At 40.1% G+C, this 72,089-nt stretch overlaps 1 protein-coding gene across 2 annotated transcripts; it reads left to right on the top strand.

The window, feature by feature from the left end:
• Nucleotides 1-15,730: 15,730 nt before the first annotated feature.
• Nucleotides 15,731-49,301, top strand: LONRF1 (LON peptidase N-terminal domain and ring finger 1). Of its 2 annotated transcripts, none has more exons than XM_028852361.2 (12): nucleotides 15,731-16,536; nucleotides 28,038-28,156; nucleotides 30,334-30,456; nucleotides 33,207-33,356; nucleotides 34,215-34,455; nucleotides 34,591-34,654; nucleotides 35,942-36,056; nucleotides 39,303-39,424; nucleotides 41,841-41,999; nucleotides 42,110-42,272; nucleotides 45,340-45,492; nucleotides 47,952-49,301. In XM_028852361.2, exons 1-12 carry the CDS (start codon nucleotides 15,816-15,818, stop codon nucleotides 48,108-48,110), a joined length of 2,289 nt encoding a protein of 762 aa, XP_028708194.1. In that variant the 5' UTR covers nucleotides 15,731-15,815; the 3' UTR covers nucleotides 48,111-49,301. The 2 variants fall into 2 exon arrangements, with proteins under 2 accessions (XP_028708194.1, XP_015000263.2); XM_015144777.3 differs by having other exon boundaries at nucleotides 34,558-34,654.
• Nucleotides 49,302-72,089: the final 22,788 nt, after the last annotated feature.

The raw sequence follows: 72,089 nt of genomic DNA, 5'->3' as shown, positions 1-72,089 counted from the left end.
AATATCAAGAGGGTGAGGTGTCTGTTAGTTCATAGGAAGAAGTGATTGGCTTGTTTGAACAATTTGGAAAACTAGCAGGAAGTTGAAACCCCAGGATACGCCAGGATAAGCACGAACTGCCTCTCGTACTCTTGAAAGGAAGGTTGTTCAGCCAAGGGACCTTATCCACAAGAGCAGAGCAAGGAGGGGAAATTGCAGTGAGAACATTCAAGGCCTCCCAATTTCAACAGATGTCAAGGCAGCGCATAACACTGGGCCTTAATTTTAGACCTTAGACCACACATGTCAAGATGGTAGACCTCTCATTCTCTTGATGTATAAAACCAGAGCAAAACAATATTCTAAAGGTGACTATTGTTTGATGAAGGACTCTTTTTTTTTTTTTTTTTTTTTTTACTTCTACAAGGCTGAGACGAGATAATACTGAGAAAGAAGCAATTATTTGGTATCTTGAGGCAATAAAGCATTCTATTTCTTTTCCTGAAATATGTATGCTGTTCTACTCATTAACCTATTTTCCAGTCTTGCAAGTTACTGCAAGTGCAATCCAGTGTTATTGGAGATAAGATTACTGATTAAAAGGAGGGATAGATAGATCTATCTGTTTCTCAATGTAGACATTGTCTCAAAATAGAAAGACTTATAATTTCTTATGTATTATGTGACGGTTGCTTCACAACCTCCCCCATCACATATTTCACAGTGTATTTATATTTCTAAATAAATAACACATTATAAAGCCTTGGAAAGTCAGTGAATGTTCTATACTTTGCAAAGGTTATTGTCAGAAGGAAAAGGATAAAGAGGGCCATTGTCCCTTTCCTCTTTCCCATGCCCTCTCCCTTAGGAGGAACGGTCGGTTGTACAATATTCACTCATACAATGGCATGCCAGCCAGCATCTAAAGAGCACCAGGCAAATCTACATGTAGCATTCTAAAAACCAGATCTTCAAGAAATGTAAGGTTCAACTAGTAAAGCAGCCAAAACAGTGTCTGGCACATAGTAAACTCTTATTCTAATATTGGCTAATTAATGAATAAATGTTGACAGTAGCTGTGATTGAAATGAACCAATGCATAGTCCAAAAGGATGGGCACATTTACATGAAAACCTACTTAACTCTCAAGACCACTTCTTACATTGGACCATGTACCAATGTTAGCCTTGAGTCCACACCTTGGATCATCTCATGAGGATCACCTAAGATAGTCCCACTCTATGAGATCCTGGTTCAGTTTGTCTAGGGCCATGAATCTGCATTTCAGAAAAGCACCCCAGATGATTCTCAGACCCACTACAATTTAAGAATCACAAAGCTCAATAGTGAAATGTATGCCTTTTGGAGAAAAAGAAGGAAGGTAAGAAACTCCTGCAGACCAGCACAGGCCATGGTCACCCTTTCACTCAGGTGTGTGACTCTTCCTTCCCTATCTCAAACAAAGCTTCTTCTCAATGCATATATGTGAATTTCGTGATGAAATGAAATGACACGTGCCTTTAGATGATACTTAACAGTTTTTTTCATTCTGAGAAGGTATTTTATTTGTTTATATTTATTTACTTAAATCAAGGCAACCTAAACTAGAAACCCCTTGGTCTCCATGCTCTGATTCCTTTTTTGATGGGCTTTAAAGTTACTGTCCCCCTCATCTCAGCTATGGTCCCAGTGATCCCCAGCCCCTGCCACACTCTGCTGACTGCGGTGTTCCATGCTGCTCTTTTCTGCTGTCTCAGACTTGATCCCACCTCTCTACCCTCTTCCAGGTGAGTGAAGCAGGCTCTGAACTTCACGAAGAGTCATTTTCGCTTGAAGACCCTAAACTTGTTGTAGTTTGACTCCCCTTCTTTTTTTTTAATTAATTTTTTTTTTTTTTTTTTTGAGACAAGTCTTGTCATGTTGCCCAGGCTTGTCTTGGATTCCTGGGCTCAAGGGATCCTCCTGCCTCAGTCTCCTGAGTAACTGCGAGTATAGGTGTGTGCTCCCCCGCAGTTTTTGAGATAACCTAGACTCCTTTGTGGTGCGAATGGGACTGGTGTTTTCATAGAGAGGAGAAGCTGTGTCCTCAGCCTCCTGGACTGCTCTAGCTTTTTCCTTTTTTCATCCCTATTGGTCCCTTGCAGGGACCATCTTCAGCTAAGGACCAGAAGATGAATGCTCATAGGGTTGACTTGTATGCCCCAGTCCTTTGGTGATGGCAGTGGCGTCTTGTGGGAGTTCTGTCCTTTATCTTTCTCTCTCTCTCTGGGCTTCAGTCTTGGGATGAGAGACTTTTCTGGCTTCTGTCTCATTCATTCACTCGTGTAGCCTTCATCTGCAAGGCCCAGACGAGGGGTCTTGCCATTAGGCCTTTAACAATTTCTGCAGCAGGCTTGCCAGTCATTTCTGCTCCTTCAGCCACCACACTCGGGCTGCTCTCTGGGGAACCAGAAGTTCCTCCTGGCATGCTGGACGTACCCTCTGAGCACAGGGACATGCTTGTAAGCAATTGCTCCAACTACCTAAAGATCCTCTGAGCACACCTGCCATGATGTGCTGGTTCCACGTCCTACTGGATCCACAAAGGCAGCTCTTGCTGGTGCTGTGCTAATGTGCTCTGAGTCTGCAGACTTGGTGGCCTGTGTGGCCATAGCACCTGCTTTCGTGCCTGTTGCTACCACTGCTGTTTTGCCCCTTCATTGAGCACTGATTGCATTGAATGAACGAATGAATGAATGAATGAATGAAGAGTGCACTTCCATGAACACACGTGCCAGAGACGTGTTGAATTTCTTCCCCCTAAGCATAATCAGAGGAGGTGACCCCAAGCACCTCAGGGACCGTGGGAAGTTCCTAATGCTGGCCTGATGCAGATTCCCTTCTCCATGGGACACCATGGCCACTGGGCTCTGCCTCCCACACAGGTATGCCCATTGTGTCCTCAGCTGGGATGGCCTGGGTACAGATGTAAGCCTCCGTTGGTGATCTTAGGGAATAAACAAGGTTTTTCCAGATCTTTTGCATCTGCAGGGGCACAGCTGCAGGTGAAATGAGTGGCCAGTGGCGAGCTTCAGGTGGAACTGTTGTCATGACTGTGGACGGCCATCTTTAAAAACCTCAAGGAGGCAGCCCTGTTGCCTCGAAGGTCTTTAGAGGCCTACAGCCTCTACCTTGGATGTCTCAGTCACTTTTTTTTTTTTTTTGAGACAGTATCATTCTGTCACCCAGGTTGGAGTGCAGTGGTGTAATCTCGGCTCACTGCAACCTCCTGGATTAAAGTGATTCGCCTGCCTCAGCCTCCTGAGTAGCTGGGATTACAGGTGTCCGCCGCCATGCCCGGCTAATTTGTGTGTGTGTGTGTGTGTATTTTTAGTAGAGACAGGATTTCACCATGTTGGCCAGGCTGGTCTCGGACTCCTGACTTCAGGTGATCCACCTGCCTCAGCCTCGCAAAGTGCCTAGATTACAGGTGTGAGCCACGATGCCCAGTCTCTCAGCCACTTCTGGTCATGCCAGCAGCATGGCGTCAGATATTTCCCGGCTGGGGCTGGTGGATACAAGGTCCACAGCCACCATTCCCGTGGTGTGTAGATGGATCATCGCTCTTCTTTTGCTATGTGGAAAAAGTCTCTTTCAAAAATCTGTTAAATTAACTTAATTTTGGCCTGAGGCTGCCTCCATACCTTGAGTTTCTGTGTCAGGAGCCACAACCTAACTTAGTAGGTAAACAAACTGAAACCCTAATTTAGGAGCATATTTTTGTAACAAATAGCTGTGTCACAGCCAGTCATAGCAACCGAACTTCCGCTAATCACAGGCTACCCACTGATCAGACCATGTCCAAAAAAGGCAACTGCCGGAGTTGTAACCAATCAAGCTATTTCTGTAGGGTACTTCCAGTTTTCTGTCTATAAATAATCCCTGCCCAGGGAGCTCTCTGAACTTCCACTTGTTCTGGGTGTTGCCTGATTCATGAATCATTCTTTGCACAATTAAACTCTGTTCAATTTAATTTGTCCAAAGTTTTTTCTTTCAACAGAACGATGTGTACTTGAAAACAGTGCACTGTCTTGCACAGCTGTCCCTGGAGCTTCCCCGTGGAGCTGTGAAACTTGCCCTCTGCTGGCAGTTTTCCACAGGGTAATATGGTTACATAGATTCGCAGCTCATGGCAATGTTTCATTAAGACAGCTCTTGGTGGCTGCTTCACACCTTTCTCACCACATCTCAAAGGCTGCCCTGCTGTGCCAGGTCTCCCTGGAACCCGGGGCTCCTGCGCAGGCCCCCATTTTGCTCCAGAACACCCGGGAAGGGGGGGCTTGGCCTGGAATGCGGACAACGATTACCCTCTACTCAGGCCTTTGGTGCCAGCTGAGGTCGATGTTTGTGCCAGGATCGAGACTGTGCCCATCCCATCGAGGGCGGGCAGATGTGGTGGTGCACAGATGTGGGGGTGCACAGATGTGGAGGTGCACAGATGTGGGGTGCACAGATGTGGGGGCACACAGATGTGGTGGTGCACAGATGTGGGGGCACACAGATGTGGGGGTGCACTGGACAGGGCCTCCCAGGCAGACACTCATTCACAGCAGCCCGAGCCCAGTCCGCCACTGCTCGCCTTCCTCCGACATCTCCACCTAAACCATCCTTCTACCCATTGTGACCTATCACCTATCACCGTCACTCTGCCCTTTGTCCTCACATCTCCCTCCCCACACCCACAACGTGGTGGTCCTGCCCTGCAACGCACCAGAAACCCTGCCCAGTGCCCGGTGGAAGCTGCAAGGCCTGTGTAGACACTGCCTCCACAGGGCTGGCCCACTCTGCCGAGGGCCGACTCAGGGATGGTTTTGTTTTAAGTTGCAAAATAAAAGGTATCACCTGTGGGCCCTGAAGGCTTCATTTCCACTGGATGACAGGAATGTGTTTGTTCGGAGATTGTAGTCTCCCTGAACTGGAAGGGACCTTAGAAACGATCTATTACAACACTCTCCTCCTACATAGAGTTGGAGAAATTTCTCCCTTGGCTGGACAGAATCAAGGAGACTTACCCTTTGGTAATACAGTTTTTGGCATTACCGCAGGAACATAGCGTCCCACTCATAATGTTAGGTGGTTAGATAGACATTAGCAACTGGGAGGGGGCGAGAGAGGAGGGCAGAAGGGCTGTCACTAAGACAGGCCCTGGCCCACCTAAGTTCAGCCCCCAAGACCACCCTAACTCCACCCTGATAGATGGAGCTTGTGGTAAAGTCTGTGGCCAGCACATCCTGGAGAAAGAAGAACTGGGCACAGATAAAAATCCGCTAACGTGGCGCATGCCCAGTCCATCTAGGCCATCAACCCGGGTAACCTCATCCTCATTATACAGTCATTATAATAAAATGTACATGTGGTTTTGCCCCCCTGAGTGGACTTTCCTTAACAAAGTATAAGTAAAGACGTGCAGTCTAAGTTCAGTGATACAAGCATAAACTGCGAATCAAATGACACAATCCTGTCACTCAAACACAGCCCAAGCCTCAACTCCTCCCCACAAACTGCACAAAAGCACCCTGAGCTCTATAAAGAGGGGCTGATTTCACTTCGCAGAGGTCAGCCCAGCCTCCCTCTGAGAGTGCATTACTGTGCTTCAGAAAGCCTTGTTTTGAGCTTGCATTTCGGGGTTAGTTCGCAATTCTTTGCTCACTATCACGAGAACCGAGACTGCTGGCCCAGAGTTCGGACTTTGTTGATCTCCTTGGCTAAAGGATCCATCCCAAGGCGGGATTCCAGGTGACAATACCATCTTGGCAGTTGCCAATTTTCCTGTGCACATACAGGGATCTATTTTGTTTACATATAGACACAAAACAAGCTTGATTTATCATATAAGCAATTCCAAAGCATTCTTTTAAGCAAGCTGTTTATGTAAGTAGATACTAATGAAAGTTGAGTACACTCAGTAACTGCTGGCTGTATTGGAGCTGTCTACTCATATTTAGAATCATCAAATTTAGGGAAAACAAAAAAGTAGGTGTTTCAGAATGCCCCCGTGCTGCTCAGAAACGTTTGATCTAAATCTAGGAAAGCCACTTTATATGGGAGATACCTTAATTTTTTAGGCCTGAGTTGATGTCATTGGGGACAATGATATAGTGGCAACTGGATTCGTAAATCCTCTAAAGCCAAAAGCACTTGTAGCAAGGTTACTCTGGGAATAACATGTCCACGGGGAACTTTGGTTCCCCCCACACTGGATTAGAAGAGTTGTCTGGAATTTTCACAAAGACCAGGGTGAGCATCGGATTAACCTGGTGATCAGAATTCTGAAGGCTCATATGAACAGGAGCTGGGTGTGGAAAAGGTCACCATAAACTTACATGTGCTGGAACATCTTTCTATGCTCCACATTTTACTTAGACTTGTCTGGTCAAGATATTTCCAATTGCAAGGCATTTTATTCCAAGTTGTTACATGTTCGTGATTTGGTTTCATAACCAAATTGATGGCATTAACTAGGTAGAGACAGAAGAATATTGGGGGTTGAGAGATTAAAAACTAAATATTGGCTGCAATGTACATTACTCCAGCGACAGGTGCACTAAAATCTCAAACTTTACCACTATAGTTTATCCATGTAACCCAAATTTACTTGTACCCCCAAAGCTAATGAAAGTTTTAAATACTTATTTAAAAATAAGAATGTGGGAACCATCCTACTATGTTAGCCCTCCGGACCATCCAGCCTGGCATTTTTTTAATGACAGAAATATCAACGAATAGATCATGAAAAAACATCATTGCTTTTCTTGACTAACCTGAAGTTTTGTAGAGCCTGACTTCCCTTAGTAGTAGTTTTTTGTTTTTTTGAGACAAGGTCTTGCTCTGTTGCCCAGGATGGAGTGAAGTGGTGTGATCATAGCTCACTGTAGCCTCAACTCCCCAGGCTCAATTAATCCTCCTGGCTCAGCCTTGCAAGCAGCTGGGATTATGGGCATGAGCCACCATACTCAGCTAACTGTTTAGTTTTGTGTTGAAACGGGGTCTCACTGTGCTGCCCAGGCTGGCCTCAAATTCCTGGACTCAAGTGATCCTCCCACCTCCCATTCCCAAAGTTCTGTGATTAGAGGTGTGGCCATCGCACCCATCCCCTTAGTAGTATTTTAATGTATCCATTATTCCTTGGAACCTTTTTATATCTTGTTAACTTTTGTGATATTTATTTGCTGTGGTCTGAATGTTGGCGTCCCCCCATATGTTGGCACCTACATATGTGATAGTATTAAGAGATAGTGATGTGGGGGGTGATTAGGTCATGAGGGTGGAGCCCTGTTGAATGGGATTAGTGCCTCTTTTATAGAGATGTGAAGGAGCCTCCCATGTGGGGACACAGCAACTAGGCACAATCTATGAACAGGAAATAGGCCCTCACCGAACAAAGAATCTACTGTTGCCTTGATCTTGGACTTCCCAGCCTCCAGAACTATGAGTCATAAATTTTGGTTGCTTATGTATTACCCAGTCTAGGGTATTTTTGTCATAGCCATCCACATAGAGACATTAGTGTTCCATGCTACAGAAAAGAGTCCTTGATGTTTTCTACTTAATTAATTTCACTTAAGTTTGAAAATAATGTCCTCTCCTCTAGCTACTTCAGAATTGGAAAAAGAGATGTGTGTCCTCCTCTTTCATCCAAGGTCCTTCTCTTTAGTCCAAGACCTGTGCCTGTCCTAAAACATGTACTAGACACTGACTAAAACTCATCTGTAATGCACATTGACTTGATGTATTTTACATCTTGCTTCTCCTCTTGTTTCTCTTGACTTTCTAAGCTGCTGACCTGGTTGGTGGTTCTGCCATTTCTTCCTGGTCTTGACTCTGATCTATACAATTTCATCCCCTGATCATGAACTCTTCCATCATCTGAAGTCATCATGTCTCCTTGTTAGGCCATATTGGAATACAGATCATCTGGTCTAACCTAGTTACAGGTGTTTTTCTACTTAACATGCTTGACTTCCTTTGCCAAACATCCTCCCCACCCAACTAACTTACTCCAGTCTTTTAAACAAAACTATAGATGTATTTATCTTATCCATGTCACTCATTATTTTATGAACTGCCACACTGAATCCTTTATAATTTACCTAATAACTCAGATTATTATTATTATTTTTTTTTCAGACAGAGTCTCACTCTGTCGCCCAGGCTGAAGTGCAGTGGTGCAATTTCACCTCCCTGCAACCTCTGCCTCCCGGGTTCAAGCAGTTCTTCTGCCTCAGCCTCCTGAGTAGCTGGGATTACAGGCACATGCCACCATGCCCGGCTATGTTTTGTATTTTTAGTAGATGGGGGTTTCACCGTGTTGGTCAGGCTGATCTCGGACTCCTGACCCTGTGATCCACCCGCCACAGCCTCCCAAAGTGCTGGGATTACAGGTGTGAGCCACCATGCCTGGCATAACTCAGATTTTAAAAAATAACACAGGAGCTGAAAATGTGCCAAGTAAAGTTGCACTGCATGCCTTCGTCCTCTAAACTAGGTGAGAGCCCAACCATGCTGTATAATCCTGGGACTAAAACAAAACCACATGGGAGGAGAACAGTGGCAGGGGCTCCTCTATATTTGATGGGCGTGGGGAATTTACGTGTTTGCCACTATCTTCAGGAACCTTCCAAAGGAGAAAAATCACTTAGTGTTGGTCACTAGAGCTAGTGATTTTTTTTTCCAAGAAGCTGGATATTACAACTTGATTTTTACTTCTCTCTCTTACAAATAATTAATATTTTGTTAGATCCTGTCCTAGGAAACCATGTTAGAGCTTCCAGTCCACATCCTTAATTCCACGGGCTTCACTTCCCCTTCTAGTTGTGGCACAAGTGACCACAACCATCACAGTCAGGTGCTGAGCATCGAAGCAAACACGTTTCTGTGTGTAGCACCACAGCCCTCTTCTCATTTGTTCATACAACCGTTTTATAAATTGAGGATCAATTATGTGTCCCAAGCATCAAATATTCAGCAGTGAACAAAGAAGTTAAAATCCCTTGTGGAATTGATATTATTTGGAGAAGACAATAAATAATATCAAACATACAGTGTAAATCAAATATACAAAATGTACAAAACCAAATATATAGTATAAATTAAATAGACAGTATATTAGGGATAGATGCTAGAGATAAAAATACAGGAAAAGGAGATAGGGAGACCAGGCAAGTCACCACAGAGCAGGTGGCATTGCATAAAAGTCTAAAGGAAGGAAGGAAGGAGGCTTGGGACTATGTATCAGAAGAGCGTTTCAGGCAAGGAGAACAGAAAAAACAAAGGCCCAGGAGAGGCCAGCGTGCCTGGACAGTAGTGAAGATTGGGGATTCCAGCCGGAGATGAGGTTGCAGGGTGAGGGCACATTAAGTGCCGACTTCCAGGTCACAGTTGGGACTTTGGATTTTCTTCTGAGTGCAATGGGAAGCAGACACTGTTTCGAAGAGCACCTACTTGCAGTTTTGAGATGATGCCTCTGGTTGCTGTGTTGTAGAGGAAAGAAGGAGTGAAATGATCAAAGCAGAGGCTGCTTGGAAGGCTGATGCATGGATCTAGGAGAAAGATGCTGGTGTCTTCGGGGAGGGTGGTGGCCGGGGAGAGATGAGAAGGGGTCAGATTTTGGATATTCTCTGAAGGCAGACCCAAAAGGATTTTCTGGCAGATCAGATTGCCAAGTGAGAGAAAGAGAGGAGTCGAGAAAAACTCTGAGATCTTTTGACCTGTATAGGCATCCCACCAAATCTAAAATCTTCAGACCTTGCTGATATTCCCAGGAGTTTAGGAAGCACATTAAAACACTAATGCCAATGATGCTGGAGTCTATATTCAAATTATTAATGCTTTATTTCTTTGCTTTCTTGATTGACACATATATGGTATATATAGTTTACCGAATATAACTTTCTTTATATCTGTTTCCACGTGCAAAATTATTTCTCTTACATAAAGAATACCCAACTTGTCTTAATTTTAAAACGAGAGATGTAGGCTGGGCACGGTTGCTCACACCTGTAATCCCAGCACATGGGAGGCCAAGGCAGGCAGATCACTTGAGGTCAAGAGTTCAAGACCAGCCTGGCCAACGTGGCAAAATCCCGTCTCTACTAAAAATACGAAAATTAGCCGGGTGCGGTGGCAGGCACCTATAATTCCAGCTACTCGGGAGGCTGAGGCAAGAGAGTCGCATGGACCCGGGAAGCAGAGGTTGCAGTGAGCCGAGATCGTGCCACTATACTCCAGCCTGGGTGACAGAGCAAGACTCTGTCTCAAAAAAAATAATAATAAAAATTAAATAAATAAATAAATAAAACAAGAGATGCTACTGTCTTGGGCCAGGGTGGTGTTGGGGGAGAAGGGGTAAGAGTGGTCAAGCAGACTGTCTGACACACTGAATGGGAGGTATCAGAGAAAGACAAGATGTCTTAGTCAGCTTGGGCTGCTGTAACAAAGTATTAGGTGATGCAATTGCGATTAAAAGAAATGGCAAAAACCGCAATTACTTTTGCACCAACCTAACACCATAGACTGGGTGGCTTATAAACAACAGGAATTTATTTCTCAAAGTTCTGAAGGGTAGAAATCTGAGATCAGGGTGTCAGCATGGTAAGATTCTGGCGAGGGCTCCCTTCTGGGTTGCAGACTGCTTACTTCTTGTTGTATCCTCACTTGATGGAAAGAGACTGAGCTAGCTCTCTGGCCTCTTCTTATAAGGCACTAATCACATTCACGAGGGCTCCACCCTAATGACCTAATTACTTCCAACCAGGCTCCACCTCCTAATACCATCACTCGGGGGATCAGATTTCAACGTATGAATTTTTGTGGGGACAAAAACCTTCAATCCATAACAGAGGAGAAATAAAGAAAATAAATTGCCCCAATGTATTAATGGTAAGTGGATTTTTGTTGTTGTTTTGAGACAGAGTCTCTGTCACCCAGGCTGGAGTGTAGTGGCATATTTTTGGCTCACTGCAACCTCTGCCTCCCAGGTTCAAGTGATTCTCATGCCTCAGTCTCCAGAGTAGCTAGGACTACAGGAATGTGCCATCACACCCAACTCATTTTTTTGTAGTTTTAGTAGAGACGGGGTTTCACCATATTGGCCAGGCTGGTCTCCAACTCCTGGCCTCAGGTGATCCACCCGCCTTGGCCTCTTAAAGTGCTGGGATTATAGACATGAGCCATCGCACCCCACCAGGTTTTTATCACTAACAAGAATGAAGAATAGTACATGATATCTTTGTGGGTGGGCTCATTTAACAATGATTTTCTAGTGTCTTCTTGGTGCCTAGGTGCTAGAGACATGTCAGTGAACAAGATGTACAGAAATCCCAAATCTCAGGGAGCTTACATTCTGGAGGGTGGAGACGAGTAATGTGTATGTAATATGCCAGATGATAAGTACTGAAGGCAGGAGCGTGGTGCGGGCGGCGGGGGGCGGGGGGCATGTATAGGCCTGGAAGGAAGGAGGATGGAAAGTACCAGGGGGATCCATATGTAGTAAATTCTTAGAATTTGTTAAATAATATATGGGGTTTATTCCTATGTCTACTTTTTAAACAGCTTGATATAGGGAAATGTATTCATGTAATCAATTTGACTACCAGTAAAATAGGCCACGGGTCACACACTTAGTATTTCTAGATTCTTCAGAGTATTAGAAATGAAGAATGAAGCATAGCACCCTTTGTAAGGGTAGTGGCCCTTGCGCACTTTGTGTACCCTGTAGGGATAACAAAGAATGCGCAGTAAACGGTACTTGGTTAGATGGTAGTCATTGCAGGCAATTGGCTTTAGACTTACACTTCATATAAGCTGTATTTAACCTACTCGGGTTGTCCTCATTAGGGCTTTTCACTTGGAACGCTATTATAGCAATAATATATTGTATTTTTAGCATCTTATATAAAGTTTCCCACAAATGCCCAAGTTATATAATCAGCTCCCCCTCGGCCCCCCCACCCCCGGCTTTCTTTCAGCTTCCCACAGTTTTACAGTAGGGGCAAGGAGGTGTGAGTGCAATAGGGGATCCCTGTACAGTGACTGCAGGTGTTCAGGTCTCAGAGACTGGTTCCCCCTCTCTAAACAGGGATGGGTACGCACCAACAAAATGTGTTTCTTGATACCCTTCTCTTCTATTCTCAGCCCTCACCTGCTGTTACATTTTCAGCAGGTATCACATTGCTGTGTTCCTCAGTCTGGGAGACGCTCTGTCTCCTCTTATTGTGTTCAAACCAAGCCCTGGGGCTTGGCTCCAGAGGCAGAAGGCACCTTAGGGGTAGTTCCAGTTCCCTCTTTCTACAGATAGCAAATGAGGCCCAGGGAACCCAGGTGACTTCTTCCCTGGCATAGAGGCATAAATACAGTCAGCACCAGGTGTCCAGATTCCCTCGCTGGTATGACTTCTATGAAACTAGCAGCTTCTCAGATCTCAATTTTCTCATATATATATAATGAGAGGTATGACAAGGTGGTCTCTAGAGCCCCCTCCATCTGTGTATTGTGTTGAAAAATGCTATTGGGGACCAGGCATGGTGGTTTATGCCTCTAATCCCAGCACACTGGGAGGTTGAGGCAGGGAAATTGCTTGAGGCCAGGAGTTTGAGACCAGCCTGGCAACATAACGGGGCCCGCTTCTACAACGAGTTTAAAAAAAAAAAAAAAAAAGCAATTTGCTGGACAGAGAGGCATGCGTCTATAGTCCCAGCTTCTCGGAGAGGCTGAGGTGGGAGATCACTTGAGCCAGGAGGTCAAGGCTGCAGTGAGCTATATACTCACTATGCACTGTAGCCTGGGTGACAAAGCTAGATTGTGTCAAAAAGAAAAAGCTATTGGGTAGGTACTGTTTATATGAAATGTTATAGTTTACTCTCTTTGAATAGAACATTATCAACTGAAATGAATCAGGAATGGGACGTATTTTGCTTGGACTGACAAATTCAGTTTCTTTTTTAATAAGAATGTAAAGAAACAAATGGTAAATTCACCCACAGCAAAAAAAAAAAAGAAAAAGAAAAAAAAAAGAAAAAAAAAAGAGGTTCAAATACACATCTTCAGCGGAGTTGTATACAAGAAAAGTGCTGTGTTATGTTACTCTTAAATAGGAGTTTACCAAACTATATCAGGAAAAGTCTTATGGTGTGGCAGTAGGAGGCAGGGATAAGCAGGCAATGATGGTGATAAGCATTTTCCAAATTAGGAAACAGATACGCTTTTCTTCTTACTCTCTTACATAACTGATCTATTTTAGAAGACAACACTCAAAAACCGAAACAGAATACAAATCTCATGATTTTACTACTTTGTTAGCAAAGAATGACACAAGCAAGTAATGCGAAGGAAAAGGAGAGCTCTTCACTCCATTGTACTTCTCCCAGCCAGGGGCAGTTTAGCAGGATTCCCTCTTCTCCATCACAGCCTGCTGGGTGACTCAGAGACCTAAATTTTAGGAAATGAAAGTAGAAGGACACTAATTTTTCTCACTTTTGAATTTAAACAAGCAGTCACATTATCGTGCAACTTTGGGTGGCAGAGAATGATGGAAGGGTGACCTGTGACAGTGCCAGTGACTGCTTTGCCTAGACTTCCTGATTCAGAGGGAAGTTATGCAGCACACAAAGGCCACAGCGGCAGTACAGCCTCTTACATAAATAAGTTACATAAATGAGAACAAGTTATGTAAATGTATAAACCAGCAAACATGAATTATAACCATTCACAAATGCCAAGGAGAACACGGTAAGATTCCTCCTACGGTCCCATTTTTTTCTCCTGCACATTATCATAATTGTGCCATTTTATTTCACATCAGAATCAGATGTGGTTATCTGTCATATTTATTAGGGAAAGGAACGCCAAAGGACAAATAATACTTCACATTACTTTTCTGAACCACATATTGTACTTTTGGCAGAAATCCCGTAATAGAACCCGACTTTATATTTGAAAAGAAGTTTATGAGTGTTTATTAATTTATTATGCTCCTTGTAATAAACATGAACACATTATTTACTATTGTACATTTTGCAAGTTGCCATTAAGAACAAGAATGCATTACAAAAATGAATGTGCGTGTACACATGGATATTTGTTATATTATTTGTGATTTCAAGTCTCAAGGGAGTATGTGGACATCAGATGAAAGTCACTGTTCTGCTTGTTGAGGGAAGGTAGTAATTTCGGGGGTTAGGATTGGATTTAAGGTTATCTCATGACTTAATCCCAGTGCTTCCCACGCCAAATGCTGAGGAGGTGCTCCTTGGATCTAGCTGCAATTTGCTTCAGGTGCAATGTGAATGATAAATGAACTTGTTTCTGTCTGCATCCTGTTGGAACAGGAGGCTTGGCTTTTTCTCAAGCACCTCTTTTTTATTCATTCCCTTTAGGGTAATATATCTCTATCTTTTCTGACGTTACACGACTTGCTCATTGTGTAGTGAAAACACATTAACTCAAAACATTTTTTAGCCTTAATTGCCGTTCCTTATAAAGAGAAATATTAAACTTATACCATTTTCAGACATACTATGCTCAGGTGAACTTTCCAATTAGCAACTTCCTTTACTTTGACAATCTATTTCTATGAAATATTACTATTATTTTATTAAATATTATATATGATCAGTCTAACGTAGTAACATAATAGTGGAATAGACGTGATCTTAAAATCTATATTAGCTGTGTGATTTTTGACAAATAACTTTCCCTCTGTTTCCCATCATTTGAAAAAGGACTAAAAGTTCTAAGTGACTCCTAACATTAACAATCTAATACCCTATAATCAAATCTATAAATATTTTCAGCGGAGAGCTTTAAACTTGCCGCTGTGAAGTTTAAGGGAAATAGCACCTATTATATATCAACCCCATCATTTTCTTCTGTTGGCAAAACTGCAGACCCTGCTTGGGTTGTAGTAATACGGTGACCGCCACGTGAACAACATTTTTCTCGGTGTTTTCTTTTAAATATGCCAACTATAGACTTTAACCAGCTGTAAGGCAGTGCCTGAGGTGTGGAGACACCTGAGGAACTGTGTGGGCTTTCTCCCTCGAGGTGGGCCTACGATGAGTTTTAAGCAAAGGGCAGCAGTCACCTGGCACCAGGAAAAACTCCTTGCCCTCTGGAGGGAGTCGCCCCAGGAACGTGGGTTTTGTGTTCCTGTTTCAAGTTGAGTCCTCTAGAACCGAAGAGTCCCAGTCATCTGCCGAAGGTGCCCTCCCAGGCCCCCTGCTTGGGAGCGCCCACCTGGAACCTGGGCATAGAGGAATGAAAATGCAGACCCGCACAAGCGTGAGGACACGCCGGGAGACCCCCGCCCGCCAGGAGTTGGGGCAGGTCCGGCTTGGGCGGGGGCGTCGGGGGAGGGGTGGTGACCCTGAGTCCCGCGCGGCAAGGGCGCGGGCCACCGCAGGTGGGGGCGTCGGCGAGCAGGCAAGCGGGGACGGAGACTCTGGGCTCCATCGGGCTTTGTTCCGTCACGAGCCGAGCCCTCCTTTCCGGAGAAGCCAATTAGATCTCCGACGGAGGAATCATCCGACCTGCGCCCCCGCCGGGAGGGGGCTCGGGAGGGGCGGGGCCCAGCGCTTGGCTCCTCGCGAGCGCGGCCGCGGGCTGCGTGGGGGAGTCCCGGCGCCGTCGCCGAGCCCGGCCCCGCCCTCGCCAGGCCCCGCCCTCGGGGCTTCCCGGGCGCGCGCCGCCCCGCCGTGTCCGCGCGCCACGCCCCCCTGCTCGCGGGCCGCGTGCGGAGCCGCGCGCCCGGGAGGCTCCCGGACCGTGGCGGCGGGCGGCGGCAGCGCAGCCCTCCGCGGGCCATGTCCTCTCCGGCGGTGGCGAGGAGTTCCCCGGGAGGGAGTCGGGAGATGGCCCCGGCGCCGCAGGGCCGAGGCCGGTTCTGGGAAGTGGGCGGCGGCAGCGGCCTTCGGCTGGAGCGCGCGGCCGCGGAGTCGGAGCGCTGGGAACTGCTGCTCCGCCGCGGGGAGCTGCTGGCGCTGGGCGGCCACCTGAAGGGCGCGCTGGAGGCGTTCGCGGCGGCGCTGCGCCGCGGGGCCCCGGCCAGGCCCGAGTGCCTGGGCGCCCTGGTGGACTGCCTGGTGTTCAACTACCGGCTCCGCCACGGGCTGAGCTGGAGCGCGGCCCCGGCTGCGGGCGCGGACGGCGGCGCCTGCGGGCTCCTCAGATGCCTGGGCTGCCGGGGCTTCCTGAGCGAGCCGGTGACCGTGCCCTGTGGCCACAGCTACTGCCGCCGCTGCCTGCGGAGGGAACTCCGCGCCCGCTGCCGCCTCTGCCGGGACCGGCTGCCGCCCGCCACCGCCAGTGCCACTGATGCTGAAGGGACCGCCCCGCGGCCGCCGCCTCTGGCAGCCGCCATCGCCGCCTCAGACTTCAGAACCAGCGTCGTCCTCAACCACCTGGCCGAGAAGTGGTTCCCGGGCCAGCGCGAGCGGGCCCGGGCGGCTGGCAGACTCGGGGAGCTGCTACACCAGGGGCGCTACCGGGAGGCCCTGGCCGCCGCCTGCGAGGCGCTGCGAGCAGGTGACCGCGCGGGGATGCGGCGGGGCCGGGCCGACCGCACCCTCCTGGCCCCGAGGGCCGGGGACCCGGAGCTTGTCTGCGTCCCGGGAGTCTCCTCTGCTTCCCCGGGGCCGCTGGGCCACTGGCGTGTTGGGTCTCGGGGTGCTGGGGGGTGTGGGAGGGGGCGGCGCCCCGGGGTGCTTCGGTCACAATGGGGATCGCCCTGGGAGCCGACTGTGACGCAGCGCGGGGAGGGGCGCTCGGCGCGGGGTTCCCTCGGCCGCGGCCTGGCCGTCGGGCGCGCGCTCCGGGCGCGGAGTGGGTGACCGGAGCCGTGGGTGCCCCGGCGCGGGATGGGTGGGAGCTGGGCTATCCCGAGCGGCCGCTCGCTTCCTGCCGCGCGCTTTCCGGGAATTGACTCTCTCGCGCCAGGCCCGCCGCGGGGAAACGACTGCCGGGGTGGGGAGAGAATCCCCCACGAGGACAACTAGGCCGGGAAGGCGGCGTCTCCCTTCCTCACCCACAAAAGTCACCGGGACAATTGGGAGCCGCGGGAGGGCAGAATTGCATAAGCTGGGGGCGGGGGTCGTTGTGTAACGGGTGACGTCCGGTGGGCGTGGCGGGAGCTCCGGGCGGGCACCCGGCCCCGGGAGGCCCCGCAGGCCGCCGGGCTTGGGGCGCGGGGCGGAGCTGCCCCGGGTGGTCCCTTGCTACCTGGAAATGCCTGAACTGGTTTCTCTCGAAAGTTTCAGCCGGCCTGTTTCAGATCATGCTTATTTCCTATGTACTTTGCAGTGCACCTAGCTTATGGTAAAGATGAGAGGGGCTTCCTGATCCAGAGTTCTTTGCCACGCTTCTCTTGGCCGTTCCACTTAGGATCAAGCTGTGGGGAAAGGCCTTGTAGGTCTTGAGTGCATTTCTTAGTCTCCAAGAAGCAGCCTCGGCCTCCTAACCTAGGTTAGCTAGCACTTTCTTCTTAAGGTGGTTTTAGGCGCTGAAAGGGGGCAGTGTCAAGCTTCTCTTATGTAAAAGGAAGAGTTGTTCTTTAAATCAGTAGTTCTTTACCAGCAGGATTTACCTCCCCTCTCTCAGGGGACATTATCTAGAGCAATATCTGGAGACATTTTTGGTTGCCACCTCTTGTGGGGGTGGTGCTGGTACCGACATCTAGTGGGAGAGGCCCGGGGTGCTGCTCAGACATCCTATGAGGCACAGCAGGATTCCCACAACAAAGAATTATCAGGCCCCAAGTGCCACTGTTGATAAACCTTGTGTTACGCGTATTTCAAGATTTTAGTGTCTATCCATTGGCATGATAGTTGGGGGAATGGCATGATAGTTGGGGGATAGTTGGGGGAATAATCCCCAAGAAAATAGACATCTAGAATAGCAGCTGACTTTAGGTATTACAGGTAAATTTATAGACTGTGTAACTGAAAGGATCATCTTTCGGGTCATCTTTTGTCCCAAGTGCTTAGTCATATTGAACTTACGTCAAGATCTTGCATTGTTTAATATCTTCAGAGTTCGAAGCACAAACACCGGAGATTTTTGTATTCTTTCAGTGCCTTTATGAGGAGTAGGCAGTTATAAAATAGAAAGATAGGCTCAGAACAAAAGAAAAGTGTTTGGAACACAGAATTCTGATACGGATGACTCTGTCCCTCTGGGTGAATAAAGAGAAGAGAAACTGGACTCAGCTGTACAGACCATCTAGTAACTGACCATGGTATGATTTTTAAAGCAAAGAAGCAGATGCCAGGCAGTGAAGACTTGCGCACAGTCACAGTGTTAACTGGTTGAGAGGCAGCGCTGTATCTTCCACTTCCCCTAAACGTTGGTCTAGGGTTCATCCTGCCTTATAGCTTATCTGATGAAAATGTTTATTATACATATCCAAAGAAGTTTTTTTGGTCACTGAGGCTGAAACTTATGGACAGTACTACTGATACAGTGATTCGACCTTAAATTAGGTGTTTCACAAGAATCCAGGTCCTGGGCCATGGAAGAACAGTGAACATATTTGCTAATTGAGGTCTAGCTTAACATTTTGTGACCAATAATAATTAACAGAGATTTTGGTTCTTGTATCGAGGATGTTATGTTTAACAGGAAAAGGCTCTGAAAGATGTAATCTCTGCTTTTTACAAGCTGCATAGATTGCACGTGGGGATTTTGTGCACTTAGCAACTTAATTCTACTCTTGCAGGAATAGAACCCACGTCTTCTGACTTTCACTTCATTAGCTAATTTTTTCCTCATTTTTAGTTCTTTCAAGAATCATTAATTCCATACTTGAAAATGTCCGAATGGCACGAATGAGGATAAGTTTTTTAAATCTTTTGAATTATTAATGTGAAGTAAAATGGGAAAAAAATCTCAGAGCTATTAGAGTTGGTAAAGGGCCGATTTATAAGTGTTTCACAATTTATGGGTGTAAATCAAAATGTTAACGAGTGCAGTCATAATCCATTTGTATGATCGTTAGGCTTTAACTTCTTTGGAATTGGCAAGTTAGGCATTTGACATGTATTTATATAACTGTACAGTTGTAGTTATTAATGACCCTGTCATTATTGATAATGAAAAAAAGATCTTCACTATAATTTTTTTCATGTAATTCTTATAATGAAACAAATAAATACTATTAACTAGAAAAAATCTAGTCTGCAGTTAGCCCACACACATCCAAACTTATCTCTGCCAGCAGCAAAAGAAAGCTTGAAAACCTTTGCCAAAATCAGAAGTTTCCCATTTAGATTACATAAGTTTCTGTTGAATTGAAATATATTTAGATAACATTTAAACCATTGATCTTTTGGTATTAACTCTCAGATGTTTCATAACTTTCTGTCTTTTTAGTATTCAAGGATATTATGTAAAGTTTTTTCTGCACTGAATCTCTGTACTTGAGCCTATTGAAATGATCCCACTAAGCCATGCTGTCTGCCTTTTGTGTTTAACGTTTTTTTACACTGACTTGTCTCCTTCGTGTGTTCACCTCTCCCCTAAAAGAAGACAACAGAACAGTATAATTTACAATTTGTACAGGTTAAAAGAAAAATAAAGGTTATAAGGGGGAGAACATTTTGTTTTAAAATATTTGGGTAAGGAAAATTTTGTCTTTAATATTAATTCTGTAATCCTTGACCAGGCATGGTGGCTCACACCTGTAATCCCAGCACTTTGGGAGACCGAGGTGGACGCATCAGTTGAGGCCAGGAGTTCGAGACTAGCCTGGCCAACATGGTGAAACCCTGTATCTACCAAAAATAGAAAAAATTAGCCAGGCGTGGTGGTGCGTGCCTGTAGTTCCAGCTACCGCAGAGGCTGGGGCAGGAGAATTGCTTGAACCCTGGAGGTGGAGCTTGCAGTGAGCAGAGACCACACCACTGCACACCAGCCTGGGCAACAGAGCAAGACTCAGTCTCAAAAAATAAAAATAAAAAATAAATAAAAATAAAAATATGATCCTTGACTGTTACCCAGTACTTTTACATTATTCATATTAATATCATTTGATCTTCACAGAGAATTCTATGGAGTACCATAATATTATCCTCAGAGGGAAACTGAGGCACCTATGGATAGACATGCAATGTGGCTTAGTGATTAAAGCTCTGCATGCTGGAAGCTGACACCTGGCTTCGATTCCCAACACAGCCCTCGGCTCTCTCCGACCTTGTGCATGTTGCCTAACCTCTCTGTGTTTTGGTTTCCTTATCTGAAAAATGAGAATAGTCTCTACCTCATAGGGTGTTGTGAGAATCAAATGAGTAAAAACATGCTAAGTGCTTTAAATAGTGCCTGACACAGAGTAATGCCCAGTAAATATTGATTAAATATTTTTAAAATGTAGAAGTGTGTTTTGGCCAGAAGGTGATTTTGCTGAAACTGGAATCTAAACCTTGAGATTTTACGTCCTGTTCTGTTCTGTCACTTGGTAGAGAGTAAAGATTACATCCCGATTTTAGTTTACACATGTTAACTAGCAGTTTAGCATTCATCAATAAACTATAGATACTGAAAAGCTTTAGCTATCAGAAGATCAGTCAAATTATAGGTAAATACTGAATACATTTAAAGAAAATGTGGAGGGTTTTTATTTCATAACTAGGTTAAAATGAAGAAATTTGAATTTAAACAATACAGTAGTTTCCCTTTATTTGTGGTTTCAGTTACCCACATAGTACACTATGATAAAATATTTTGAGAGACCACATTCATGTACCGTTTATCACAGCATATTATTATTCTATTTTATCATCAGTTATTGTTACTAACTTCTTACTATACCTAATTTATAAATTAAAGTTTATCATAGGCATCATAGTATATATAGGGCTTGGTACTATCTGAAGTTTCAGGTATCCGTGGGGGTCTTGGAACGTATCCCCCCCGGATAAAGGGAGGCTCCTGTAACGTATTTATGTCCTTCCTTATTGTGCAGAGGACTTGAAACAGTAAACATTGATGTCTGTATGGTGATTATAGTTCACAAGTATTTTCATTTCTGTTATCGTAATTGATCCATACACAAACTCATGTGAGATAGGAGGGCAAGTATTAGTACACCTAATTCACAGATTTAAGAAAAGTCCCAAGAATTTTAGGTGACTTTCTTAAGGCAAGTAAGTGACCAAGTTAAAACTGAAAGCAGAACCCAAATATGTGCATATTGATTCTAAACGCAAAGTTTATTTTAAAATTAGCATGTAAAACATAAACCTATTCTTACCATCCAACAGTTTTTTATTGAGTAGCTACTATATACCAGGCATTGTTTTAGGTGCTAGAAATATAAAAAGGAGTAAAATAAAGTCCCTGTCCTTGTAGAGTTTGTATTTTTTGTTTCTTTTATAATTGTAGCAAATTGAAAATCCCTAGAAAATGGGGTTTACTGCCTAATTGACTTCTTCTTAACCAAGACTGTATCTCTAATTATTTTCTTTGATTCATAATATACTTTAAGGATTTTTTTTTTTTTAGTGCCTCAGGGTTACTAAAAACATCAACTATAATGGCTATTGATATAAATGATAAAAAAACTGATTGAAGTGTCCCATTTCAAATGAATAATTTGTTTTTTAATCTGTTTCTCATTCATCAAATGCAGAATTTACCAAAACTGAATTATCTTAGATTTCGAGTTATTTATATATAAACTTTTTGTTTATTCAGAATCATTTGTGTATTTGTTGGAATATTTCTAAGAGGCTTGGAAAATCTCAAGTAAAATTTTAAATGATTTTGTATAGTGTTCTGCCTCTTTCCAAAGATATTTCTGAAAATTGGAATTGTTTTATTATTGAAGTTGAATGACTTCAGGGAGCTCTATAATGCAAGATGGAAGCTTCTGTTTGGTTTTTTCTTTCCCTTTGGTAAGCTCTTTTGCTTCCCCTCCCCTCGACCCACCTTTGTGCTGTCTGTTGTCCAGTCTGCTCTGCTGATCCCTAAAGATGTTTCTTATCTAGGCTACCATTTATGTGGGTAAAAGACAAGGTAGAAAATGCTCTTCTGTACCTTGTATCAAGGGCTAATCTAATATCTTCATCACCTTGTTTTGAGATGTTTTGGAATGTTATCAGCAACTCTTATAGATGGAGCGTGTATGTCCCAGGTGTGGTGTTAACTGTTTAACATGCATTATCTTATTCAATCCTCACAGCAGTTATAAAATGTAGGTGTTTTAGAGGTAAGCATATTATAGGTGAGGAGATTTCAAACAGTTAAACTACCAAAAGGGGATGTGAACCCAATTTCTGTATCCAGTGTTTATGATCTTACTATCCCAAACTCCTACTCCTGAACATTCTTCATCAATCATCAACAACTTATCAGTTGGTAGCTTTGAGCTCAGCCCTGGTAACCAAGTCCTACTATACTGAACTTAACGAAGCAATATAAGCAAAAAAAAAAAAAAATTGATATTCTGGTTAGCCTTTGAAAATTTTGATAGCTTGATATATAAATCTAAGAAAAAGACACTCACAAAAATGAGAAAAAGGATATGAATAGAGAACTTTATACACAGCCCAAATACTGAATAAACACAAAGTTTTAAAGGTCAAACTTAATGAAGAAATGTTAAAATTTCTTCATTAAGAAATTTATGAAATTGTTGTTAAAATTATGATGCTATTTTTAATTTATATATTTCTAGCAAAGAGAAAAAACACAGCTTGTGGGAGTGTAAAATAAAGTTTTTATAAAAGAAGGGTTGGCAGAATGTGTTGGAAATGTTGTATATGTATATAACTTTGTAGGCCCAGCATGGTGGCTCATGCATATAATGCCAAAACTTTGGGAGACCAAGGAGGGAGGACCACTTGAGCCCAAGAGTTTGAGACCAGCCTGGGCAACATAGTGGTACCCTATCTGTACAAAATATTAAAAAATTAGACAGGTGTGGGGACATGCACCTGGAGTCCCAGCTACTGAGGCAGGAGGATCTATTGAGCACAAGAGGTCGAGGCTGCAGTGAGCCATGATAATGCCACTGCACTCCAGCCTGGGCTACAGAGTGAGATCTTTTCTCAAATAAATAAAAAAAAAAGTACAGTAAATAAATAACTTTCTACATACTGTATGGCAAATAACTAAAAAGGTAAGCAGATACATAAAGATAGATAAATAGACATTTGTTATACTTTTTATACTGCCAAAAGTTGGAAGTAACTTAATTGCAGAGTAGGAAATTTTTAAATAGGTTGTGTATATAGTAGGATATTTTGCAACTATTAAAAATCATGTGGACTAGTATTACATGGAAGAAAAAAGCAGATTATAAACAGCATATGTGATATATTTTATAAAACTACATGTTAAAAATGTACTTCACACATAAAGAACAAAAATATATGGGAGGCCGTTGTTTTAGACTGACCTCCTGCATTAGGCACCAGCAGACCAGACAGAATTAGAATGGAGGCCCTTGTGCTAAGTGCCACATAATCAAACTGAACTTTGAATTTGAATTGAAATGAGCCAGTTTTCTTAAAAAAAAAAAAAAAAAAAAACGAGATTTCAGTCAACGTGAGTTAGTGAAATAAGAAAGTCCTCTGTGTTTTAACCCTGTAAAGAAAGTTTTCAACTTTGAAACAACCAATCTACTTTTTGTCCCTTATTTCTGCTTTCTTCAGCCCTTTTCTGCCTAGAAGGCTAACCTCCTCTGCTTAGCTCATCAGAACACTCATTTTGTAGAATGAGGTGTTGCCCATTTCTAGAATCACAAATAAAAGCCAATCCGAACTTTAAATTTGTGGTAATTTTTTTCTTTTGTTAATACCAACACTGGCTGTTTCTTTGTGATGGGAAAAAGATAGTTTTTAACTCTTATTTCTATATTTTTCAAATTTTATGACTAAACCTTTTTTAAGCTTTTGTGATTTGAAAAAAAACTTTCTTGAAGGTGAACTAAAGAAACAACTTTAAGACTCCTGTTACTAATCACAGATCCCTAAGGATTGGAACAAAGATAGGAAACCATGACCAACTCTCTCTTCATCCCGTGAAATAAATGCTTTGGACAGCTGAAGATTAGATTCCTCTGGGAGCAGAGTCTTATTTAAATCTTTTTACTTGCCGAATGACTTACAGATAATACTGGTGGATGTAAAAGAAGAGAAAATGGCAACATGAATTGAGCTTAAGGAATCGAATTTTAATGAATTTTCCGTAGTTCAGGAAACATTTATCAAAGCCAGGATCTGAGGATAAAAGGCAGTAAATAATGGAGTTCACAAATCTTTAAATTACTTTAATAATTGCCATATATATACAATGAAGGTACAGAATCGTAATAGCAAACATGCCATGGTTTCAGTGTGCCAAGCCCTGTTCTAAGTACTTTGCACCCATTAACTTACTCTCATGAGTAACCCTTGAGGTAGAGACTGTTACCAACATATTAATAGTGTGGAGGTAAACAGCTAGAACTCTGGAGCTGGCTTCCTGAGTTAGAATCTCGAATCCACCAATTACTAGCTGTATGATCATGGGCAAGCTCTCCGCTGTTTTCTATAAAAATGCGGACAATGCTAGATCCGTGTAGAATTGTGCTGAAGATTGTAAATCATTTAGAACAGCACATAGTGGTGTTAATGTTTTAAAAGCCCCTGAATTTTAAAGCTAAGGAAATTAAAGTACAGATACTACTTGAAATTTGCCCCAAGTCACAGTGAGTAGGTGGAGGAGCCAGATCATGCTCTTGGTGGTTATCATAAATTGTGGAGGAAGACGCAAAGCAAAGCATCTTGGGAGGAGATTGGTGAGCTGAGTCTTGCTGGATGATAAAAAGTTATCAATATAAAGAATGGTATGATAAGGGAGGAGCTCAGCACAGGAAGGAGGCATGAAATAGAATGGTATGCATGGGGCAGTGTGGGTAGTGAGGTATAGTTGGGACTTTGAGTGAGTGGGAGGTTCATAATGATAATTAAGGCTGGAGAGATGGGCAGGAGCCAGGCGTGGAGGAACTTGTACTAAATAATACCTGTTTTATCTTGTGGATGGTAAGGATGTAGGTAGAGTAGAACTGAAGGCCGGGAGACCAGTTAGCAAGCTATTGCAATAGTACTAGAGAGAGATTTGGGGAGCCTAACCCAGGGTTACTAGCAATAGGATTGGAAAAGGTCAGATTTGAGGCATATCATAGGAGGTGACATTTACAAAGTTGATTCTGATTTGGGAAGTTAGTGGTGTCAGTGATAGAGAATACAGTGAAAAATGCTTTTTTGGTGAAGAACATGCTGAGTTTGAGAAAAAGTATGGCAGGCAGTTGGAAATTTGATGAATCTGAAGTTAGTGTGAAAAATCAGGACTAAAGATAAAGATCAGGCAGTTAATTAAATAATGACCACTAGTACATCTGTCCCTGCTTCTGGTAGATATGGAAACAAGACCAGAGACACCAAGTGATTTAGAATAAGATCACAAAGTTAAGTACCACAGTCATATTCAATACAATTAGCCCAAACCATGTTGTCTCTGGATTTTTGTCAAAGTTGTCAATTTTGACAACTTTATCAAATTTTAACAACTTTTTTTGAAAATTTTGAAAATATGAAATTTTGTCAATTTCAAAAATGGAAAGTATATAATATGCCAGGCACTTGCTGGGTACTACAGATACCTGCAGTAATGGAGTGAGCACCAGGATCTTCCCTGATGGCGTGTGCAGCGAGGTGACTAGTTCTCTCTAGTGTCCTCAAGGTCACATAGCATACAGTAAATACTTATTGACTCTTTCAAACTTAAGTTAATGATACAGTCAGGACTGATTGCCATTTTGTTGCCTTTCTTGAAAGTTTACATGGAAGGCAGACCTTGTGTATGCTTTTCAAAGGGGCTCTTTTAGTGCACTTGGCTCTTTTTTAGAATTAAAAAGAATTTGAGATCAGTAAGTGTGATGGTCCTAATCTTTTTAAAAAAGTATTGGAAGTTTGAACTCACCTGATGAGGGTTTTGTTGTCTTTTTTCTTTTTTTTTTTTTTAAATCATTCAAAATAATCCATTAACACTGGAAATTCTCAATAAGAACATTACATACAAGGAGTTAGGGAGCAAGTGTTTTAAAATCTGGCTCTTTTTATCTCTAGGGTGTGCATCTTCTCTTCTTACCCCAACATATACTGTTTAGGACCTCCTTTAGGGAGATCTCAATATCCTGAAGTTTTCTGTGTGGAGAGGGGAAGGAATATGTCTTTTTTTGCTTTGGTCAGAGTGGATACATTTTATAGTTTGACTGTTTTTTCAAAGACAGGTCTTCTGAGTCACTCACTGCTGCCATAAAGAAACTATAAAGGTGATTGAGCAGTGAAGGCATGGATAAAAGGGGAAATATTCAACAGTTCTGAATGTGCATGGCATCAAATATAAAGGAGTGAGAACTTGATATATAAGAGAAAAATTGAAATTAAAAAAAAATAAAAATCCAAGAATGGGCTGCTTGGTGCTATAGTGAACTCCTTCTCGCTGGAGGTACTAGAGCGGAGTCTGTCTCAAGGATGCTTTTGGAAGCACCCCAGCTGTGGGTGGAAAACTGCACTTTCTGAGCCCAGTCCTTTATAGCCTGGAGTTTTTGATGCTGATGCTTTTACTACTCGTTGTTAGACTATTTTGCCATATATCGCTCTGTTTTTTCAACTCCAGTTGTACTTGACAAGTCAGTATTGCATGATGCTGTTTCACAGTAGAATTTTCTAGCTAGATTATAAGCTCCTCAAAGACAGGAATAATGTAAAACATTTTTGAATACCTACAGGGTCTAGGTTTGTGCTAGGAACTCTTAATTCTTGATTGATTAATCATATTGAACTTTTAATTCATATGCATTTTGTTCAGAGATAATTTTTCATTGCTTTAAGAAGCACCAGACAAAATACTCTAGACATGTCTTTTTTAAGAAGTAAAAAGTTTTATAAAATATTAATTTTACTCTTTAAATGTTTTCATTGATATAAAATTGTGGGAACATTGTAATTCCAGTTCTCAGGCACCAGCAACTGAAAGAGGCCTTCCAAAATTAATTGCTCAAGTGAGAGTTATCAATAGAAAAGCAGTCATCTAAAAACTAGAGTAAACCCGGCAGCTATTGATGAATTTTATTAAATTTTATTTAGAGGCATTAAGGTCTTTATGCCCATCTTACAATGAGTACCTTATGCTTTTAAAGATCTCAAAGATAGCTTTAAAATAAGAGTCAAGTTGATGTCATTTGTTGCTATATTAAAAATTAATTTCTTGCTTGGACATCAGTTTTAGAATCTGCGTACCTGTAGTAATTGATTGCAGTAGTATCAGTGAACCAGCTAAGTGTCTGAAATTCTGAATGCCATAAGATAATAATTTGGCTTCTTAAGTACAGATGTAGATGATAGTGAAACGAATAACAAAGCCTTTTTTCTCAGGAGTATTTTAAATTAAATATATTTTGAAGTGGGCCAATACCGTTTTTGCTAGTGGCAGGAATTAAAATTCGCTCTCTTAAAAGCTGACTCTTATTAACTCATTTCCTCCAGAATCAAGACTACTGTATACCCTCATAAGATTGAGCCTTTGTCAGTCCCTTGTCACTGTGGGAATTCCACATGCAATAGTTACACATATGGCTATTTTTATCAATGAGGACTTAGAAAGTAGGGTAAAAATATAAGATTTACTATAAAAAGGCAAATCTAAACATCTAAGAAAGATGTCTTCAAAATCTTTATAGACTACCCTTTGTTAAAAAAAAAGTTTTCTTAAGAGTGATTATTCATATTATAAAAGTATTTACAATATTCTGGAAAACAGTTTCCTCCACTAAAATGATCTACTTACAATGATTTGATACAACTTCTAGATAAGATTCAACATGTAAAATGGGTTGTGCCTGTACTGCCCGTGGCTTATAGACTTTAGTTTGGTGATTATTAACCCTGGAATCACTAAGTCATTTCTTAATCTGGTATGATCATATTTTGTGGATTATGTAATAATCTTTTAAAAATAATCATATCCTTATAAAATATTTATTTCAGAGCCCAGTGACTTGATTGTAAAAATTTACAGAGCGGAATCATATGCTGGTCTCCAAGAGTTTAAAGCAGCCATTGAAGATTTAAATGCAGTTCTTTTTCAACTTCCAGATTGGCCTGAGGTAAATTACTGTTTTATGTTTGCATAAATTGTAAAATTTCAACTATAGGGGACATGCATTCATTCACAGTTACGAATTTTAACAAAGTAGATGGTTGACTCCAAATAAAATACCTAGTGCTCCAGAAATGTAGGTTCAGCTAGGTGCAATGGCTCATTCCTGTAATCCCAGCACTTTGGGAGGCTGAGTTGGACGGATTGCTTGAGCCTAAGAGTTTGAGACCAGCCTGGGCAACATGGTGAAACTCTGTCTCTACAAAAAATACAAAAATGAGCCTGGCATGGTTGTTTGTGCCTGTAGTCCCAACTATTCGAGAGGCTGAAGTGGGAAGGTCACTGGAGCCCTGGAGATTGAGGTTGTGCCCCTGAATTACCACTGCATTCCAGCCTTGGTGACAGACCCCATCTCAAAAACCAATCTGGGTTCAGTATTTTGAGAGGATGAGTATCATCTCACAATTTTTTTTTAATAATAAGAGACTTTTCTTTCATAAATTAGGAACAAACAATTCATGGTACAGGAAAAAAAAGACTTTATTATACAAAATATCTGCAAAGAAATACAACTTGCCATATTGTGAAGATGGATGCAAACTGGACTTCATTGAATGAGATTTATTAATGGAAAGAGAATAGGTTCTTAAAGTTGGAAACTTTGTGAGGTATTATATGGTAACTAGGTGATTAGACAGTGATTTAATTCAGAAGATAGGGACAAAGGCAGTTGCCTTGCTCATGTGGCTTTTAAAAAGACTTAGGAATGTGTATGACATACAATCAGTTTACAGATTCTCCTTTTTATCAAATTGTCAAGGCAAATTAGTCCAAATGTGTTCTTTAAGATACAAGTTACTCTTTTATGTGACTTTTCCCCTCTATTCAAACTGTGCCTTTGAGGACAGTGTAGTAAGGCTGCTCTAAAAATTATAAATTAATTAGAGAAATGATACGAAGTTTCACGACGGCATGACTGGTTAGTACAAGGCAAATATATTCAGAATAAGAGGGCAGTGGTTGGTGTGCATGGCTTTAAAACTATTGAAAAGGAATCTTCTGGACTTACCACAGAAGTGATGTAATCAGAAAGGTTTTCTTCAGCCATTAAAGTGGTAGCTAAAAAACTGTTTGACTAGAACGTTCTTTAGGCTCCTCTGATATTAATACTAAGAATCTCTTTCATTCTAATCACATAAGCAAGGAATATTTAAAGCTTACCAGTTGATACTTTGTTGGTGGACCAACCCACAAACTGAATTTTGGGTTTATCAGTGATAATTAGTGGGATTCTAATTTTTGTCATAGAGTTTGCTGAACTCACATTACAAAGGAGAAAAGTGAAAGACAAAATAAGGGATTTATGAAAAGTGTTATGTCTATAAGTACTTTCTTAAAAAATAGCATGGGCAATTATAGATTCCTAATAACTTGGAAGAAATTTACCATATTGCCCTAAATCTAGGACAAAGTTTTTTTCACATTTAATATTTCTTTAATTTTGATGCATTCTTAAAGTCAGTATAATTTTACATGTAATTTCCTTTTCCCTCAAACAGTTCTTATTAAATCAATAATATTTAAATCAGTAATTTCCTTAAAGTGTGAGGACATAGTATTTCTGATCCTGCCAAGCTCTGACTTGGTGTGGAACTTTGGTCAAAAAGTCATTGTCTGGGCCTCAGTTCCCCTATTGGTGTTTCTCCAGGATGGTGTGTAGGTATGCCTTTAAAATGCTTTGGCCTCAATTATTCAGAATTTTAAAATCTGCATTTCCATTTTTTGTTTGTTTGAGACAGTCTTGCTCCGTCACCCAGGCTAGAGTGCACTGGTGTGATCTCAGCTCACTGCAACCTCCGCCTCCCATGTTCACGTGATTTTCGTGCCTTAGCCTCTCGAGTAGCTGGGATTACAGGTGCATGCTACCACGCCTGGCTAGTGTTTGTATTTTCAGTAGAGGCGGGGTTTCACCAGGTTGACCAGGCTGGTCTCAAACTCCTGAACTCAAGTGATCCACCTTTGTCAGCCTCCCAAAGTGCTGGGATTACAGGTGTGAGCTAAAATCAGCATTGCTTGGCCCAAAATCAGCATTGCTGAGCAAACTGTTGTTTTTCTTTACTTGATAATGACTTTTTAAAAAGCAATTCTTACCACAAAGGTTTTATATATGTGCTTTTATTGAAGGTCTACTTCAGGAAAGGAAAAGTGCTCTACGATGCTGGTTTTTTAGGTGATGCCTTACAACTCTTTCTTCAGTGCTTAGCCCTTGATGAAGATTTTGCACCTGCAAAGCTGCAAGTACAAAAGGTAATCACTTTACAAACAGTTACAGTTCAAGGTAGGGCTAAGAGACAGGCAGGGTTTTAAAAAAAAATGCTAATAAAAGTTGGAATAAGAACATAAGTAGTAAATAAATCTAACTTAGGAAGAAATGTGACAATTTGAGTGGTTTTCAGGTTCGTATACTTACTATATTGAGTTCGTAGTGAAATCGAAACATTTCATTCACAGATATTTCAGTGCATTTTTTGGGTCAGTTTTCTAATAGTTTGTTCAATCTGAGCCAGATCGATGGTCCTTAATTAAGCATTGCTATCACGATGTTCCTGCTCAGAAGCCTGATCGACCTGCCTTTTGCCTTTTACTTCAAGTCTGTCCTTGCTTACTCCCCAGGATTGCCAATAGTATTGCCCAGTCCACTTGTTTTGCCTTATATTTTTCAATACTCCATATGTCACTTTCCATACTTTGTTCTATTTGTGGTGTGTTAGTAGTTATTAATTTTTTAAAATAGGAGATGGAGGAAGGAAGGGAGCTGTCTGATGAAGTGACTTTGGGAAGCATTGGGTTAAGCCATGTTAATTAGGTTTCTCCAGAACATCTCATAGCTTTTGATATGCCAGCATGAAATAAAATAGCACTCAGCTCTTGCAAGACTTATTCACAGAATATCTGGAAAGAGTAGGGTCTTCAAAAAATTCTTTAAGAAAATCTATGCTAATACAAATTCAGGGTCCCAGTCATGATGCTCTCCTCCATATACTCAAAACATGCCACATTATTTATCACAGTTGCAGTGTTTCTTAGAGTGTGGCTTTTTGTCGGAATCATGTGGGGATCATGTTAAACCTGAAGAGCCCTGGGCCCAACTACAAGTCTTTGATTCAGAATCTCTGAAATCGGAGCAGCCATTTAAGAAGCAGCCCAAGAGATGTTTATGTACCCTGAAGCATGAGAACTTTGAGATTATTCTCAGATCTCAACCCCCTTAAGAATCCAGCTGGCATTGGTATAGCCTCTATGAGGTTTGTTTGCTTATACATTCTAGCCCACTGATTTAAGAAGAAAATGTTTACTGTTGTCTGTTTTCTGACTGTTCCATGTTCATTAGTGTTATCTTCTTGGTAAGACTGCAAAGTTTAATTTTAAGAGCATATGTTTCTGTATTTTGCATGCTGCCAGACATCCTTCTATTTCTGTAACTATTTGTTTGCTGGTTAATAGGATCAGGTGGATGCAAAACAAATAATGCTTTAGAATATTTTGTTTTTCTCCAATGTACTTTTTCTAAGTTGTGGTATAATTTACATATAATAAAATGCGTGGGTTTTACACTTCAGTGAATTTTGAAAAATGTATATATCTGTGTAACATTGTAACAGCATCCCAGTCAAAACAGAGAATATTTCCATCACCCTAGAAAGTACCTTCATCTCCTTTCCAGTAAATCCTCCATCCCCTGCTCCTAGAGACAACTACTGTTCAGATTTGTCACTGTAGAGTAGTGTTGCTTATTCTAGAACTTCATTGGAATGGAGAATCATACAGTATTTACTCTTTTGTGTCTGGGTTTTTTTTTTTTTTTTTTTTGCTGAACTATTTTTTAGATACATCAAGTCATTTTTTTGTTGTTGTCTAAGTATTCCATTATATGAACATAATGGAATTTGTGGTTTTCAGTTAGTAGTGATTTTCATTTGGATTGTTTCCAGTATTTTTTCCTGATATAAATTAAGCTGCTATGAGTATTCTTGTACAAGTCATTTTGTGGACATATGTTTTTACATCTCTTTGGCAAAAACTTAGGAGTGGAATTGCTGGGTTCTAGGGTGGATGTGTGTTTAATACATTTTTTAAAACAGAGGAAATATAAATGTGTATATACAGATTTTTAAATGTTTGCTTATTAAATGGAGTATTTGAGCACCTACCAAAGATACATGCTTTTATCTACATTGTTTATATTTCCATGAATGATTTGTGATTTATTCTGATTTTTGTATATTTGAAAGATAACAGCTGAAAAACCGAACCTCCACTTCAGACTTTAATATGTGCTGTATTTATAAATACAGATTGTTTGACAACCAAAAATATCACAATCCCTTTCATTTTATTCTAGCCACGTTATTCCCCTATCTTAGCCTGTTTCTGTTGGAGTTTTAGGCGTATTCCTGAGATAAGCACCCAGAAATCTGATTCTCCAGCTGTCTCCCAGTTTACTTCCTAGCTATTATAGGGAAGCTGCCATGGGGTGCTCCTAACCAACTATTGGGCAGCAGTAACTGCCCACACAGGTTAGTTGTTCAGTGAGAGATTAAATTGAGTGTATACAAGGAATTTTGTAGTTTTATAGTTAGAAGTCCAAGTTTAGTTTGCATAAGTGCCCCAAGGCCAACCTCATAAATATACATTGAGGTAAACGAACTATTTTGATAGGATAGGGCTCACTAAGATTCAGAGATAAATATTTAATATTTCTTTTAAAATCTTTTTATATTCCTTGTGTTAAAAGATCAGCCTTTATCCTGAGTCTTAACTACTCCCATGCCTTCCTTTCAAAGTTTTGAATAGTTTCTTTGCGGGTGATTTGACCCCGTGAGGCACACCTAGTTTTGCAAGACTTTTGAACTTACAGTGTTGCTTACCTTGTTCCTCTCCTGCTCATTAAACATAATGTCTGCTATAAACTTTCTAAATATTCTTAATTAGGTAAATTTATGTGAAATTATCCTTAACCAAATATTTTATATTTACCTTTAATATTTCTCTTACAGATTTTATGTGATTTATTATTACCTGAAAACTTAAAAGAAGGCCTGAAGGGATCTTCCTGGAGTTCATTACCATGTACTAAAAACAGACCTTTTGATTTTCCTTCAGTGATGGAAGAGTCTCAGTCTCCCAGTGAACCTAGCCCAAAGCAGGTATGGGGTGAGACGAGGTCATCATGAATTTAGCGTATCTATTTCTTTACAAGCTACGATCTTCACTTTCCTAGTTTCAAGTACTAGCACCTACTTAAGTACTTTTAACCTGATTAGTTATCTTAGTAGAATTTTTTCTATAGCCTTTATTTTACACTAAAATCTTTTATGTAAAATATTTGCTAATGAATCACAATTTTAGGTCACGTGAATGTCAGGAAACTTTTAGGTATTTAAAAATATGTATAGAACATTGCCTTTATGTTTCCTCAGGGTAGGAACAGCTGTGTTATAGCATAACTACTTTTAAACCTCATTATAATGTAAGTCAGCTTGATTTCTAGGGCTGTGTAAGTACAGTCATACCCTGTATCTGTGGGAGATTGGTTCCAGGACCTCTCACAGATATGAAAATCCAAGGATGCTGAAGTCCCTGATATATTAATAAAATGGCACAGTATTTGCATATAACTTATGCACATCCTCCTGTATATTTAAATCATTTCTAGGTTACTTATGATACCTAATACAATGTAAATGCTACGTAAATAGTTATTATACTGTATTGTCTAGGGAATAATGACAAGAAAAAGTCTATATATGTTCAGGCTTTTTTTTAGAATATTTTCTATCCCCAGTTGGATGAACCCACGGATGCAGAGCCTATGGATACGGAGGGCCAACTGTGCTGGCAAAAATCATTTACTTGTCACAGTGTTGGAATCAAGTTAGTGCTATTAAATGAACATTAAAATGAGCATTATAAGGCATTGAAATTTCATTTCAGTTTGATTCTTGGTGAGAGGAATAAAGGATAGTAAAGAAATATGGTTACCTTTGTTTATTGTATTTTTGTAGAGTGAAGAAATACCAGAGGTCACTTCAGAGCCCGTCAAAGGAAGCTTAAACCGTGCTCAGTCAGCACAGTCTATAAATTCAACAGAAACGCCTGCCAGAGAGGACTGTTTAAAAAGAGTGTCCTCAGAACCTGTTCTGTCTGTTCAAGAAAAAGGTGTTCTGCTGAAAAGAAAGTTGTCTCTTTTAGAACAGGATGTGATTGTAAATGAAGATGGAAGAAATAAGCTTAAAAAACAAGGAGGTAAACATTTTGCTCTACACTTATATAAAATAAATTTATTTAGTCAGAATAGTATTTAAAGTTTTTCCTAAAGAAGAAAACCCCATGTCTTTGTTTTAATAGAAACTCCCAATGAAGTCTGTATGTTTTCCTTAGCTTATGGTGATATTCCAGAGGAATTAATCGATGTCTCAGATTTCGAGTGTTCTCTCTGCATGAGGTAAGCATATAAAACTTTATAGAAGATGAATATTTCATGTTAGTATAAATAAAATACAGTGTAGATAAAGGTAATAATAGACAATGTAAAGTAACAGAATGCTGGAATAAAAATCAAAAGACATGAATTTTAGTCCTGGGTTTACCTTTCATGCCTTGGGCAAATAACTGAATCTCTGAACCTCAGGTTTCCTAATTTAGAAAGTGGGGTCAAGCTTTGCATAGCCTACATCTCATTGTTGTGAGAATCACATGGCTTCAGTATAAAAGGAATCTGGGAAATCGTAAAGTACTAAGTTAGTTATAGATATTATTATCGAAACTTACCTCTCTCCATGGTTTTAAATTTGGGTATGAATTCTAATTATGTATTTTATCTATATGATCCTATCTTATTAATGTATATTAACCATAAAATCTTTTTAAAGTAACATAAGGATAAGGATTTCCATTATTCAGAATGCTATAATTCTAGAAGACTAAATGTTTTGAAATAACATTTCTCATTTACATGAATTGTGTAGGATCAAAAGATTCATACGGGGTCAGGAGGCCTAGTGCTGGTCACATTAGGCTGGTAGCAGTTATATTCCTGAGCAAGTCTTAATTCTGAGCCTTGGTTTCTTCATTTGTGAAGTGAGGGGATTATACTAAACAGTTCCTAAAGTACCTCTAAATCTATTTCTAGCAAATTCAAAACTATCGTGTTTCAAAAAATAAGTAAAACTAGTTTTTCTGCAATGTTTGAATAATACATTTAGTATTAAGCCTAACATTTCTTTAGGATTCACCTGCATTATTTATTATATCATCTTTTTATGAGTTTTAAATCATAAGGCTCTTATAAACCTATTAAGGAATCATTTTTAAGTTGATATTAAAATGGGAATCTAAAGGCTATACAAAAGCTAACATAATTTTTAATGATGTATTTTACATTATTTATTTTGCAGAGAGTCTTTGAAATCTGGTATGTATTTTACATTCACTGCACATATCAGCTTGTACTAGCCACATTTCAAGTGCTTAGTAGCCATAGTGTCCAGGGGCTGTTGCGTTAGTCAGGACAGCTCTAGGCCCTTGGCAGGAGCCTCTGTTGATGGAGAACTTTTACAACATTCTGGAGGGTATGGTTACACTTATCATTGCCCCTTCCCTCCTCTCCTGCCTGCCGGGCCCTCCTTCTTCCTCCTTTAAATAGAGATTAGTGTTATGGTTCTATAGTAGTACAAGCTTTTCCAGTGGATAGTTTAATGTGAAAACTAACATGTATTTTGGTTGATTTCAGGTTGTTTTTTGAGCCAGTAACAACCCCTTGCGGACATTCATTCTGTAAGAATTGTCTTGAGCGTTGTTTAGATCATGCACCATATTGTCCTCTTTGCAAAGAAAGCTTAAAGGAGGTAAATATTTGTATATGTATCTGTTTGTTAGTCTTAAGTTTGGCAGCATGGTTTAATTTCTGTTCAGCCATAGAAATAGTGATGATCATGTTCAAAATTACATTCTGTATGCTGAGTGACTAACAAGGATAATGTCTTATTATCCATATGCTAATGTTGGAGAAAAATGAGGTTGAAGAGGATGGGGGGAAAGAAGACAGATGCTGAAGACCAAACCCCTTGTACTTAATTTTTTTTTTTTTTAAACAAAAGTGGGTATGGTTAGTTATCTGGTCAGGGATAAGTTCAATTTTGGTGATGACTATATTGGGGAAACCCTATTGCCATGCCTCCAACCCTCAATAATAAACCAGATTTGAGGACCGTTTCAGCTTCCTTAACATCTAGAACAACTTCGCTTAATAGAATTTTCTGCATTGATGGAAATGTTCCATATCTTTGCTGTCTGATATATTAGCCATTAGCCACGTTTGCCTTTTAAGCTTTTAAATGTGGTTCGTGCGACTGAGGAACTATATTTACATTTTATTAACTTAAATTTAAGTAGGCACATGTGACTAATGGCTACGACATTGGACAGTGCAGCTCTAGAAAAGTGGTAGACTGGAAAGAAGAGAGGGAGGTACAGCTTCCTATACCCCTTCTTGTAGAGTCAGTGATTAGTGCTAATAACCTGTGATAGGAAAGTAGCTAGATCTCAGCGGGTGTCTTCTCTAACTGATGAGAAGAGAGCACCCTCTTAATCATGCTCGAGTGACTGCAGATCACCTACGGTCAGGCTACAGCCCGTGATTCTGAAAGGCAGTTGCAGTTTGTAGCATTGATTGGGGAAAGTGATTCTGATGATTGACAGGATTGCTTAAAGAAAAGTATCTTCCAAATATGAATTGAAAAATTCATAAAACCATTATGAATATACATACAGTGTTTCCTATATAGAAAACAACTCAGTACGGATGTCATAATAGCATGTCTGTTACTACATTTGAGATGTGTCTTACATATATATGTAACAAGCTGATATGTAAAACAAAAGCATATTTACAATGTTCTCAAAGTCAGGAAACATCAGAGAAATTTATTCTTAAAAGAGTTTGTTAGTTCCATTTTCAGCTAATATGTCAATGTTTTTAGATGAAGTACTCTAAACATGTTATTTTTCCAGACTTTATTTAAATACTCCCCAGGATAACTATGATGCTTGTTTTTCCAGATTAACTGTTAGGTTGGTGCAAAAGTAATTGCGGTTTTTGGCATAATATTAGATCCATTGCTTTGATTAGGGATATTCCTTCTTTAAAAAATGCCTGGAGATTGAAAAATATATATTAAGCATATTTTTTGAAAGTATAACTAACATACTATTTAGCAATATCCTGTTTCCAACTTTGAAGATACCCTGCATAATATAATTTGTAAATTCAAAATACATATACTTTAAAAAAATATTGGTATGCTGTTCAGTTTTACATTTTTCCTACTTGTCATTTTATTTTGCTCATTTTTCCATTTCCATCTACTTTAGATACATGATTTTTATAGCAGCATAATAGTCCAGTGATTTAACATTTCCTTGTTGTTGGATATATAAGGTTTCTTGTTCTCTTTCTCATATAGCATGCTTTTGCCAACATCATTTAAAATCAATGATTTTATGCATCTTTGACTATTTTCTTAGGTTAAATTTTTGGGAGGTGCATTATGGGATCAAAAGCCATATATTTATAAAGCCCTTGAAACCAATTGTTGGATTGCCTCATCCCCAGAAATGTTAACATTGATTCAGATTTTTATCAGTAACGTAAGAGAGGTTGTATTTCCCTAGATTTTGAAACATCTTCATTAACTTAATAGAAAATGATAATGGAATTGCTTTTGTAATGTCTAATTTGATTAATTTTAAGATAAACACTTATTATCTGTGTATGTATTAGCTGCTCAAGGCCACCTCTCCCCATGATCCCCTGACCAGCAGCATCTATCACCTGAGAACTTGTTAGAAACATAGATTCTCGGATGCTACCCCAGATGCTCAGAGACTCTGGTGTGGGACTCAGTAGTCTGTATTTTAACAAGCCCTGATTCATGCTCAACTTTGAAAACCACCACCAATTTCCCAACCTCTCACATTTCCCCATCTGTTCTTCATTGGATAATGACAAAACCCTTGCTTTTACTGACTGCAGATTCAAGGATGGCTTCATGTTGTGATTGTTTCCCAGGAGGTTTTCCTCACTAATTTTATGAAATAAATATGTATTGGGCATTTTCTTTGTACAAAGTTATGTGCACACACCCTGACCATGTCCCTGGCCCTACCCTAAGCAATTTTTAGTTTTAACTACAGAGATGTAATGTATCTGTGTACATCTACTACATGCTACAATGCCTACTATGTGGTGAAAACAGTAAAATATGGGTTCTTGGGAGAGAAAAAAATAACTAAGGAAGAGTTTGTGAAAAAGGTAAAATTGGAGTCAGACCTTGAAGGATAGACATGTTTTTCATAGGCAGGAGTGAAAGAGATGACTTATAAGTTGGAATAGAGAATGACACAAAAATGCACGAGGATAGTACTTTTTCAGAATATTTAGGGGGCAGCGCAAATGTACGATTTTATATAGAGCTGGGGTGGATGGATCGTATAGGAAAAGCAATATCTTGATAAGGTCTGAGTGATAGTGTCCCAAGAAACGCACCGTCCTTGGGTCACTCAAGGACAGAGTCGAGGTCCACTCCTCTACTCAGTAGTGGGTGACAATGGAAGAAAAATCTGAAAGAAAAATTATCTAGAGACTGTGTCTGAAACTGGGAACAGAACAGATGTTTTGCTTTTCTTATATAAGGCAAATGTGTTATTTTATTTATTCCTTATCTCCTTTTTGTATCTCAGTTAAAATGACAGTTTAGTGCCCATGAGCTGTCAGATGGAAAAGGGCCTCTGTTATGGAAGACAGCGGGGCAGGGCCCTCTGCAGCTCATAGAGGAGCTGTGGTCACAGCAGGAAGCAGTTCTTCTGTACAGGACTTGGTTCAGGTTGCAGCCAACTATCTTTAATGCTCTTGAGCAAAGCCTTAGACAGGTTTTTTTGCTTAGCATCATCCATTGTAATGTTCCCCTCACTAATTAATCCAGAATTGATGGTATAAATATGTAATAAAGGCTTTAATATATCAGTTAACTGTGTTGCCTGTTTTATACTGTAGGAAAACCACTGCTGGAATGTAAAATAATATTGTCTTTTAGTATCTAGCAGATAGGAGGTACTGTGTCACACAGCTGTTGGAAGAATTAATAGTGAAGTATCTGCCTGATGAACTGTCTGAGAGAAAAAAAATATATGATGAAGAAACTGCTGAACTCTCACAGTAAGTTTCTTCTCATAAAAAAAAAATTATGAACTACTACCCTTTAATAGTAAGGGAAAACCTCACCGCAAGCTGGATCCTGTCTGTAGTTCATCTCAGTCTAGTCAAGAAGTACTGGTCAGTTTCTGTGGTCCTCAACAGACAGAATTTTATAAAAGTTCACTTGGTAACATCCGGATGTTTTACAGGGAGTGGTTGACTCAGCTCTGTGGGCTGAAGCAGTATTTTAGGCGGAGGAGGAATTTCCTACAGTGCCATCAGGCAGTGGAATGGGAAATAGAGAGGGGGCGCCAGTGACAGTGACATTGGTGGTGATGGCAGCTCTCATGTGTCATAGTAGGGCGAGAGGAAGGTCTAGGGTCAGTAACCTAGATTGGCAGGGGATTTTCTGTCACATGGAGGCCCGGAAGGGGCTTTCCAAACTTTGAGATCTGAGATTGAAATTGGAAGAGAGGTGTTCAGGGCCAAATCCTCCCTTAATGAAGATACTGACTGGGAGCACAACTGAGTTGGTGTCGGGAGGGTGAAAATCTCAGAGGTAACTTTGGGATTTGGTAATTCAGACCACTCCGCAGAGAACACAGCAGCTGATGGAGCTGGGTAGGCAGGGCAAGGCATTGCTCGTTGTCTCTTTTCTGTTTTTCTTTCCCATTTTTCTCCCTTTCTTTTCCCTAAATGTCTTTCCCTCTGACCAGTCACTTGGGTCTCTTTAAATTTTATTCATGGGTTTTAAATTTCTTTATTTCTTTTACTCTCTTTTAATTGAACACACTAAAAAGCAAAATTATAATTTTTGTATGCTGTTTTATTTATTTAACAACTTTTTGTTTCCATTACTTTTCAAAATATAAATTGAACATTTTATATGTCACTTTCTAACAAAAGCTGTGCTTGTAGACTCTCCTTTTTCAACCTGTGTCCATCAGATGTCTTCAGTGAGCCAGGGGCCCTCGTAGAAGAAAGATTGCCACTCTTTTCTTTATAGAAATAGATATTGATTTGTCTTCTTACAGAATTGGTATTTTATTGTGTGATTTACAAAATACTCTGATGTGACAATCATGAACCTTTCTGATCAATGCTGAAGCATCTAGATTTAAGAAAGCTGCAGTTTGACTTTTGCAAATTTAAACACAGTGACACAACCAGCCCGCCCACAGAGGAGTGGTAGACTCAAAGGACAGAGGAGGGAGTCGCACACAGAGAGCTGCGTGTTGGAGAGAAGAGAAGCGTCAGGGTGTCCAGCTGCTTACTAACGAGGCTGTTTTTTAAAATACATATTTTAAACATGTTTCATCTTATGTGTATATAAGTAATTGATGGTCATTTTGAAAAAAACTCAAAAATACAAATGAGCATTTTAAAAAAAGCCATAATCTGCAACCCAAAGGGAATCAACTATTGGCATTTTGACATACGTATTTCCAAACTTGAATGCAGTATGTATAAACAGGCTTTAAACAAAGGTGGGATCATGTTATTCATGATCTATATCTAAAACCTGTTCCTCTCATTGATATAAGCATTTCTTCTAATTCAGTTCATACACATCATCTTTTAATGGAAACATAGTATTCTGTTTTACCGATGTACCATAATTGATCTTACTAGTCTCCTCTTTATGCTTCTACATTTTGGTTACTACCTATATTGCTACAGTGAACATTCATGTAGCACTTGTCCACTCATGTCTGAAAATAAGCTGGTTGGTTCCAAGAACATGAACATTTCCTGCCAACAACATAAGGTTTCTGCTCTCTGTAGCCATGTTCTTTAGTGTGCCTGTGCTGTTTCAGACTGCCCCCATGCTGCCAGTTTTCCCATATCTAAGACAGGACTGGGCATTGCCTTTATCCTTCTCTTTCTTTCTACCACTCTGGCAATGAAAAATGTTATATCATTTTAATTACTTGGAAAAAATGTTATCTCATCAGAATATGTTTTCTGATCTTGCGTTTGAAAATACTTTAATGCCTAAGAATTTTTAATTATTTGCTTTTTGTCTGTTGTGGGAGTTCACTTTTTCTTACTGTTATCTAAGAGTAACTATAAGTGTTTGGATAAAAGATATTTATTGTCATATGTTATAAATATTTAAACAGATTTTAATATAAAATATTATAATAAATTGATTCATAAAGATACTTAGCTCTGTAAGATAATCTGGTGTCTTAAAATTCAATTTATAAGTAAGAGGATCACAGCAGATTTTTAGTATTAATATTTCATCAGTGTGAGCTTAATGAACGGGGTGCTGATTCTTGTTCTTGCCAAGAATAAAAACCACCTTATTTAGAACTTATTCTTTTTTTGTTTTACATTAGTTCATTACTGTTATAAACCTCACTCATTTTTTGTGTGTGTTTGGTAATATTTTTCTTGTATGAACTCAATAATTAAACTGTTTTTCCCTCAGCTTGACCAAGAATGTTCCAATATTTGTTTGCACTATGGCCTACCCCACTGTGCCTTGCCCTCTCCATGTATTTGAGCCAAGATATAGATTGATGATTCGAAGAAGTATACAGACTGGAACCAAACAGTTTGGCATGTGTGTCAGTGATACACAAAATAGGTATGCTTTTTGTGAACTAAAATATTTGTATTTATGTTAGACCTGTCAATATGGATGAGAACTTGCATGTTTATGTTTCCACTTTGTTACTAATCAAGGTTTTCTTTTAGTTTTGCAGATTATGGTTGTATGTTACAAATTAGAAATGTGCATTTCTTACCTGATGGAAGGTCTGTGGTTGATACAGTTGGAGGAAAGCGGTTTAGGGTTTTAAAAAGAGGAATGAAAGATGGATATTGCACTGCCGACATTGAATATCTGGAAGATGTTAAGGTATTTTAAAATATGCTTTGCCAGCATACTTTAGTGTATCCTGTTCCAGGGATTGGTACAGGCATGCAGGCTATTTTCTAGGCGCATGAACCAGTTCTTCTTATCAGAGAGCCTTACCACTGTTGAGAATGCGCTCCAAGTTACCTTTTTCGTATCTTGCTCTGCAGTTGTTGCACATTCTGAGAGAACTTGGAAGACTAGAACATAGATTCTCTTTATTTCTACAGGCTTAACAACCAGCCCAGTGCCCTAGAATGTATGTGTATATGTACACATGTGCATGTGTGTATACACATGATAGGTACTTAATAGTGGTTAAGTTGAACTTCCAGCCCATCTAAGTTTTGAAAGGTTTACATTTCTGCCCTGTTTTATTGAATGTATTAGTAGTTGAAGCTGATGGAATTAGTAGATTGAAACTTCATGTAAATGTAAACACATCAAGTCTTGTAAGAATTGTTTTATATACTCAGATTGTTCTTGTGCCTAAGATAACCTTAATGATAAAATAGAGTTGAATGCTGTGTGAAGACCCTGGGGCAGACATAGAAAGCACTGTCAGTGTACATGTTGGTGATATCTTAGCAGGGTAGCGGTTTTGTGATGTCTTTCTAGAATAGGGTTAATGTGGCCCTTTTGATGTTTGCAATACCCAGTTTACCTACTGCAGTTAGTTTAGGAACCAGAAAAATGACTTGTGATGCTATAAATACCAAATTGAAGGCAATTTCTTTTGGAAAGGCATTATAAAAACAGATCTTATCCCGTCACTTGTTCATTGATCTGTTTAGGCCCTTCATTTCAGTCAACATTTATTGGATATTGGCATTAGGTATTTTCACAAACATTAACTCATAGAATTTTCACAACTCTATGAGGAAAGTATAATTCAGAGGTGTTAATTAATTTGCCTAAGATCCTATAATGTAACAAAAATGATTAAAGCAAACTCTCTGACTCAGGCTCTGAGCTTTAGCATTATGCCATTTGGCTCTCTGCTGATAAACCTGATTAGTCTGACATTGGCTGTCCTATCTTATTATAAAAATGCATTGGGGTACTTTGCCCTGTGCAGTTGGCCAAAAGTATTGTGTAAGTTGAAATTTTGAGTTGATTGGTATAATCTGTGCCAACCTTAAGCATACTTAATTAATGGAATCACTTGCTAAAGGTTCTCCTTTGTAAAGTTAATAACCCTATTTCAGTTTCATGTAAAGTTATATCTTCACATATTGGATTTGATGACAAAATCACTTGAGTATATGGCTAAATTACATGACTATATGTATTAATACTTATAAACATGTAGGCAATGGAATCACATTCTAAAAGTATCACAGATTTGATATTTATAAACTTGTATAAATTTTTTTTATAAATTTTTTTATAATTATAAATTATTTATAAACTTGAGTCCTCTTTGTGGTCCTCGGAATGTCCAGTAATTTTTCCTCATCATAATGTCTTCATCTATATAGTGATTTTCTTGTCCATTCTGGAAAACCTTCTCAGATTTGTTTTTTATAGCAAATTTTCCTCTTCTTATAATAATTCTGTTTTCTGTGACTTCTAATGAAATTTTAAAATCTGTTAAAATTATCACAGTAAAGTACTTTGACTTTAAAAGCTTGCTTTTAAAAGGGAGCTGGCCAAAAAGCAGGCAGAGACGCTTTTAAAGTCTCTGCCTGCTTTTTGGCCAGCTCCGTTTGTCATCACAGACTCTTATAATTGTTATCATTGCTTGTTTACTAGAGCCTGTCATTTGTTTTCTTGAATTTTGTGAGGGTGCAGAGTAGATGCTTAAAAAAAAAAAAAAAAAGATTAAACAAGTCGTAAGTTTTGTTTCTTGCTCCTGTCAGTGTATGTTAGCAACGGCCCAAATCTTGTGTAGTCATTTCAGGGCCACAATTCTTCAATTGTGTGGCTCCTCTACCTTTTTTAAAAGTTTATTTTTATTGTGGTAAAATATACATAAAATATACCATTTTAACCATCTTTAAGTGCACACTTCAGTGGCATTAAGTATAGTCACATTGTTATGCAAAAAGCAGATGCTCTTTAAACTTTAGTTTTAGTTTTCACTTCACATCTTTCCGAAGTAAAAAGTATGCCTTTTAGTCTCTGGTGTGCTGTAGTCTCATTTTTATGTTTCAAAATGTTTTCGGAGTCCCTTTGTTGTTTTTATATGAGTCATCCTTGAAGTATGAAAGGCTGAGTCAGGCCTGGTATTTTTTCAGATGAGTTTGTGCATATGAGACAGAGCAGGACCTGGCACGTAGCAAGTGGGATGTAAGTGTGCATTAAAGAAATCAATATAAGATGGATGAGTTAAACTTAGATATTCCCACCTGTGTTCTCTGAGACTACCCTTCTATCTCAGGCTGGAAGCCTGATGCAATTAATTTTACATTTGCAGTTTGGTGACCCAGTAGTCTAAAGAATACACTGAGGGGTTCCAGAGGTAGCCATAGCCTTGGGCCTTTCCAGCAGAAGTTCATCATTGTGTAACTGACTCTCTGACATACTGGCTTTATATGCTAACTTATTTGTTATAGCTTTTTGTTTGTGTTTGTGTTTTGACCCAGTTCCCTAGCAAAAGATGTAACTGTGCGTGGACTCCTCCTGTTACTACTTTCTGTCATGTCATCTACACCCTAACCACTCATCTTTTCTTTTTTGTAGCAACTATCATCCACTTTTTTGTGCCACTGCTTTCAAAAGCCATTGATCCATAAAGACAAAAGGAATTCCAAATTAGTGTAGACCTTTGAACCAAAACGCACTCTCCATCTTACTCCTCCCACTTGGGGGCTCTTGGTAGGGTTCTGCAATGTTGCACTGCTAAGTCAGCAAGGTTAGGCATAGGTCAGGCCTTGCTGTCTGTCTTTAGTCTGGTCAGCCCCATATGAGACAGAAATATGTAGTACAGCATAGGAATAATACTCTCTGGGAGGTCAGCACTGAAACAGATATTGCCCTGTTCTTCTGATGCCTTTTTCCATTTGTGTCAGTTGGCATATGGATGGGGGATTAGACACAGAAGTCTTACTGACTATTGTATTTCTAGGTTGAGGATGAAGATGAGATTAAGAATCTCAGAGAGCTTCATGATTTGGTTTACTCTCAAGCCTGCAGCTGGTTTCAGAATTTAAGAGACAGATTTCGAAGCCAAATTCTTCAGCACTTTGGATCAATGCCCGAGAGGGAGGAAAACCTTCAGGTATGGTGGCTTTTCTCTTCTAACAAAAGTCACTTTTTTGTAAACCCAAATTTGCAAACTTCTACATTTGTTTTTTCACTGTCCTTTCTGCACTACATTTTCTTTGACTACCCCCTCCCCCGCACCGGCCCCACCTGGTTTAGAATCATGAGTGTTCTAGAGCAGTGGTATCCACTACATTCTGTACAGGTAGAGGCTGGAAATAGGTGTCAGCTGAGATGCCTGTAGCAGGGAGTGCCAGAGAGGGAGCAAGGCCTTAGGATTTTTAGGAGGGGTAGGAAATTAAAAATCGGATGTTACTATCTAGAAACTGTGACTGTGAGACAACTAACTATGCCTTCAAGCCCATTGCCTGTTGTTATTCTTTGACAGCAGCGAGACTTCCCATTTTCTATACATTTAAAGCATCTTTTCTCACCTTTCTTTGTATCTCCCAACATTTGACCCTACCACTTCATTTTTGTCTCTTCGTGTTTAATACCTCACTCCTCATGAAACTTACTCTCTTAATCTTGCTGGTACTTAGGGTTTACACTTAAGCTTAGTCTAATGAATGTGTATCTGGCACTTTCTGTGCAAGCAAAACTGCAGGAGGCATAAAAGAAGGGTCTGGTTCCTGGAAAATCTGATCATAGACTCACTAAAGCACTTCGTTTTAGGCATAAGCATTTTGAATTGAATTAAACGTTTTTGATCAGAAGGTGATAGACTTTACAAAGGAATGGCTGTCAGTAAATATGTGAAGATGGAGAGATAATAGATCTCATTGTAATGCACATTGCCTCATTCCCGTTTTCAAGGGTTGGTCTATGTCTGTCTGAATCCCAAGTGAATCCTTCACCTCAACTTGAAACACCAACATTAGGCCATCTCCAAATTTAGTATTCATTCTGTTTAGCATATTATCAGTTGCCATCTATTTGTTTTAACTGATTACTTGAATCTGATTAAACATTATAGAAATAGGCTTTGATAAGAACAACATTGAATAAGAAATTTTAAATAACAAAACAGCTTATAGAAAAATTCAACGTAACTTTCCCATCACCTTCACCACCCTTGCCTTTGATTACCCTGTCCTCTATCACTGCTTTCTGATAGCGATGTTGTGTGAGTTAGGATTCGGGCAGGAAAGCAAAAGCAACCACTCTTCATCTTTCCGGAATGAAGGGTTTAATGCAGTATGTAGACTTGATATAGTGGTTGGGAGAGCTGTGGAGTGAAGGTCAGGGTGTCACCTACAGAAGTCAGGGAATCTGCCAGCAGAGATCCTGCATCAGAAACAGCCAACAGGGTGCTTCTGAAGAACTAGCGGGGAAGTGGCTATAATTCTTAGTAATCCCAGCGAGTCCCCACCACTATCTCAGTCTACAGCAGTGGAGGAAGGGGTTTCCAGGAGCTCTCTGGAAAGTTCCTGCCCACACTTTGCAACAATCTTCAGAGGATAATGACTTCTCTTCCAGCTTCCACGCCCCACAAGAGTGCCTTTCATTGGCCAACTCTAACCTGGAACCCTATGGCAGAGGGGATTCTGGGAGACAGGTTCTGACGTCTCTGGAATGCAGCTGAGGAGGTAGCGATGCCTAGCTGACAGCAGACAATACACAGATAGAGAAACCGAATCTGAATCTAGAGGGGCCTACTGAGATCAGCACTGATACCAAAGCTCCTTTTGTCATTCTGAAGCTTTATATTTTAAGTCCGATAAAATAGCAGTTCAAGGTTCACTGAACATGACTTACAAATCGTTTTATGGAAATTTCTAGTTTTTTCAATAGCTAGTAGCCCTTATAACATCACTGGGACCTTTTTACTGGAGATATGTTTCTTTTTTGAACAAAAATGGAAGGTGGGGCCTTTTCCTTCTATCTTTCCAAGGGTTCCCTCATACTTTGAGGAAATTTTAAATCTCAATTAACATTTCTTAATGCTTTAAATATATAGCTCAAGAAAGTGGCTGTCATCTAGGGGCATGTTGCCCCCACAAGATATTTGGCATTATCTGGAGACATTTTGGGCTGTCACAGCTGGGTGGGAAGGTGCTACTGGCATCTGGTGGATAGAGATCAGAGATGCTGCTGAATGTACTCTAGTGCATAGGACAGCCACACACAACAAAGAATTATCTGGCTCAAAGTGTCGGTAGCCTGGGGTGGAGAAGCCTTGCTTTCAGGCAGTGCAATAGGAGGAAAGAGCGCTTGTTGACTATGGCGAGTCAGGTCTAGATTTGAATCTCGGCTCTGCCACATGTTAGTCAAGAGATCTTGGACAATTTACATTACATTGCTGAGCTTCAATTTCCCCCATTTTATACTGTGCATAATTGTTAAGGACATTGGAGATAGCACCTGGTGCACAGTAAAAGTGTTCAATAAATAGTAGTTTTTCGGTAGTTTGCTACTGTTGTTGTTACATAAATCCTTGTTTTATTAACGCTATGAACTGTCCATTGTTTTTAGGCAACCCCTAATGGACCCGCATGGTGTTGGTGGCTTCTTGCAGTTCTCCCTGTAGATCCACGATACCAGCTGTCGGTTTTGTCAATGAAGTCTTTGAAAGAACGGTTGACAAAGATACAGCATATACTGACCTATTTTTCTAGAGACCAATCTAAGTAACTGCTTGGATCTCCCTTTAAAGTTACCCTAATCTGGCTGCATCAATGGCCAGATTGTCCGCTGCCTTTGCACATCTAGTGCTGGTTTCAGAAATGTAATGAAACTTTTCTTTTTCCTTCAACCTCCTGAATCTTGTGGTTCTGCAAATGAATACCTTCGACTAGGATTTAGACCACTAAGAACTTGCACAGAAAAACACGCAGTGAATGTGTGTTAAACCTCTACATTGTGAAGTTGCACTATGTACCATACTCTAAAATGAAATAAGAACTCTGTGAGAGTGTGCGTGTGTGTGTGTGCGTGTGTGTGTGCGTGCGTGTGTGCGTGCGTGCTTGTGGGGGTTGGGTAGTGTGTGTGCATTTTCTCTGGCTTTAAAATTTTAAAACAAACAAAAAAGCCATAGAGAGCAGAATTTGCTGAGGGTCATTTGTTGCCCAAGTTTACAAGAGTAGCGATACAAGTTTTTGGAAATTGAATTTGCCTCAGATATATCTGTCCTAATGCTTATATTTGCACAAATATGTAAAATATCGTGTTGAGGATCATTCTTTGTTGGAAATACTGCTCTTGCTGAACTGTCTTGACCATTGACTATGACACAGTTTCTTATTTATGTAAATACTTGCATCACAGTGGCCGACAGGCATTGGATGCAGAACCTAGAGCCAGTTTTCAGGAACAACTGTAAACCTGACATGGTACTGTGCATCTATTCATAAAACACTCAAAACTGTGAAAATATGGTTTACATTTCATTGTACATAAAGGTAAATGGAGAACTCAATTCAGTACCAGTTAGTTTGTACATTTTAGGGGGCTTTTCACATTAACTGCCCATTTATGTAATTTATAGTTTGACATGATGTGTTTTAAAAAAAAAATGCATAGTATAAACCCATTAAGGATCTGGGAGAAGAGAAGAAGTTTAATATAGAACTAAGCTTTTAAAGTTTGTTTTTGTTTTTAATTCTGGTCTCGGTGCAAATGTTAGTTATGCCTTATTCATATCACAGTTAGATGACCATGCTGCGACATGGTTTATATTCATGCTGCCCTAGAAACTTTTGTAATTATCTGTTGCAAATTTGTGACTGTCCTTATTAACTTTCTTTTATGTAAGTAATTTGTAAAAATTTCTTAAAATTTTTGCTTTTGCTTATTTAATTTTGAATAAAAGCTAAATTCCTAATACTTTTTCTTAAATTGTAGGTCAGTGTTATTAAAAGTCAGTAGAAGAACCAAACTGCATATGTTAAAGAACAGATGAGTTGGCCGGGCGCGGTGGCTCAAGCCTGTAATCCCAGCACTTTGGGAGGCTGAGACGGGCGGATCACGAGGTCAGGAGATCCAGACCATCCTGGCTAAAGCGGTGAAACCCCGTCTCTACTAAAAAAATACAAAAAAAACTAGCCGGGCGAGGTGGCGGGCGCCTGTAGTCCCAGCTACTCGGGAGGCTGAGGCAGGAGAATGGCGTAAACCCGGGAGGCGGAGCTTGCAGTGAGCCGAGATCCCGCCACTGCACTCCAGCCTGGGCAACAGAGCGAGACTCCGTCTCAAAAAAAAAAAAAAGAACAGATGAGTTTTGCTTATGGTTTGGTGGCATTAGATATATGCTGTGGTTTCCAAAAACTTTGGTCATTTTTAATTTTTGAGAAAAAAAGCAATTTATTGAGGATTTAGGCCCTAGAACCATCCCTAAAGCACTATTTTTCAACCTTTTAAAAATCCATGTCCCTTTAGGGTAAGGCTAAAATTCTTACTTTTATGCCTCACCATTTGAGACTTCTCTTGGTGACATAGACTTGACCGTTTCTGCCCCCAGTTCCTCAGCTAGGATTTTGCAAATGTCAGTCAATCTTTTTTTTTTTTTGAGACAAGATCTTGCTCTATTGCCAAGGCTGGAATGCAGTAGCACAGTCATAACTTGCTGCAGCCTCAAACTCCTGGGATCAAGTGATCTTCCTGTCACAGGATCCTTGGGGTGTCACTTTGCCAGCCAGAAACATCTGTGGCCGGTGGTGCCTTCTGCCTGAGTATTGCTCATGCCCACTGGGCTTGTTCTGGCCACTCAGCCTGGCAGGCTGTGCTTGGCTTTTGCTTCCAGTCTAGATCCCACACCTGCCAAGAGCGAGCCAGGCACGGAGCAGCGAGGGGTGTGTGGGCAAGTGCATGCAGGGTCCAGACACTGCACACAGCCAGGCACACCAGGTGCTGTGTTGGTGCAGGCAGCTTCATGCGAGGCTGCAGCTGGACCAGATGTACCACATGTGGCTTCCACTGCAGGCACCCACATCCGGATAAGGGGAACACTCTGGCACCCGGAAACTTGGAGATGCCAGCAACCACAGAGCTCCAAAGAGGGTGTCACAGCCCTGGCTTAGGGACCCCTTAGGTCTGGACTCCCCAAATAGCTGCAGCTCTTCTCGTCACCCACAATGTGGTGAGTGGTGGGGCGAGGGGGGTGCGTGTTTCAGCCCTGTTTGTGTTACAGTTCTTTCAGTTTCACCATTTAGCAGGTCCTGAGTTCTTGCCCTGCATCCAGGAAGAATGAGGTGCACAGACAACTGGAGGGTGAGCAAGGCAGAGAGGAGCTTCATTGAGTGATAGAACAGCTCTCAGGAGACCCAAAGTGGGTAGCTCCCTTCTGCAGGCAGGTCATCCTGGAGTGTCCAGCTTTCAGTGGAGAGAAGACCCTCATTAGGTAGCTCTTTTCCATAGGCAGGTCATCCCAAAGAGTGTCCAGTTCTCAGCAAGGAAGAGACCCGAAGTAGGTAGCTCCTTTCCACAGGCAGGTCTTCCAGAAGAGTCAAGGAGGCCCGCAGTGGGTAACTTCTTCCTGCAGCTGGTAGTCCTGAGGGTCTGTTTTGAGTCTGAGTGAGTCTAGGGTTTTTATGGGCTCAGAAGCGGAAGTGTGTGCTGATTGGTCCATGGGCAGCCATGGGTGGGTTGGGGGGAAAAAGCACCTTACGTTCTCACTCCAGACAGTGGACTCCACCTGGAACTTGGAGCTCAGGCCCCAGGCTTCAGGCCATCCCTGGCTTGAAGGTCAGGTTTTACCAGGACCCACCCTTTTCCATCCTGCCACCATCAACATGCCATCCACAGCAACCAGGCTGTTCCTACCAAGGGGCACCTGCAGGCTTGTGCCAACCTGCTCTCAGTGCCCCCTCGGCCTCCCTCCCCTGCTTGTTGGTGCCCAGAATTCAAAGGGGGCCAAGGTGGTGGGACTAGTGTGTCAGCACCACCTTGCACACAGACACCCAGCCAGGTTGAGATAGCACCTGGGTTCAGCCTCAACTTTGCTCCAGAATTGGAGCAGGTGCCAGGAGTGGGGAGAAGCAGGAGCAGGCACTTCTGAGCCTGTGGTGGCAGAGGGGCTTCCAGGAGTGCAGGGATGCCCATGTCTGGAGCCATAGCTGGGTGGCTGCAACTGCGCCCAAGAGTGTGGGTCTCCTGCCCTGCCAACTCAGTAGGGGGTGGGGCTCCCACCTGTTCCCACCCCTACTGGCTCCACGGAGCATGATGCTTCAGACAGGCCACTGCTGCCATCACTCCTGCCTCAGCCTCCAGAGTATCTGGGACTACAGGTGTATGGCTAATTAAATTTTTTTGTTGTACAGATGAGGTCTTGCTATATTGCTTAGGCTGGTCTCGAACTCCTGGGCTCAAGCAATCCTCCTGCCTCAGCCTCCCAAAGCACTGGGATTACGGACATGCACCACCATGCCCAGCCATAAATCATCTTTTAATATTGAATTTTTAAAATAAAATTATATATTCAGAAATGACTCCCTAGAGGATCAACCCTGTCACAATTATGCCAATTGAGATTGAGAATCTATTCAATGGTTCTGCAGAAAACATCTAAAGAGTGGGCCATTCCATTGAAAGCACCTTATCAATAGTTTCTAAGGTATTAGATTAAATTTTCTTGTAATAAAAACAGATGCTTGCTTAAAAAAATGACAGTAATATAAATGAAGAATTTACATATATACACACCCACACTACGTATATATATGTATATAGGCCAACATATTTCCATTAGTGTGTGTGTGTGTATATACATGTATATATACACATGTATATGTTTGTATATGTTTATGCACACACTAATGGAAATATATTAGCCTTATCACTTGATTACTTTTGTGAAATGATCTGATTATTGTTTATAACTTTTTAAGTTTTTGAAATTTTTTTCTATTGCATCTTTCACACAGCTTTTTTCAAAAAATTGGCAAATATTTTTTCCTTATTGCTTTAAGTATCTAAAAGTTCTGTCATCAATTAGTCTGTCATCAAACCACACTAGTTGCTATCTTTTTTTTGGTTTTTTTTTTTTTTTTTTTTGAGACGGAGTCTTGCTCTGTCACCCAGGCTGGAATGCAGTGTCATGATCTCGGCTCACTGCAACCTCCGCCTCCTGGGTTCAAGCAATTCTCCTGCCTCAGCCTCCCAAGTAGCTGGGATTACAGGCACCTGCCACCACGCCTGGCTAATTTTTGTATTTTTAGTAGAGACAGGGTTTCACCATGTTGGCCAGGCTGGTCTCGAACTCCTGACCTCAGGTGATCCACCCACCTCGGCCTCCCAAAGTGCTGGGATTACAGGCGTGAGCCACTGTGCCCGGCCTAGTTGCTATCTTCTTATGTGCCTGTCCTACATGTCAAATTCTTCCTTTTTTTCCAGGTGTAACTCAGATGCCTTCACTCAACTAGGAGAACTCAGAACTTGAGAGCACTTTCCTTGTACTTCACTTATGACACTTAAGGGAGATAAATACATGAAATAAGGTAGAATTAAATACATGAACAGTCTTCTGACTATTATTACTGGTATCTGGCAGTTTAGACAGATTTAAGCTCCAAGACCTAGGCTGACCACTGAACAGAAATGAAGTAAATGCCATTTAAGAAGGGAGATGGGATAAAGATGGTTAGACTGAGCAAATGTCATTGTCTTCTCTTCCTCCCCAAACATCCCTCACCAAAAAGGAAAAAAAAAAAAAGACAAAAAAATGAAATAATGGCATTGTGCAACCAAAATCTCATCAATTGACCAATGCTTTTGAGGGGTTTCTGAAAGATAGAAACAGGATCTGATAAATAAGACCTGAGGAAAGCATGGCTTTGCAGAAATGAGGAGTGTAGGTCAAATGGGAGTAACCACAGGGAAGCCGCAAACCAGGAGCAGGTCTTGGAAAATGCCCTTGTGGAGGCTGCGCTTGAAACAGCTGGATCATGTGACCATCTCTCCCACTTCGGCTGAGCAGGAGGTGGCAGCAGCAGTGGTTCTCAGGCCAGAGAATACCCACAAAACCTTCAGTAGCTACAGCTCCCCAATGAGACGAGGGGCCCTTTTGCACAGAGAACGGGCTCCTGGCCTCCCTCATGTGGCAGCACGAGCCAGCGTTCCACAGGATCAACATGGGCTACTTTTGACTGAACCGATCCCACATGGATGATCCTAGAGGACAGAGGCATTCTCAAATGACAAAGTAGTGAATCGAATCCGAGAAATTTGAGGAACATCAGCACCCTAAATAAGACAACAAAATAAGCTTAGATTTGAGGATGTTACAATCCCCCAGAAGATCTGGGAATCTAAAAAAATGTTCCTCAGACAACCCCTGCCACCACGGAAGCATTTGATAAAGTTTGCTGAGTCAATGAATGAATCATGAAAATAAACGTGATAGATGAGCTCAATAGGAGAATGAATGCAGATACAAAATGAATTAATGAGGTGGAGGGTTAAGTTTAGTTCCTTTATAGGACACAATGCAGACAGAGCAAAAAACTCAAAGTATGAGAGAAAAACTGAGACATGGAGGATAGATACAAAGTTTTAGCATCTAATAGAAGTTTCTTAAGGAGAGTAGAAGACAAGTAAATAATACAAGCTAATTTTCTCAGCGCTCAAGACTAATAAAATATTCTCCTTACTTACTTTGGGATCAAGCTCATCCATCCATTTAAAGGGGAAACAATAAGGCAAACTTACACAGACTGGGGACAAATAAAATAGCAGTAACTCAGTTTGGCATTGATCAGCAATGAAACGACGGCTCGAGAATATGAATCCAAAGATGTAAATTTTCTTCCCAAGCTAATGCTTAAATGCCAGCATTTTAAAAAGGTTAAACATATTTGATAGATGAGATATTTATGACCCAGCTTCGTAAATGAACTCTGTTGTAGACCTGCCTCCAAACAGCTTTGTGCTGTTGACCAAAATTAAATCTATCCTGAAAGTTGTTGCTGTTGTTCATAATTCAGGATATTGAAAAAAGATACAGGCTTCATTTCAAAAGAAAATATGCTTAATTTCAAAATGTGGTAGGTATCGCATTTAACCCTCAGAAAAACCCTGTGAAGTAGGTACTCTGCTTATACCGATGAGGAAACTGAAATGCAAAGCCATTCAATAATTTGTCAAAGGATCACACAGCTGACAGATGGCAGAACTGACTTTGAACCTATGCAGTCTGGCTTCACCTTATTTTGACATCAAGTTTAAAACCATCTAAGAAAGTCAATGAGTGAAGGGTCTGGAAGATTGATGATTCCCTGACAGCAGGCTTTACATATGAGGGGTGCCTTTCACGGCTGTGGGATTAGAACATGTTTTTAAGCACGTCACCAACATTGTAAGTTGCTCAAGTCAGGGTTAGCCCTATATTTTTAGTAACAGTATAAATTGATTATCTTTTTAGAAGGAATACTTCCAAATATAAATCAAGGATCATTAAACTATTCATACTCTAACTCAATTCGCTATTGGAGGAATTACCTTAGGGAAATATTTTTTTAAAGATCCACATGCATGATGATATTCTTTACAATGTCTCTAGAAAGCAAAAACTTGGAAAAATCTAAGGCCCACCATAGGTAACAAATAGAAGAAACTCAAATGAGTATTGTGCAGTCATTAAAAATAAGAGAGACTAATGTATGAAAACATATAATTCAAAATCATGGTTATACTGTGATTGTATGTATACAGTTAAAGATTGGAAGATAATATGCAAAAATGAAATCAGTAAGATTAACAAGTATTGTGTTTTTCTGTAGAAATCATCTGTTTTCCTGTAGGGAAAGCTAGCCATCTAGGGCTAATCTGCTCAGTCTATAACCACACTACACTTGGGTCTTAGCATCTGAGATTGTGACTGCATAATTGTGCCTTTATGAACAGTAAGGTTACATGGATAAATTCTGTTATATTTGAGGTTCATGAAAACTTGAAGTTCTAAAACTGGAAACAGTAAAACAGTAAAGAATGGTTAAGTCGGTATATGCCTTTAAAAATACCCTCAGTTTTTGCTATTGTCCTTTCCCTGTCTAATAATGGAACCACAAAGAAAAGTCAATACGAAAACCTATTAAAACAATAAGAATATTAAACCATAGGAATCAGAATATTCTTAAAGTTAACATTGTTTTATATAATTGGTATGATGTAAAAAATTAAAAAACTGACTTCATAAGGCTGGCAGTTTTACAAACTACCGTCATAGACTTCAGTGTGTTCTTTCTCCAAGTACCTATACTATATTTTCAGTGACTTTAAGCATCAGTAGGGATAGTAAAAGAATAAAGTTTAAATCCTGGCTCCCTTCCTAACTAGCTGTTAGGGCTTGGGTAAGTTTTCATACATATGAACCTCAGTTTCGTCTTCTTAAAAATGAAGATTAGAGACAATGTATATAAAATATGCAACAGATTAGTAGATACACAAATGAGAAATGGCTATTACTATGACTAAATCTGTAACAATGAACCTCTTAAAGTGGACTCCTATGGAATCATTAAGCAAGTGTACTCAGGAAGGGCAAGGATACAGAGGTGCTTAAAAGTAAAGAAAGTTCTATGCTATACAATCTGGAATTTTTAAAAACCTCTACATTAAAAAAGAAAAGAAAAGAAAATTCAACCTGACATTGCCGAGTGACACTCTATTCTCTTTAGCCATTTGATTTGGCATTCATCGGGTAAATCTTTGATTTGTCCTGAAAGAAGAAAGCTAGGGAAAACGCAATCGTTATTACATAGTGTAGTCAAAATTCTTATTTGTAAGACAAATGTAGGAATTGTCATTGCTTTCAGGGATTTGCTGCAATTCTTTAAATTATTAATGTGGCAATGATTAAAGCTTTGTCCATGAGTTGAACTAAGAGAAGTGGAGAAATTTGAGGCTTGAATTCAGGCTTACTTTCCATTTATGTAACTTCTGCTGTCTTAGAAATCTCTACTCTGGATGTAAAGTAACAACTACCGCCTTCCTCAATCAGAGTTAGAATACAAAGCTGAATGTATTACTATACTTTCCCTTGGTTCCAGAAGCCATCGCTGCTATCAGCTATCAAGAATTTCATCTGGCCAGGCGCGATGGCTCATGCCTGTAATCCCAGCACTTTGGGAGGCTGAGGCGGGCGGATCACCTGAGGTCAGGAGTTCCAGACCAACCTGGCCAACATGGTGAAACCCCGTCTCTACTAAAAATACAGAATTAGCCGGGCATGGTGGTAGGCGCCTGTAATTCCAGCTATTTGGGAGGCTGAGGCAGGAGAATTGCTGAACCCGGGAGGCGGAGGCTGCAGTGAGCCGAGATCGTGCCATCGCACTCCAGCCTGGGCAAAAAGCGCCAAACTCCGTCCCCCCCAAAAAAGAATTTCATCCAGGTCTGCATGGAGCCTAAGGAAGGAATCTGTGGATTCCAGATGCTTGCATAAGGCTTAGCTGTAGTCACCCACTCTGCTTTCCTAGTTATGCAAGAGATATTTACTCATTCACATTGCCCAAACCCTGTACTGGAGTCCCTCGAAAAATTAAAGGTATAAGTTAGAACCAGATTCTCAAAGTGTTTACTTTCTAGGGGTAGGGAAAATGTTTGCAAAACTCTTCCAACTTTGAATGTTCTCATTAAGAAGATAAGTACATCTGTGCCTTCCATAATAACCTAAACAATGAGGATTTCCAAATCTATAATTCCAACTCAGATCTTTCTCCTGAAGACCAGAGCCACATATGTATATTACCTCTGAATAGATCCAGTTGAATGTTTCACACATCCCTTAAACTTAACGTAGCTAAAAACACATGGGCTCAAAACATGTTCACTTTCCTGGATCAATGATATCCCCATCCATCTAGAACCTCTGTCGTTACATTTCACCATTTTCTCTCATTTCCTCACCATCAGGTCAATTTTCTTCCTAAATCTCTTGACCCTGCCATTTGCTCTCCATTATCTATTTCCTAGTCTTAAGGTAGATGGATGATCTACCAATGGGACAGGTGTGCCCTGGAAACATTCCAAGCTTTCTGAGGGATAGGTGGACGTGTATAGTTTTAAGGAAATCCATTTTCACATTTAATTTCTATATGTAATGTCTCCTAAAATTGGTCTGCTTGAGAAATAACCTGTGATGGGAGGAGAGGTACCCAAGCTCACTTTCCCTCTTAAAATAGGTCTTCTTTCAAAGGAACTATATATATCCCATCTATTTGCAATCCTATGAAACTTTCAAGCCATCACATAAAGGAACGATTTGAAATATTGATGTTGGTGTTGAGAAAGTGAATTACTCTAATAACTGGATTTTAAAAATTATTTGCAAATCAGGTGACTTCTAATTCTGTGCTTTCCCCAGAATTGAAAGAGGCCTGACTTGTCAATCTATGGGTCATTAAAAATTATACTTAGTGATGTAACTCTGTGATTTTTGGCATGTAACTCAGAAGGAGTACAAAGAGTTTATTGTCATTATTATATCAAAACTTCTTCCATTTCCATATACTTATGCTTGAACTACTCATAAGTATTCTTAATGCTTAAATCTTTAAAAATGAGCCAGGCAGGGTGGCTCACACGTGTAATCCCAGCACTTTGGGAGGCCAAGGTGGGCGGATCCCCTGAGATCAGGAGTTTGAGACCAGCCTGGCCAACATGGCAAAATCCCATCTCTACTAAAAATACAAAAATTAGCCAGGAGTGGTGGCAGGCACCTATAATCCCAGCTACTCCAAAGGCTGAGGCAGGAGAATTGCTTGAACTGGGAGGTGGAGGTTGCAGTGAGCTGAGATCATGCCACTGTACTCCAGCCTGGGCAACGGGGCTAGACTCCGTCTCAAAAAATAATAAATAAATAAATAAGAAATATAATTACGAAGTTGCTAATGAATCTTGTATCATCCAGTCAATACATAAACAATATTTATCCCGGGATACATGAACTAATTGGAAAAAAGTCCTCTATCACTTTCATTAGCAAATGCTCTACTAATAACTGTTTACTTTTTATGTCTCAGTTATCAAAATTTGGCTGGGCACGGTGGCTCACACTTGTAATGGGAGGCCGAGGTGGGCAGATCACTTGAGGTCAGGAGTTCAAGACAAGCCTGGCCAACATGGTGAAACCCCGTCTCTCCCAAAAACACAAAAATCAGTCGGGTGCAGTGATGGATACCTGTAATCCCAGCTACTCGGGAGACTGAGGCAGGAGAACTGCTTGAACTCGAGAGGCAGAGGTTGCAGTGAGCCAAGGTTTTGCCACTGCACTCCAGCCTGGGTGACGGAGTGAGACTCTGTCTCAAATAATTAATAATAATAAATATTTATCAAACTTTGTAGTGTGTTTATAGAACTTTATGTGTTATCACTAGTTAGCATGAAAACTCAACCCAGAGGAAAATTTAACACTCTTAGAGCTTTATTGTCTAAGAAATAAAATTTCATATTTTGTGTGTATATATAGACTTTTGTTGAAAAGAAACATATGATGAACAATAAAAGACTTTCAAGTAAAATATATGACCATAACATTTTTGGAAGAGAAGTGGAATAGAAATAGAAGCTAAAGGATAGAAAGGAATAAAGGATATAAAGATTAAATAAGATATTGTATATTTTTTCGTGGGTAAGAATAAAATTGCTATCATATTTACTCTATTGGATACATTTAAAATAGTTTTATACTGTTTCATCTTAAAATATCAATTGTTACGATAAACTGAAAATAACGTTTTGCCATTATTTAAACTTATGATAAAAATGTATGCTTCAACTTAAAAATATGCAAGAAGGAACATAGTTTTTAAAAAATGTTTAAGGGATTTACGAGCAAAATGTTTGAAGACAACGTATTTAGACTATCTTGTCTTACGTGAATTATTCTGGCAGTTTCTCCAGCCACATCATCTACCCTCTTTGCCACCTCAGGAATAATCTCTCTAAAACACTGATCTAATCCTGTCCTCCTGCTTAACACCCTGTGATGGTCCCTGTTAAAGGAAGGATGAGGTCTAACTTTGGGCTGTGTCCTCAGCCTACAGTGCTTCCCAGCCTTTTACTCCATTTTTGTCTCAACTACCCTAAAACATAATCTTAAAGAACTTCTCACTGTTCCTCTTTGCACTGGTTCCTTGCCTGAGAAGCCACATTCCTTTTCTCTAAATAGTGAAATTCTATTTATCCTCCAAGAAAGAACTAAAAAAATCACGTCCCTGTCAAATAAATACCTAACCTCTCAAGCAGCACAAAATCGGTCTCCACTCTGCCTCCCAGCACTTGCTTCCTGTCCTGATTATAGTATTCATCAGATGTTGTAATTATTCTTACATGTTTTGCGTTATTCACCCAGATTTCTTATACGGTGTTCTTATCCCTCCATGTAGTATTAACGAGCAGCAGTCAAAATTTAAGAAACAAAAACAGAATGATATATAACATTCAAATCAGGAAAATCTCCCGTGCTTATGTACCTGACAATGGTATCTTCTGTGTTCTTCAAAATGCCTTTATTGCCGAGTCCTCAGTGAATACTTCCCAAACCTTAATCTACTTCATTTAATGATAAACGAATGCCACTGGAATTAGTCAGGATATTGCAAGGAAGCAAGATAGGTCAGGCCCTCTATATTAGTTAGGGTTCTCTAGAGGGACAGAACTAATAGGATAGATGTATGTATGAAGGGGAGTTTATTAAGGAGTATCGACTCACACAATCACAAGGTAAAGTCCTACAATAGGCCATCTGCAGGCTGAGAAGCAAGGAAGCCAGTCTGAGTCCTAAAACCTCAAAAGTAGGGAAGTCGACAGTGCAGTCTTCAGTCTGTGGCCAAAGGTGTAAGAGTCCAAAAGCTGAAGAACTTGATGTCTGATGTTTGAGGGCAGGAAGCATCTGGCATGGGAAAAAGATGTAGGCCAGAAGATTCAGCCAGTCTAGTCCTTCCACGTTCTTCTGCCTGCTTTATTCCAGCTGTGCTGGCAGCTGGTTAGTTGGTGCCCACCCAGATTGAGGGTGGGTCTGCCTCTCCCATTCCACTGACTCAAATATTAATCTCCTTTGGCAACACCTCACAGGCACACCCAGAAACAATACTTTGCATCCTTCAATTCAATCAAGTTGACAATATTAACCATCACACCCTCCCAAAGGCAAGGGATGTGAAGGAAGAAGAGAGGGAGAGGGTTGGAGAGAGGGAAGGAAGAATAAAGGAAGAAAGGGAGGGAGTGTCTATGTATGTTGGTTTGGGTTCCTGGGGTGAATTTTACTGTCAGCAACAAATTGAGTATGGAGATGAATGATGTAGCAACATTCAGAGCAAATCACTGTTGAACAACTTAACATGCTGAAATACATTTAAGCAAGGACAATAAAAGAAAACAAAATCCTCTGCAAGCCAGAGAGTGAAAGCAAAATATTTCTTTAGTTCCAAGAATATTTCCACATCAGCAGAGTTAGAATAGACCCATGAATTACCTCTTGTATTCAAATAGTGAACCCCCAAACCGGGTAGTCAATGCAAATGAAAACAGGCATGCAACTGGTACCATGAGTTGAGACTACTTCCTAAGTACTAAGAGTACAGGCACCATACACACATACATGTCTGTAGACATAGAGATATACATACCTGTTGCTCCTGAAGGTCTAAAGCCAAGTTGATTTTCGTTCTGTTAAACAATCTAGATGTTTATTGAGAGGTCCTATTTTAGAAAATCTTTCAAGTTGAATAATTTGTTAGGACCCAAGGTTGAACATTACAGTGCAATTTTCCTAGGTATATGGTGGACCCTTTCAATTATTCTCAGTTGTTATCTTCTATTCAATTTCTTTCTCTATCTTAAATACCTCTCACTTTACACCTTTTCATTTTGTTTCATTCTCTAGGCTGTTTTCATTCCTTTCCTCAAAGTCTTTTATTATGCTTTCATTTAAATCTATTCTTCTTCGAGCATTATGGAATTAAGGCCTTATTTCTAAGATAATTTTCTTTTCCTTTACATCCTAATTCAGGTCAACTTGGATTTCACATATTCCTGGGTTTGCCCTTTTCTCTCATGAATTTTTAATGTTTGATTAAAAATGTTCTTTAAATTTTTTCAAATACTACATATTAAATTCATGTCAGAGTATTATAGTATTGTTTTCCTCTGCTTCATAGGTTTCTTAAAAATTAATTTTGGCCAGGTGCGGTGGCTCACGCCTGTAATCCCAGCACTTTGGGAGGCCGAAGTGGGCGGATCACGAGGTCAGGAGATTGAGACCATCCTGGCGAACACAGTGAAACCCCGCCTCTACTAAAAATACAAAAAAAAAAAAAAAAAAATTAGCTGGGCGTGGAGGAGGGCGCCTGTAGTCCCAGCTACTCAGGAGGCTGAGGCAGGAGAATGGCGTGAACCTGGGAGATGGAGCTTGCAGTGAGCCAAGATCATGCCACTGTACTCCAGCCTGGGCGACAGTGCAAAACTCTGTCTCAAAAAAAAAAAAAAAATTAATTTTATTCCATGACATTAAAATGAGATGAAGATATCACAAAAAAAGAAAAACTACAGAACGATGTCCCTTATAAATAATACTCAACAAAATACTAGTGAACTGAGTTCAGCATCATGTAAAAAAGGCTTATTCACTATGGCCAACTGGGATTTATCCCGGTAAAGTAAGCTTGTATTTACATATGAAAATTGGTCAATGTAGTACATCATATTAATATAATAAAGGTTAAAAACTACACAATTCTATTAATAAAGATATAAAAAGCATTTGACAAAATCCAACACCCCTTCAGGATAAAAACACTTATAAAACTAGAAATAGAAGAGAACTTCCTTAACTTGATAAAGTTCATCTATAAATCCCACAGGTAACATTTTATTAAATGATGAAAGACTGAAGGCTTTCCCCTAAGTTCAGGAACAAGGAAAGGATGTCCACTCTTGGCATATCTATTCAACATTGTACTGGAGTTTCTAGCTAGGGCAATTAATGAGAAAAAGAAATAAAAGGCATTCTGATTGCAAAGAAAGACGTAGAACTAGCTGTGTTTATGATGACATGATCTTATATATAGAAAACCCTTAAAAAATCAGAAAGAAAACTGTTAGAGCTAATAAACAGGTTCAACAAGGTTTCAAGATACACAAGATCAAAATACTAAAATCAGTTGTATTGCTATACGCTAGTAATAAGCAATCAAAAAATTAACTTAATAAAAGCTTCTGTGTACAATAGTATCAAAAAGAATGTAATAGCCAAAAGGAATAAATTCAACCAAAGAAATGTAAGGCTTTTAAACTAAAAACTACAAAACACTGAAGTAAATTAAGACTAAATAAATGGAAAGATGCCTGGTTGCCTTGAGTTGGAAGACTTAATATTGTTAATAACGCAATATTCCCTTATTAATTTGCTGATTTAATGCCATCCCTATCAAAGTTCTATTTTTTCTGCAGAAACAAACTGATCCTAAAATTAATGGACATACAAAAATAATCATAAAAAAAGAACAATATTAAAAGACTCACACTTCTTGATTTAAAAAAAAAAAAGATATATAAGTCAACGGAACACAACTAAGAGTTCAGAATTAAGCCCTCCTATTAAGATCAACTGATTTTCAATGAAGGTCCAAGTCCATACAATGGAGGAAAGAATCATTTTTTCAACTAATGGTCCTAGAACAACTGGACATCTACAAACAAGAACATGAATTTGTACCTCTACCTCACACTATACACAAAAATTAACTCACAATGTCTCAAAGTCCTAAATGTAAGAGCTAAAACTGTACAACTTTTAGAGTAAGACACAGATGCAAGTGTTCATGGCCTTGGATTAGGTCATGGTTTCTTAGACATGAAACCAAATGCACAAGCAACCAAAGGAAAAATAAATAAGTTGGAATTCATCAATATGAAAAAGACTGTGCACCAAAAGATACTGTCAAGAAAGGGAAAAGACAACTCTCAGAATGTTAGAAAATATTTGTAAATCATATAATCTTATATGTGTCTTAGTTCTGGAATAAAGAACTCATATAACTCAACAATAAAGAAATAATAATCTGGCAAAGGGCCAGACACAGTGGCTCACGCCTGTAATCCTAGCACTTTGGGAGGCTGAGGAGGGTGGATCATCTGAGGTCAGGAGTTTGAGACTAGCCTGGCCAAAATGGTGAAACCCTGTCTCTATGAAAAATACAAAAATTAGCCAGCTGTGGTGGCGCACGCCTGTAGTCCCAGCTACTCAGGAGACTCAGGCAGGAGAATTGCTTGAACCCGGGAGGTGGAGGTTGCAGTGAGCCAAGATTGCGCCACTCCACTCCAGCCTGGGTGACAGAGTGAGATTCCGTGTCAATAACAAAACAAACAAAATAAAACAAAACAAAAAACTGGGCAAAGGATTTGAGTAGTTATTTTCCCAAAAAGATGCATTAACGGCCAATAAGCACATGAAAAGATGTTTGGCATTATTAGTCATCAGGGAAATACAAATCAAAACCATAATGAAATACCACTTTACACCCACTAGGATTGCTATAAAAATAAAACAAAACAACAATAACAAAAAACCCATGGAAAATAACAAGTTTTGTTGCGAATGTGGGAAAATTGCAATCCACATAGCCTGGGAGTGCAAAATGGTGCAGCTATTTTGGAAAACAGTCTAGAAGTTACTCACAAGGCTAGACATAGTTATCGCATGACCCAGGAATTTATTCCTACGTAAATACCCAGATGAGGTATATACGTCTTTATGCAGACAACTTTTCATTTCTCTTGGGTAATTTTCTAAAAATGAGTTGTACACTAAGTATACGTTTAAATTCATAAAGACCTTCCAAATATGTCTTCAAAGTGGTTGTACCATTTACACTCCCTTCAGCAATGCATGACAGTTCCAGCGACTTCACGTCTGCCAACACTTGTTTCGTCAGTGTTTCAAATTTTAACTATTCTAATGAGAACATAATGTTAATCCATTGGGTTTTAATTTGCAACTGCCTAATATCCACTGACCTTAAGCATCTTTTTATGTGCTCATTATCCATTTTTTAAAATGTCGATTAAGATCTTTTGCCCATTTTTATTTGGGTCATTTGTTATCTTACTATTGAGGTGTTAGATTTCTTTAAATATCTTGTATGTAAGTCCTTTGTAAGATACATGCGCTAAGAATATTTTTTCCTAGCCTGTGGTTTGCCTTTTATTTCTTAACAGTGTCTTTCAAAGAGCAAACATTTAACATTTTGATGAAGTCCAATTTCTCCTTTTATTCCCTTTTACAGATTGTGCTTTTTGTGTCATATCTAAGAAAACTTTACCTCTCTCTGGGATGTAAAGATTTCTCCTATGTTTTCTTCTAGAAGTTTTGCTAATTTCAGATTTTCTTTAGATCAGTCATCAATTTTGAGTTAATTTTTGTGTATATACCATTTTAGGGGAGTCAAGCTTTTTAAGACATAATTTACACACATTAAATTCATCCTTTTGCAGTACGGCTTTATGGGTTTTCACAAACACACACAGTCATGTTACCAGCATCGAACTCGAGATTTTGAGCAGATTCATCAATCCCCAAAAGTCCCTCCTGCCTCTTTGTGGTCAGACTCTCCCCCGTCTCTGGAAACCACTGATCTGTTTTCTATCTTTATAGCTTTGCCTTTTCCAGAATGTTGTAAATGAAGGTTTTGAACCTTTTGATAATGTGGCCTTTTCAGTCTGATTTCACTTATCATAACACATTTGAGATTCATCCATGCTTATATGTGTCAGTAACTCATTCCTTTATATTTCTGAGTAACATTCCATTGTCTGCAAATACAGCATTTTATTTGTCCATTCACCAGCTGATGGACATTTGGGTTGTTTCTGTTATGAGTTGAATTGTATACTTCCAAAATTCATATGTTGAAGTTCTAAACCCCAGCATCTCAGAATGTGAACTGATTTGGAAATAAGATCATTGCAGGTATAATTAGCTACGATGACACCACAATGGAGTAAGGTGAGTCTTTAATTCAGTATGACTGGTGTCATATAAGAAGAGACGAGGGACGCACGCGGAATAAGAAGCATGTGAAGCCAGAGAGACGCATAAGGAGAAGATGGCCGGGTGAGGACAGGAGTAGAGATTGCAGTGCTGCATCAACCAGCTAAGGAGTGGCCGGGGCTACTGGAAGCTGGAACAGATAGGTATGGTCTTCCCCTAGAAGCTTCAGAGGGAGTATGGCATGGTATTACCACTTCCTTGATTTTGAGCTTCTAGCATCCGGAACTGTGAGACAATTACTTTTTGTTGTTTAAGACACTCACACTTCGTGGTTCTTTGTTACGGAGCAAACTCCTACAGCATTCATTTCAGGCCGACAACAAGGATGATGATGCAATGCCTGTGTGGACGTGACGCTGAAATTGGTTAAGAACAACCTTTTCCAGGTTGCAATTGATTCTAGAAACTGGAGTTGGTAGAGAATTTGCAGGTAGAGATAAAGTTGCCAAAAATGGGGGAAGTAGAGACTCAGGGACAAACCAGCAGATCAAACTCAAAATAACTATGTTTTTGGTTCAGAGACATTTATTCATAAATCTATTTAGTCTGGCTGATAGTCGTAAGACACATAGATAAGGAAATCCACACTCCTAACCCAAGTCAAAATATCTGAAAAGTTCAAGCAGCTTATACGTAGTTATTTAATAAATACCTAATAAATAATACCTATAGAATGACTGGGTATATGGATATAAATATGAATAAATGATTTTATGTTACCACCAACTTAAGATTTTTACAAATTAAAATATCAAGGGGTTGATCTTTTTATTAGTAAGGGAGTCTACAGGGGAATAGACATTTCATGAACTCAGAAGGCATCCATGTGTTTACTAGGATAATTCAATCTGTCCTTAATTTATTTCTATTTGTAATTTTACAGATTCTTATGCTACCTTTGCAACATATTGTTGACAATCTATGAAGGTTAGAAATGACAAATGGGAAAGATTTAGATCCCTTTAAATAAGATAGCACTATTTTTAGAGCTAAATCTTTGGTTCCAAAAATTTCTACTAGCATTTACCATTTGCTAGCACTGGGACAGCTATTTGGGATACTGGTATCAGCCCTCTAGAAACTTACATTTTAGTAGGAAAAACAGATGTGGGCACAAATGTGATCAATGTGCCGTAATAGACTGTGCTGGCTGAGGAGTAGGTGGGAACTGTGAAGCAGATAAAGAAATGAGGCTGAACAAATACTAACCAAATAATACATTACATAAACACATAAATTTGGGCAGGTAAGAAAAAAGGAGTGGGGAGTGTAGGGAATGGTCCACGCAAAGGGATCAGCATGGGACTAGGCAGCCACATGGAGTTTTGTATTGCTTATGATGTGGCCAAAAAGAAAGTGGGTGATGAAGGAAGTAGCTCTAGATGAGACTTTGAAGTAGCGGGCAGGTGCCAGTTATCAAGGAATTACAAGGAATTTTCTTTTTTATTCTTTCCTTTTTTGTTGTTTTTAAAACAGAATCTCACTCTGTTGCTCAGGCTGGAGTGCAGTGGCATGCTCTCGGCTCACTTGCAACCTCCATCTCCCGGGTTCAGGCACTTCTCGTGCCTCAGCTTCCCGAGTAGCTAGGATTGCAGTCACACACCACCATGCCTGGCTATTTTTTGTATTTTTAGTGGAGACTGGGTTTCACCATGTTGGCCAGGCTGGTCTCGAACTCCTGGCATCAAGTGATCCACCTGCCTCAGCCTTGCAAAGTGCTGGGATTGCAGGCATGAGCTACTGTGCCCAACCTACAAGGAATTTCTTTATCCTACAGAAAGCAGCCCTGCTCCAATATTCATTTCACCCAGATTTTTTTTTACATATATGACAAACACAAAAAGCTACATTGCATTTGACTTAATCAATAGTATTCCCATATTTAAAAGTTTATAACAAAATATTCTTAGCCAGAACAAAAAAATTCAGGGCTAGTTTGATATCAAAATAGCTTTAATTAGTAGATGAAATCAGTCAACCAATCTACTATTTATTGAGCTTTTACTATGTATATAACTATGATGGTTAATTTTACATCAATTTGACTGGGCCACAAGGGGTCTAGATATTTGGCTAAACATGATGCCGAGTGTCTGTGAGGGGGTTTGTGGATAAGATTAACATTTGAGTTAGCAGACTGTGTAAAGTCAGTTGCCTTCCCCAGTGAAAGTGGACCGCATCCAATCCAACAGAGACCTGAATAAAACAAAAAAGGCTCAATTAAGGAGAATTTGCTCTCTCAGCCAGATGTCCCCCAATATAACATAAATTTCACCTCTTCTTTGAAAGTGGCTATTCCATTTACTTTTAATATCATTGATTACTTCTGCCTATTTTTGAATTTATATAGATGGAATCCCATGATGGGAATCCTTTTTGTGTCAGGCTTATTTCAATCAATATAATGTTGATGAGTGATCCATACTTTTTACATTATCTTTGCTGTATAGTATTCCATTTTATGAACTTATCATAATTTATATCTTTTACTGTTGATAGACATTTGGGTCGTTTCAGTTTGCTTTTTTGTTATGTTTTTGCCATGATGCATAATGCATTTGTGTACATGTTTTTATGAGAACACTATATACACATTGGGGAAGTCAAAAAAGACCCTGAGTCTTAGTGTGGTGGAACTGCTGTCAACTGTTGGAAAAAACAGGAGGAATTGGTTGGGGGCTGAGTTTTGTGCCGTTTTTGGCTAATGAATACAAGATTGCTATGTGATGTCACCCATGGTCAGGAAGGAAACAAAGGTTTTTTCATTTATGCTGTGGGTAGGTGGCAAGTCTGAGATATGTCTGTCTTTATTGCATGGGGTCAACCAAAAGCTTTGGAATGAGATGAATATGTGTACACCTTACACATTTTGATTAAGTCAGCTTAAAGTCCATAATCTTAAATATGAATTTAGAGTTTAGATGTTGGAGATGTTCAGGCAGAAATCAGAACATCACCGTTTCCTAATTGAGGAGAAAGTGGAATTACTTACCAATATAAAACTTTTCTGATCTGCTCATAAAAATGCATCAAGAAATACCTGGCCAGGTGCAGTGGTTCACACCTGTAATCCCAGCTCTTTGGGAGGCCAAGGTGGGAGGATTACTTGAGCCCAGGGGTTCAAGACTAGTCTAGGCAACATAATGAGACCTCATCTCTACAAAAAATAATAATAATATGATATAATATATATATTTTTAAAGAAACACCTATACTTCATTTCTCCATGGGTTAATCTGGTGATTTGTCAAATTTCCGAAATTTCTAAAAATTTATACTTAGATCTGGCTATCCAATCTTTTGGCTTCCCTGGGCCACATTAGAAGAAGAATTGTCTTAGGCCACACATAAAATACACTAACACTAACAATAGCTGATGAGCTAAAAAAAAAAAAAAAAAAAAAATTGTAAGAAATTCTCATAATGTTTTACGAAAGTTTAGATTAAGGCTGCTCACGTCCATCTTCTCATGCAGAGACTCACAAGCGTCCCCTGGTGGTTGAGAGGATCAACTGCAGGCTGAAATACCAAGATTTTGGAAGTCTCATTCTAGCCTTTTCTATTATCTTGCACAGTCCTGACCAAAAAAAAAAAGTAAAGAAAATAGGAAGACGTGCCTGTAAATATTCAGACTCAGATTTCCCTTCTTGCCTTCCACTGGAAGCCAGAAATATGTGAAAACGTAGTGAAGAATACTTACCAAACCTTAAAAAGGTCTGGTCCCATAGCGCCTGCCGAGCGTTAGGCTGACCTCTTGCCTCGCTCCTCGCCAGGCCCCTATGCACACCGATTTAGATGGTTGGTTTTTTTTTTTTTTTTTTGCTTTGTTTTAATATGATCACAAGTCTAATACACACTTTTAAAAGAAAAATAATACAGACATATAAGAAACGAAGAATGAAATGTCCTCACTGTTCCCCCCCACACTATTCCTATTATCCAGTCCCGTAAACTGTAAACGTCTGTTCACTGTTTGGACGCGTCTTCAGACAGAAAAGGCCTGTTGGAGGCTTCTTCTTACTAAACTGGCAGAAAATTGGAAAAAATAATGCAGCAGGAAGCACCATCTACTACATTTCCTGATTTGTAGAAATGCCTCAATTAATGAATTTAAAAATACCCCTCACAAGCTTTCAAAGATCCGAAATGTGTAACAATGGACACTAATGTATGAATAAATACTAAATCTCAGACTTCCTTTTGGGTATTAAAACAGCACCATTTAAGGAATATATGTGAAAACTTTTCATCCCCACTACAATTTTCTACTAGTTTATCCCACATTTGGTGAAAACTTCCTTGCCACTGGTATTGAACTATATAAAGTCAAAATGAGATAACTGTCAAACTTTTTAAAATTTATTTTTGTTTTTTTGAGACAGGATCTTGCTCTGTTGCCCAGACTGGAGTGCAGTAGCTCACAGCAACCTCCGCCTCTCAGGTTTAAGCAATTCTCATGCCTCAGCCTCCCAAGCAGCTGGGACTACAGGGGTGTGCCACAGTGCCTAGCTAATTTTTGTACTTTTGGTAGAAACGGGGTTTCACCAACTTGGCCAGGCTGGTCTCAAACTCCTGGCCTCGAGTGATCTGCCCACCTCAGCCTCCCAAAGTGCTGGGATTATGGGCACGAGCTACCATACCTGACCCCAGTTGTCAAACTTTAAAAAATTCCTTATTTTTTTGAGACAAGGTCTCGCTCTGTCATCCAGGCTGGAGTGCAGTGGTGTGATCATAGCCACTGCTGCCTCAACCTCCTGGGCCAAGTGGTCCTCCCTCTCAGCCTCCTGAGTGACTGGGACTACAGGCATGTGCCATCACACCTGGAATTTTTTTTTTTTTTTTTTGTAAAGATGAGGTCATTCTATACTGCCCAGGCCGGCCTTGGACTCCTGAGCTCAAGTGATTCTCCCGCTTTGGCTTCTTAGAGCCCTGGGATTATAGGCATGAGCCACTGTCCCTGGTGAAATCAAACTTTTCTAACAGTTCTCTGGTCCTAAATACATATGCATCTCTGTCAGCTAGTCAAATCTTACAATCCTCTCTTTTCACTACATCAGTACTACTGACTAGATACCAGTTTAAGGAAGATAACCAGAGGATTCTCCCTCAGTGACCTGTTACCATGTTATTGTCCACTTATGTCTCTTAACACTTGTGAATTTATGTCACTGTCATTCCTGTGTTTTACTAACGATGTCTGTTATGTCTTAAATTCAAGCCATTCCTTTCCCACCCCCCTTGTCTCTGCCCTTGGATCTGCAAACGGCAGTCTGAGTGCTCTGGCTACAGAGCTACCTGTGCATGTCTGCTATGAAGCCCGTTATTTCTCTTTATTCATACGTACGATAGACAGCTACTCTGTGTCCCACCAGATGCTTGGCCACAAATGTAAGTGTACTGGGCCATTCTCACATTGTTATGAAGAAATGCTCAAGACTGGGTAATTTATAAAGAAAACAGATTTAATTCTGCTTCTGAGGAGGCCTCAGGAAGCTTACAATCATGGCAGAAGGCAAACAGGGAGCACGCATGTTATGTGGTGAAAGCAGGAGCAAGTGACAGAGGCAGCAGGTGCCACACACTTTTAAGTGACCAGATCTCGTGAGAACTCATTCACTTCCACGAGGACAGCACCATGGGGATGGTAGTAAACCACTCATGCAAAATCTGCCTCCATGATCGAATCACCTCCCTCTAGGCCCCACCTCCAACATGGGGGATCACTTCAGCACGAGATTTGGGCAGCGACACACATCAACACTATAAGTAACACCAGGTTTCTGCCTGCAGGGAACTTTCATTGTAGTGAAAAAGATAAATGGAGAAGCAGGTCATAAAAAACCAGCGCCAAGGATGGCATACACCTGAGTTATTAAGTAAGCTCCAAAGGCAGTCACTTAATCTGTATGAACATTGGGTGGTGATGGAGCCATAGAGATAAATACTATTTAACCAGGTGAAGAGGAGAGGGAGTGAATGCTAGACAGAGGGAGATGCGTGAACAAAGGCCTAGGGTTCTTCTTTGTAAAGAACAGTAACTACCAAGGAAGACAGCTATGCCTCGGCCTTTTGGGCACAAAACTCTTACCTGTGATGGTTCTGCCCCTCTCCTAGATGACAAGAAATTCAAATGCTATCTGGAATTTCATCAACTTCCTTGCAACTGTAAGTACACATAATGTTAGATTTACCTTACAAATGCAAAGAAATGCATAAATTCACCTCTGCTTCAAACTTCACTATTAGAGAATAAATATCAGATTGCTTAATGATAAAAAGAATGTTAGGTGTGAAACATGATGAGAAGAAAAAAAAAAACCCTTAGTAATTAATTTGTCTTCTTTGTACAATGTTTTGTGTTAATAGCTTTAATTTTAGGGCAAACCAAGGTGGTCATGCCATGGAGATTTTATCTTTAGTAGCTGAAGAGAAGAGCCTGCTTACCAATTTATACGGAATGATTGAGTGAAATTGACAAAATCATATGTTTGAGTGGCAAATGGAATTTACCAAGAGAGGAATTTGTAGGATGATAATACTTAAATTGGTAACTCATTGAGAGGCATTTTCAGATAATGTAAAGATCCTTTCTAATGGGCCAGTTCAGGAATGAGTTCAAAGCACCATTAGCACAG

This window comes from Macaca mulatta, chromosome 8 (genome assembly GCF_049350105.2).
Source record: "Macaca mulatta isolate MMU2019108-1 chromosome 8, T2T-MMU8v2.0, whole genome shotgun sequence".
NCBI lineage: Eukaryota > Metazoa > Chordata > Mammalia > Primates > Cercopithecidae > Macaca > Macaca mulatta.
The sequence above is the reverse complement of the archived record's forward strand: the minus strand, read 5'-3'. Positions and strand labels throughout refer to the sequence as shown.

Bases quoted from the DNA above. Each gene is read 5' to 3' on its own strand.
- LONRF1 (XM_015144777.3), top strand. From the start codon at position 15,816: ATGTCCTCTCCGGCGGTGGCGAGGAGTTCCCCGGGAGGGAGTCGGGAG. The intron at 34,456-34,557 runs GTAAACATTTTG...TTGTTTTAATAG, and splicing joins TAAGCTTAAAAAACAAGGAG to AAACTCCCAATGAAGTCTGT. The intron at 34,655-35,941 runs GTAAGCATATAA...GGTTGATTTCAG, and splicing joins GAGTGTTCTCTCTGCATGAG to GTTGTTTTTTGAGCCAGTAA.